Here is a 72,089-nt window from a genome sequence, read left to right as displayed (position 1 = left end):
ATTCAAGAGTCTGGAGTGAGACCTAAAAATCTGCTTCTTCATAAGTATGCTGCATTATTCTGAGACAAGGTTCAGGGATACCCCCTGAGAAACTCACCATTCTGTCCCCTGCCTGGTGGATACCTCTGCACTCTGCCAGACACAGTTCACAATGTTTTCTTGATTTCCTCGGGCAAAGATGGGCTCCAGACTCTGTATTTTATGGTATTTTATCCAAACTTCTACTGAGGCCATCATTTCCTTGTGCTTTCTTTGTTTATTTACTTCTTTAGCTGCCTCTGCCATGACCGTAACCTCTTAGATTTCAGAGTCTATGTCTCATTTCCCAGTATAGGTCCCAACTGGGCGTGATAACTGGCACTTAGACACAGATGTCTATGTGATATATTCATGCACTCATTCACGGGCATTAACTGTGGGTGACTGGACAATTCCATCTGTTACACTGACTCTAGTTCATTTGTTATTACCTTACTGATGCTGATTATTGGCTCTGTTCATTTACCTCCCAGGCCATGCCAAACCGGCACACTTTCTCACAGGGACAACTTAACATTTATTGCAACCACATAGCCAGGATGCTGCTCTGGGAGAAAGAAGGAATCGGAGCCAAACACCATGAGGTTCAACATGGATGACATGTAAAGTTCTGTCTGGAGGAGGTTACCTTTGAAGAATCAAAGGGGAGCAGGTACAAACCCAGCTGTGTGATTGCCCTGTGGCCAGATCCCAACAGACTCACCATGAGCTTTCCTGTTTAAGTGCTAGAATGGCTTAGTAGTTTCTCACATGGGCCCTGAAGTCAGATTGCCTTCAATTACAGCTCCACCAGCTGTGTGACCCTGGACATGTTCTATAATCTCTCTGTGCTTCAGTTTCCCCACCTGTAAAATGCAGCTAATAACAGCACCTAACTCATGGAGTTGTGAAAAGTAAGTAAACTGAAATATATACAATGTTTAGAATTACATTTGGTCATAGTGACTGCTCAATAAATGGCAGCTATTATAATTAAATTTCTAAACTATAACATGGATTCAATGCACACTTCAGATTGAAAGTTTTGCTTGGGCTTTTGTTTTTTCAAACCCATGCTGAAATTTTCTGTGGTAATCTTTGTCTTTGCTTAACTTCAACCATTGGGGGCCTGACTTACTACCTATCTGATTGGCTTCAATTCCATAGGACCTGCAAAAACCATAGTAATATCAAGCTAATAGAGTTTCTAATTCATGTATTGGAGGTAAGTTTGAAGTTGGAAATATGTGACAAAAGAAATATAAGAGTGTAAATGTGCAGTAAACTGTATATATGTATTTACATGCAATATAATGTATACGTGCAGTCAAACTGTAATCATTCTACCTAATAAAACTGAAAAAGGAAAAAAAATTAAGAGAAAAAAATATATATATAAATTAAATAACCCTAATTACCTCCCCCTTAGAAAAAAGAAATGTAAGGGTGTTACACTTGCAGATAGGGGAAGAAATTAAGCATCCCAAAAATGACAGGATGAAGAGAGATTTGGGGGAAAAAATGACAAGAAACAAAAGTCCCATCTATTCAAAACTGCTAGCAATGTCTTGCAGGAAAAGATGTCTCCTACCTTTTAACCCTTTGAGAAAACTAAGGCATAAACTTGCTCTCAGTGTTGAGAGCCTATTATGGGCCAAGTGTGGAGCTCAGAACTTTACATAAATTGCCTCTCCTGATACTCATTTGCAATCACTACTTTTCTGAGTTTACAGAGAGGAAACAGGTTACATTACCAGTAATGGCAAAACTGGATTCATAGCCAGTTGTAGAGTTTGAAGTTTTATCGTACTTCTTCCTTGTTGCTCCTAATTGTACTTCTAGTAGACTTCTGAGTGGTATTTCATAGCCTAGAGATTAACAGCAAATATTTATCCCAGGCCAGTTTCCAGTTCTACCTCTGCAGCCCCCAAAGCCTATGAGGAGGAAATGCCTCCAACGGCCCTCTGCTGAAGTCCTAACCCCCAGTGCCTCAGAATGTAAACTTACAGGGCCACTGCAGATGCAATTAGACAAGTTAAGACAAAGCCAAACTGGAGGAGGATGGTCCCCTCATTCAATATGACTGGTGTCCTTACAAGAAGAGGAGAAGAGATACTGAGCAGACACATGAGGGGAGAAAGTCACATGAGGCACCTAAGTGCTACAGCTGCAAGCAACGCACCAAGGGACGCTGAGGACTGACAGCCACCACCAGAAGCTAGGACCAGAGGAAGGGCTCCACCCTACAGGTTTCAGAGGGAGCACGGGTGTGATGACCCCTTGATTTAAGACTTCTAGCCTCCAGAAAATGGAAACAGCAAGTTTCTGTTGTTTGAAGCCCCTGGCTTGTGGTGCTTTGTTAGAGTGGCCCTCACAGTCTCAGACGTTTCCCCCCGGAGCTGGGGGCAGTGTTCTTTCCCACCCAGGAAAATAAACAGAGGATGTCCTGTGTGGGTTTTTACCCTTTCAGCCCGGAGAGCTGGGCTGTCTGCTGTCACTATGACTGTGTAATGGCAATCATGACAGTGATATCGTGGCAGACACTGTTGGTTTCTTTCCAATAGCCATCCTTCCCCACTTTTGCTAACAGATCCCTACTTTGCTCAGGTATTAGCCCCACATCCTTCATGGGACCTTTTAGTTCTGTAACCACATGGACTTTATACATAGGAAAGAATGCTTTGATTGGACCCATCAAACCAAACTAGCTTCTTAGAGCCTATTTGTGACACTAGCTCGGAGCTCAGGAATCTGCCAGGTTTTACCATCCACACGCTGAGACCAAGTGAGACTTCTGCATGCTGCCTTGTCAGGCTGAAAGGATGAAGTGAATGAATCATCCACTGACTCTAAAAAGTTGTATCTTTGGTGGTTTGTGTGGCATAATTACCAACAGTTACAGATCCCAAGGCCAGCATCACCGACAAACCCATGGAGATGTAAGAACATGTCTCTGTCCTTCTTCCTACCCTCCCTCAGAACAAACCAGTGAATGGACAGATTTTAAACTGCTTCTTCTTATTCATATTACACTTGATGATTTTATTTTTAGCATCTTTTTTCACATACTGTTTGATTCCATTGATATAAAATTCAAAAATAGGCAAATGAATATATTCTGTTAGAAGTGAGGAGAGAGAGAGAGCGGTTGGCAGGGGCCTCAGGGGTGCTGACACTGTTGTCTTTCTTGAGAGGAGTACTGGTCACACAGGTGTGCTCATTTTCTAACATTTGTGATTTGTGCATTTTTCTGTATCTAGGTTGCATTTTGCATTTCAGTAAATTTTTTTTAAAAATCATGTTTTGTTTCCCACTAATTTGAATGGCCTTTCTTCCATAGTCCTGCCCCCCACGTATGTTCATCCTAAAACAACACCTCTCGGAAGGCTGACTGAATAAAAGATCCCAGATTAAGTAACATCAGGTAGTAACATGGATCCCAACTACTAGGTACTATTCCTGATAAGGTCTGCCTCCCCCGCTCCCACTAAGTTACCTCTTGCTAGGAGTTAACTGCTACATCCTAATTCATTTTTTAAAAAATTTTTTTCTAATTTTATTTCTAGAAAATCCTCTTCCTAAGGAGGTCTTCCTGATTCACTGGAAATGACTTATGGTCTGTTTCACCACATTCTTTGAATAGGTAGTTTATGTCTTACATAATGGTCCTACTCCCCTAAATCACACCTTTATTGCCTTTAGTTGAATTTATTAAATTGATCATTTACGTGAGCAAGGGCACCACTTTCAAAACCAAGCAATAAGAAATGACTAACTGCTCCCATCTGCTCACATTCTGCCTTGGCTTTTAGGGTGTTTACCTACTACATCTGAAGTGGTTGTGAATAAACAAAATGCAGTTTTCAGAGGAACTGCTCATTACACATTACATCACAGGACGCTTCCATCTTAGTTCAAGAAAAAAAACAAAACAAAACAAAACAAATCCCTTAAGAACTGCATCTCCAGACAAATTCTACTTCTTCTGAGTATCATTTTGCTCACTGTGGTGGCCAAGGCATATAAAACATTGACTGAATAAATGTATGAAATTTCATCTGGTGCTTTCAATTTCTTTTTGACATTTTTAGTCAAAGATCTTTACACCAAAGGTTTCTCAGTTTTCCCATTGAGGGCCCCTTTTTTGAAGAAAGCTTCATTCGTTTGATAAACATTTACTCATTATCTTCTACAGGCTAAACTGTGGCTGTTTTTAAAATATACGTATCATTCAGAGGGTTTAAAATTTATTGAGAAAGACAAAAATGTGAAAGAATCCCAACAAAGCAGATGGTGAAGTGTCCCGAAATAGAGGAACTGAGGTCAAAACCCCAAAGGAGGTAACACTGACTCTTGAAGAATGGATGGGATTTTAAAGGTGGAGACGGGGAGGAAGGAAGGTCGCTCTAGTAAAGGGAGCAACGATAGGAAATGCCTGTACGGGAGGATAGGGCAGGGAACCACTGGAATACAGCAATTAAACAATGTGGCCAGAGCTTTGGGTGGGAGAGGGCATTAGCAGTAAAAACAGTCCTGGCAGGAAGGATGAGAGCCAGATTTTGAAGCATTTGAATTGAACAGATCTCTCAGGCAAACCGGACTGAAGGAGTATTGTTACCAGGCCTTGTGTGTGTGTGTGTGTGTGCACGCGTACACACGCGCGTGTGTGTGTGTGTGTTTGAAAACGTACATAACATGAAGTTTACCATTTTAACCATTTCTAAGTGTGCAGTTCATTGTCATTAAGTATTTTCACACTGTTTCGCAACCATCATCACCAGCCACCTTCAGAACTTCTCATCTTCTCCACCTGAAACTCCATATTCATTATAAGTCTCTACTCCACTCTCTTCCCCAGCTCCTGGCAACCACCTCTCTCCTTTCTGTCTCTGTGATTTTCACTACTCTAGGTACCTCATATCAGTGGAATTACACAGTATTCATCCTTTTGTGACTCGCCTAGTTTACTTAGCATAATGTCTTCAAGGTTTCTCCATGTTGTAGCGCGCATCAGAATTTCCTTCCGTTTTAAGACTGAATAATATCCTATGGTATGTATATATCACATTTTGTTTGTTCATTGACACTTGAGTTGCTTCCACCTCTTAGCTCTTCTGCTTTTACTATGCTATGCTCTTAGCTATGCTGCTATGAACAGAAGCGTACAAATATCTCAAGACCCTGCTTTCAATTCTTTGGGTATACATCCAGAAGTGGGATTGCTGGTACACCCACGAGAAAAAATAAAAATATAAAATAAATAGAAACCGATCAAAGGGCACTGCAAGTTGGGAGAAGACTGAGAGAAGAGAAACTGCTGCAACAGCCCTGGACTGGCCCGAGTTAGAACGTGGGTGGAGGGGAAGGGGAGACAGCAAACACAAGAGGCAGAGAGAACTCGGGGCTAAATGAACTTAGCACAAGTTAGGGGGGAAAAGCAGGCAATGCCAGGCCAGGGCCACACTCCGACTTTTGTGGCCCTGGCCACTTTTACCCTGGAGGAACCCATCCTCCACAAAAAAAAAAAGAAAAAAAAATAAAATAATATTTTACTGTTGCATTGGTATAAGGATAAATATATCAAAATTATAGATTATAGCTTTTTTTGTGTCCTGAAAGCACATTTTTTCCTTTCTGGTATTAAAAGAAATGAAAACTTCATGAGCCCCTAAACATTCATATCCAGGCCCTTGGTGCCGTCCTGGAGGAGTGGACCCTGGGTCAGCCCGTGCGAGGCACTGACAGGGTCCTACCTAAGACTACCCTCCCTCCTTCCCCTTCCCTCCCTGTCTGATTGACTGCTCCAGGTATTAAGGGCTGTGTTACTGCAAATATGCGATTTTGTGGGCAAAGCTATGGGCTCAGTGTGGGGTTAAGACTGTGGACTCCAGAATCAGAGCAAGTTGGATCTGAATCACAGCTCCCCCTGCTTAGCTGTGTAAATTGGAGTAAATTACTTAACCTTTCTGAACCACAGTTTCTATCTGTAAAATGCGTGTAAGAGTCCCTACCATCAGAGAGGTCTTGTGGGGCTCAAATGTGGTGAGAAACAGCCAGCTTGGCATGATGTGTGGTCTATGGCTGACAAGTGCTGGCATCGCTTAGCTCTCCTTAAGTCTGGCACCTCTTCTGACTTGGTTAATTTTAAACAGGCACAGTGATTTGGGGTTTGTTATGAGGGGGCAGAGGAAAGACATCTGGGGAGAGGAACACAGTAGGGTGAAGGAGTCCAGAGAGTAATGGAAAAAACACAAACCATTTCAAACTTTTGACCAGGACAAGCCCAGTGAGCCTACAGTCTCCCATTCGCCCTACCTGGAGTGTTGCCTCTTCTAAGCACGTGGTGGCTCAAGTAACCTCCTACAGACATCCTTAAGGTGGTCCTCCCAAGAGCAAGTTTCTAGCTCTCTGTAGGTCTCATTTCCCTATGGCCACCCTCCTCCACTCCAGACTTTCCATCCCTCACATCCTCTTGCCCTTTCTGCTTACATGGGTTCTTTTTGCTTCAAATGCCTTTTCGGTGAACTTCTACTCATCCTACAAGACCCAGCCCTGATGTCTGCTCCTTCTACACCTGCCAAGGCAAAAGTAATCCCTCCCGCTTCTGGGCTCCCACATCACTGGCATGTTTATCATATCACCCTGTTTGATAATCATTTGTTTACATCTCTTTCCCCAGCTGGAAGGTGTGTTCCATAAAGGGAAGGGCTGTTGGGTTCTCATTCACAAGCTACCGCCACCACCAGGTTCCCACCCCAACTGCTGCCCCACCTCCTGCACATATTGGCAGCCCATGAATGAGGGAAGGAAAGTTTCTTCATTGTTTATTTGGTTTTGGAATCTTTCTTCTCACACCTGTTCCAATACAGGACACTGGTTTATGCAGTAAATTAAAGATTCAACACTCACTAGAGTCACAATGAGGCATGAAGCAGCAAGAAGCTAGCAGAAGTTTCCAAGATGGGAAAATATCAGGGAGGGTTAATTGGATGATCACACCTGGGTCTCCAGGTGGCTATTGCTAAAGAAACAGGAGTGGAGGGAGTCAATGGTACCTCCGAAGGCTTGAGATTCATCTATATAATCAGTACCCAATGGATACATTTCTTACCAACTACCCTTCCTTCTCCCCAGATAGCACTTGGCCTCTTGTCTCCTTAAAGGTCATCCCCCTACTCCTCCCATTTCTACTTGATCCAGAGTTCATCCAGATGAAAACCCTGGGATGGGGAAGCATTTGTCCCCAGTCTTTGGGAATGGCTCTGCCCTCTGCTTTCCGGAACTTTTTCCCGTGGGGAAGGAAACTGCATGTTGGCAGTATGCACTCGGGTATGCACGCAGGCCAGACTCCAGTGCTCCTGATCCTTTCTGGAATCCTATTTTATCCCCATTGGTCTCCTCCATCACCTGGAGCCTGTGGCAGTGGCTTTGTGACAGAAATCTCTGGCCATCCCAACAGCCACGGAAGGGTTGGGGTGTCCTCATTCTCGATGCTGCTGGGGTGACTGATGAACGAAGACTGGCTTCCAGAGCATGTTCCTGAGGAGCCTGATGAGAAGCTGCTGTGGCCCCTGTAGCCCAGAGCCCTGCTTCTTCCTGCACCTCTGCGGAGCCTTTACTGAATCCAGTTGGCTGGGAGGTACCTGGTCATCCTAAGTGGATGTTGTCCTGGGGTAAGCTGGAGCTCTGGAAAGGGTGTGCCCCACAAATGGCCTGCTTCACTCCGTTTGCTCCTGAGGAACTAGCTATTCCTTCCATCTCTAGCATCTGTTGCCTCCTTCCCATTCTCATGGCCCCCACTCTGGCTCAGAGCCCCCATTTCTCGTCTCACCCAGGATCTTGCAATAATCTACCTTTTCCTGACTTAAATCCTCCGCAGGGCTGCTGAAGAAACTCCCTAAAGTACATGCTGTGTGAGTCTATTTACATGAAGTTTAAGAACAGACAACACGAATCTAGGTGACAGAAGTCAAAAACAGTGGCTACTTGTGTGTGTGGAGAGGGGATTCAGCATCGTCTGAGAGGGAGCACACAAATGTCCCGTAAGGCCCCCTTACACTGGACATGCGAAATCCTCGATGTTTTGATCTGTGTGCTCATTGCATATGTAATTCATGGAGGCTTACACTTCAGATTTGTACCTTTATATATTAAGCCTTAGCAAGAAAGTAAAAAAATAAAGTAGACTAAGTCTACCTTTATTTAGCAAACACGTCTTGCATGCCCACAAGGTGGCAGGGATTTAGGAATGAAACACACAACCCCTGCTATGCACTCCTCCCTCTGCTTGCTTTCCAGACTTCTATTCTTCTGGATGAACACAACTAGGCTGTCAGCTAATGTCCCAAACACATCCCTTTACCCAGCAGCTTCCTCTGAAAGTTTCTCCCATCACCACCTCTTCCTCTACCAGTCCTATTTGCTAAAACCCTTCTGCAAGATTCAAAACTAAGATCTCAACTGAGAAAACTATGCTCCACTCTGCAACCCTGTGTGTTCCTCTTAGGGCCTCCTTTTTTAGGGAGTTTTCTTTCTCCTGCCTGATCTTTCCTTGTAAACCCAAGACTCATCTCTGATTCACCTCAGCTCCACGAACATCTGCTGAATTGAAAGATCAGAGAAAGGAGAGGGGAAAACCTAAAACAGTTTCCTGGGCTTGGTCTCGGCCTGCCTCATGGTTAAGGCACACAGTGTAAGCAGCAGCTTCATTACCATCACACAGCAACCCTCCCTGCTCCCAGATCTCCACCCTGGTTCACGGAAGGGGTTTGGCTGCAGTGGTTTGTTAAGGCATTCAGTGCTCCAAACACAATCTCCAGAGACCTCATCAAAGTGAAAATGAGAGGGAGGAGAGAGAAGGACAGAGAAGTGAGCAAATACTTGCACTGGCAGGTGGTCCCTCTTGGGATCTGATCTGTTTACCCTGTTTACCTCTCCCTAAGGTATCTGTGGGGGTCACCTCTGCATCCAGAGAACAGGTCCTTACCTCTTCTATCTCAGAAGAGAGAGCAGACCCAATTGCTGAGCATCAAATGGACTAGACCCTGGTACCCAGAAAGCCATCAGCTCTGGATTTGTACTTTCATTACAGAGCGTCACTTCAAAATGTGACTTTAGGTATTAGCTTTCATATACATGTGTTGTACAAAGAATGTATGAATAAATATATTGATTATCTACCATGGGCAGGGCCTTGTGCAAAGGGGAACAGAGAATTCAAAAATTAGAATTCAGCATTCCTGCCTCCCACAGAGTTTCAAAGTAGTTTGGTGTATGTATGGGATGTTCACTGAAGCATTGTTTATAACAAGAAAAAATTAGAAACCTAAATATCCATCATGAGGAGAAGGGCCAATAAAATGTAGCACACTGGCTTCCTAGAATATGATGGAGTACTTTGATGGAACTAACTAGAGATTATATGTGTCAACATTTATAGACCTCAAAAATTTATAGAGTGAAAAAGTCAGATTGTAGAATGATGCGTATCATACAATATCATTTGTGCAAATACACAGAGAATGAAAGTAATACTCTACATAGTCTGTGAATGCATAGAAACTGCATGTAGAAGTACGTTTTTTAAATGGTACAGAGGGATGCCAATTTCTCTCAGGGAGAGGGGAAGAAACAGAGGAGGGCCTAGATTAAAGGGGACTTTTGCTTTTTCTATAACTATTCTCATTAAAAAAAAGTAGTTAAAATACACGGGAAGCTAAGTAATGAGTTCATCGATAACCACAACAACTATATAGCTGACATCACAGGGCAGAATGGACCTACTGTCCCATGATCAGCATCTGCAATAATGAACAGGAGTTTAGAAAAGGAAGAGTTTGCTAGGCGCTGAGGAGCTCTGCAGAGGAGCTAAGGAGTTAGGACCTCCTTGGAAGTCTTTTGGAAAGGAAATACTGTGATCAAGGTGGAGTTTTGTGAGGATTCATCTGGCCCCAGGTGTGCAATATAAAAATTTGCATTGTGAGTGTTATGTGGGGTTTCTTTTTCCTCATACTTGTCAGGCTCTGGAAATTGAAGAACACGGTTATTGCATAAGCTAAGCTCTGACAGAAAATCAGGTTAGGAAAATGAGATGCTTTGGTATAACCCTTGAGTCAAATGAACCAGCAGTCAGGGACTCCCAGGGCATCTGGGGGTCAGCGAAGTTTACTTAGTTTCCTTGGATGGACTGTGAGCTCCCTGGGCTGGAGCTGGGATGTCTTCCTGCCTGGAGCCCCAGCATACAGAACAGTGCATGATGTCACATCACAGGCACTCAGTGAACACTTGTTGAATGAACAAGAGGATGAATGAATATTGCAGAAAGGTCAAAGAGAATAAAGACTACAAAGAGGTTTGTTGCTTGAATGACTCTCTAGCTCTGAGCACTTGTGCCACCTTCTCCATTCTCCCCTAATGGTGCCCCTCCCTTGGAGAGTAGCTTTTATTTGCCTCTCCCCCCACCCACGTCCCCTCCTCGACACCATCCCTAAACCCTGGGTCCTTCTTTAGGTTGGGGTAAGGAGTGCCTGTCAACCCACAGAGAGGTCTCATTTGTAGGTACTGAGCTGGGAAACTCCTCATAGGAGCTGGGGTGGGGTGGGGTTGTGTGTGTTCGTGTAGGTGGGGAGGATTCTGACCTCAGGCAGATGGGAAACGAGCCTATAGGAAGAGAGGATCAGGCAGGTGGAAGGACTGGGACCAAATATCAGAAAATCGAATGAGGAACTGGTTCACGCAGAGGTTTTCAAATAGGAGCTCAGAATCCCAGGATTTCATAGACAACTTTCCTCTAGACAACCAGGGGTTTCCCAAACAATGAGGCTGCTTCTGCCAAGGAGACAAGATTAAAACTGTCTGTTCATTATTATCTGTCCTACATCCTGTGGTTCTGAGTAAGATCTCATTTGAAGGAAAGAGACGAGGGTGTATGTGTGTTTGGAGAGAAAGAGAGAGAAGAAGAGGGAGGGGAAGGAGGGAGGGGAGGGATCATTCAGCTAAAAACACTGAAAGAACATCAAGGGAGTGGGGATGTACCTCAGTGTAAAAACATGTGCTTAGCATGCATGAGGCCCTAGGTTTAATCCCCAGTACCTCCATTAAAAAAATTTTTTTTAATTTGAAAAAAGAAAGAACATCAAGTTTATGGACTCTCTCATGAAATAAAATCACATATTAAAAGTATTCTGGGTCGAAAAGGCTTTCAATGAGTATTTATATTAGACTAGACACAGGGAAAAAAACTCAACCAAAAGATAAATTCACTTAGAATTACCAAAAGTTGCCTATCTCATCCCCTCTTCTCAGGACTGGAAATATTTCCAAAAGATCAAAATTAAGAGACTCAAAGCCCAGGTTAAGGGAAGCAGGGAGGTGTGGCGACTGGTGTTTAGTTCTTTTTAATAATCATTAACACTCTACTGAACATTTTTCAGGAGCTCTGTTCACCCTTGAATGCATAATCTCGTTAATTCTCACAATAGTTGAGGAGGTAGGCCTCCTCCTTACCATCCCTACCAGGGCTCAGAGAGGTTGAGTAACTTTCCCAGCATCACACCAGATCACTTTGCAGCCTGACTGCAAAGTCCCTGAGCTTAGGCCCAGTACAGTCATATCTCCCAAAGACTATGCCCTGAGCAGGTGTGAAGTAAGGTACAGGTACCTGAGGAAGAGAGAATAACACTTTCATTTCTGAGAGGGTCCCATGTGGCACATTCCTTCACAGAAAATTCTAGAAACTCTGTCTTTGTTAGGGCAGTTGCCTCCCTGGAGCCCTGGGTGGACTGACCACACCTGGAAGGTTCATTCCCTTCTTGATGCCACATCTTCTAAGAGCTTAAAGGTATCTCACTGTGAATCACTGAACAGGGGATGAAGGCTCTGGCTAACTATAAAGGAAAACGAGGACATTTAACTTAAAGAAGAGAAGATTAGAAGGGAAGGAGAGAGCTCTCTCGAACACTCAGAAAGCTTTCTTGAGGAAGAGTGACCAAATTTGTTTTGTGCAGCTCCGGGTGGCAGAACTAGGGTCGGTGGGAAAGTAAGAGGGAGACAAATTTCATATCAGTATTACAAATGATTTCCCTTAGATCTGTTTGAAAATGAAATTGGCCACACTGAAGATAGTGAGCACTCTGTCAGCGGAAGCAATCAAGCAAAAACAAACAATCAGGAATCATGAGTGCTAAGAGGGAACTCATACATTCAGTAGAAGATTAAATGGCGACTAAAGCCTCTTTGTCATGAAGATTCTGCAATTTTATAACTATGATCTTCCTTTTTCTTTACAAAGTTTCTCACTGAGCCAAAGACTTAAGAATGAACCCAATGGTCATTCCAGCCACTAAAAGCACATGGCCTTATAAATTCCTGTATTCTGCACGTCTGCGCGAAGGGCGCCCCGCTTGTGACACAGGCCTGTATGTCTATAACCAGGGGCAACATTTTTCACACTAATAGTCCAAGTCGGAATAGATACCATCTCCATTTGGAAGACGGTCTTTGATGGAGGAGAACTGGCCTGCTTGATTAGGAATACGTGTCTGGCGCTGATAATAGGGAAATCCTTCTCAGCAGAGCCCTAGAACCTGAGCAGTCATAATGAGACCAGTTTAATGAGCCTCCTGTTCTATGACAGTATTCATTACAACCCTGTCACAGAAGGCAGTCAACTCAAGATAAACCAGGTAAAATGCAGAGGGACTGGATCGCATTCAGAATCTTTCCCCCAGATACAAATAGGCTTGCAGTCATGTACATATGTCTCTAGCAAGTGAATGGATTTAACGCCTTCTTTAAGCTGTTTGGAAGAAATACTTATGGAGTCCATCTAAACAGCAGAAATGCTTCTGAGCTTTGGGTTTGTCCTCAGAATGTGCCTATCCAAAATCTGTCTAATTGACTGAGCCTGATCAGTCCCAATGTGTGGCTCCCCTGAAAAGAGGAGGAAAAAAAAAAAAAAAAAAGAGCAGCAGAAGCTATTCTTATCAGGCAGGTAGTCACACCTCCAGCCCTTTACTTTGGTCAGGTCTCACAAATCTCTCCCCTTAAAGAAATGGATTTTCTTTCAGGTAAAATTTAAACTGGGAATTGTCATCAATCCAGTTCAATAAATCATCACTATTTACTGCTGATAGTAACATCAGCAAACATGTTGCAAACCTTTAACTCTGCATGGTGGGGAGAGGGGAAACCAAGAACAACCCACACCATTTTTTTTTTCCTTCTTCTCAGCTTCTATGGCAGAAGCAGGACCTAGGAGAACAGGGTTCGAGGTGGGGGCTTCCACTTTGACTTTGCCTGGTTCTCTTGCTTCTGGGCCCGAAATGCCTTCAAAACCTGGTAATCAGACCCTGGGTAGCAGGTACTAAGCACTACCAGGCACCAGGCACTCTTACAGCACAAAACACCTTGTGGTCAGTACTGACCAGTGTGCTCTTTATAGGAAGCCCAGAGATGTTAAGCAGTTTGTCCAAGGGCACACAGCCAGTTTGGTGGAGCCAAGATTTAAACCCAGGCTGATTGATTCCAGAGCCAGGGTGCTTAACTACAAGGCCATGCCGTACATGCTATTTGCAGGAGGCCTGTTCACTCAGCAAGTGTTAATTGAGCTCCTTCTATGTGCCAGGAGCTGAGTAGAAATGAATAAGATAACAAACCCTGTCCAGAGTATTTGGGCAATTCCAGCAGATTCTATCAAGCTGTGCCATTCCCTAGGTTGTCACCAAGAGTTTCTGGAAACAATGAAGTGCAGCCAGAGACCTTAGAGATGAGTACAAGTTAGGCAGTGAGTGGAGAGGAGAGCGGGAGAAGGAGGTTACCAAAGGAATCCCTGGGACCAGAAAGCACAGGCATTATGAGGGATTACACGAGAGAGAGGAGAGCGCTTCCTGACAGAAGGGACTTGGGAGGAGGCAAAACTTGAGGTAGGTCGTTAGAAATGGACACAGCAAAAGATGATGGGCAATGTATACTGTATATACTTTAAATCTGCTGAAATTTTCTCATGTTTACATAACTCTCACTCTAACTCAGACCCAGGGAACTCTGCCATGGGAACAAAGGATTGGCTCCAAGGGGTTAACTGCTTGCCAATCAAAAGAGGCCACAATGGTTCTTTTCTCTTTTCTTACTAAATTCACATTGGTGAGATTTTGACCATCTAAAGATCAGGGGAAGCTGAGGAAGGAGGCTTGGGAGAGGACAAACATGGACTCCTGAGGCTTGACTCAGGCAAACTGTGGTTACTCAGACTCTGCACAGAGAAGCAGAGAGAGTTGGAAACAAAGGTCCGCAGGGAGAGATCTCTAGGAGCCAATACCAGTTCCCGGCTAATAGCCAGCAAAGAAACCAGTGCCTCGGTCCCACAACTGTAAGGGATTGAGTCCAGCCAACAGCTTGAATGAGCTTGGAAGTGTACTCATTTCCAGAGTCTCCAGAAAAGAATTCAGTCCTGCCGACACCTTGATCTCGGTCTTATGATAGTCTAACCACGGGAACGAGCTGAGTCAGGCCGAAACTGGACTTCTGACCTTCAGAACTGTGAGGTGACAAAATGGGTGTTGTGTTAAGCTGCTAAATTTGTGGTGATTTGTTATGACAGCAATGGAAAAGGAATACACACCACGTCTGTTCCCAGGGAGTTAATGATTTGATGTGATCCTTCAGACCATTGACGATGTTGAAACATTTCTGACTGAAAGACTTAGTAGCACAATTTACTCTTATTGCATTATGAAGAAGCCAAGCCAAAGCTAGACTTCTGCCATGATAATGTTCACAATTTCCAACTCTGAATGCATGAATTCACATTCTCAACTAGTCCCATCAATGAGAATTTCCGCCATGCAAAATTTTAAAAATCAGATGAGAACCTGACACATTTATAATAGTCTGCCTTGGATGTCTACTGTACAATTTATTCCTTTTATAAATGAGCATGTTGAGCCATTTTACTTCTGTTCTGGATATTTTCTGGCTTCCATGATATTTAAGGCAAATGAGCTTTTGTTTTTAATTAACACTTTTTTAAATTTTTTAATTAATTTTTTAATCAGTCTTTTTTGGGGGGCAGGTAATTAGGTTTTTAATTAATTTATTTGTCTTAATGGAAGTACTGGGGATTGAACCCAGGACTTTGTGCATGCTGGGCACATGCTCCTCCCAAGGCAAAAAATAAAATAAAAAGGGAAAGAAAAAAAAGGCAGGTTAGGGGAAGCAAAGGTCCACAGGCCTGAAAACTCACCAATCCCTGGCCCTGACCCCAGAGCCCACTGGCTTACGAACCCATGAAATGGTCCATGTCCACCCCCAGCTCCCCACCACCAGAGTGCAGGCAGCCTTGCCTGGACCACTTGGCTCTGCTCATCTCAATCCTGCCTGCCTCTGCAGTGGTTCTCCGGTTTAGTGCATGTTGGAGTCACAGGCAAGGCTGGTTGAACCACAAATTGTAGACCTCACCGTCAGAGTTTCTGATTCAGTAGGTCTGGGACAGTGCCACAGATCTGCATCTCTAACAAGGTACCAGGAGATGCTGATGCTGGTAGTCCCACACTTCAAGAACGGCTGTCCTATGGCACAAGGCAAATTGTCCCTGCCCTGGAAGACTTCCCCCAGCACTCAGCCCCTCTGGCTTCTATTCCCGGTCTTACTACACACTTAAGTTAATATATACTGCAAAGACAAATCCATGGCCTTGGGGAGGAGCCAGATGGGCAATGAAATATGAAGGAATTGGATAAGCTCAGATGTGCTTGCATACCATGAGAGACGGACATCATGGTGACTGGAAAATTCAGGCCCCGATAAAAGTGGGCAACTCACTCAGCTCCAGCCAATTTTTGCTGAGTGTCATTGCAAGCTCAGTATTAGCAGGTCTTCTTACTTTCAAGAGAAGGTAGAAATCATGGTTTTTATGTAAAAATCCCAATTTCTCAAAGTTGGTTCAAGACTTTTAAAGATAATACCAGGATGGGTCAGGTGAACTCTTTTTTAGCCGTTTGCAGCTTTAACACTTGATGGTTTGGGCTTGTCGTACAGTGTTCTGATGGTGTGTTCTGGCCTATCCCAGGGAGGAAGATTGGAAACACACCCACGAGGACCACTCATCTCTGTCACATTCTTTTCAAAACCCCCTTACCCTAGTCTAATCATGAGAAAAACAACACAAACCCAGACTGAGGGACATTCTACAGGACACCTGACTGGCCCTCCTCAAGATTGTCAACATCATGAAAAACAAGGAAAGACTGAGAGACCACCATAGACCAGAGGAGACGGGGTGATATGACAACTAAATGCAAGGTGGTGCCTTGGATTGTATCCTGAAACTAGAGGACATTGATGGAAAAACTGGTAAAATCCATGCAAAGTCTGCGGTTTAATTAATAGTATTGTACCAATATTAATTTCTTGGTTTTGACAAATGTTCTAAGGTAATGTAAGACGTGAGAAACTGGATGAGGGGTATATGAGAACGCTGATCTAGCTTTGCAAATTTTCTGTAAATCAAAATTATTCTAAAATTTTAATTTTAATTAAAAATAATGAAGTCAGTAAAATATATTTTTTTCTTAAAAACTAAAAACAAAAAAAAATCTATGGGCAAATCTGGTCCACGGGTCACTAGTTTTCAGCCTCTGATTTAAAAAACAAACAAAAAACCACCTCTTATATATCTTAGAATCATAACTCTAGATGTGTTCTTTGGGATCCTTATCTTTAAATATTTTTTCAGGAAAAGCTGGAGTTCCAAAAAGTTTAAATCACTTGTCCAAGATATCATAATGGAGGTGAGATCAGTCTCCTGCCTGGTCCTTTAATCACCACACCTCACTTCCTCCTGTCCTTTGTTTACTTCAGATACAAAACACCTTACTTCCTTCACCAGATTATAAGCAGTCTGAGGGCATGCTCCATGCATTACTAATATTTGTAATTCAGCATCTCTCACATAAAAGGTATTTAATTAAAAGTCCTATTTTTATTATTACATTGGAGAGTAATGCTTTTCAACTCTTTTGAATCTCTCTCACTGTGTTTGGGAAGTGGCTGTCAAATGATTAACTGTGTTGAGTCTCTGAACTTCTCTGGACCTTAGGTTCCTCACCTGATCAAGGGCTGGACTTGATCCCTCCACAGGAAGTGTGGTCCATGGGCCAGCAGCGTGGACATCACCTGGAAGCCTATTAGGACTGCAGAGTCTCAAGCCCCAACCACACCTGCTGAATCACAGCCTGCATTTTAACAAGATCCCCTAAGGTGACGTGTATGCTTGTTAAAGTTTGAGAAGCACTAGACTAGTTCTCCAAGTTTAGTGTGCATTAAAATCACCTGGGAGTGCTCAAAAATGCAGGTCTCTAGGACCCACCATAGATCAACTGACAGGAATCTCTGGGCATGGAGCCTGGGACTGACTCAGCCTTTTAAATGAGCTCCCCAAACTCTGCATTACACATGCCCTCTCACCCTCAACCCCACCGAACGAACATTGTTTTCGCCTCACCTTACAGCCTCTTTCTGGCCCCAGAGCCCCGGGCTGCTTGTCTCTTTTCAGATTAGGAGTACCAGGAGGTTATTTCGCGAATTCACTCTCAGGTAGGGGAAGGGGGAAGCCATCATTCATAGCATTTGCCTGGTGAGAACACTCCTGCCACGGCCGACTTCAAGCAGCCAACCTGATGCCCCGAACGCAGAACCCGGGCAGGACAGGCACACTCAGTCCTGCAGTCTTCAGCAGGCGTGGGCTGTGCACACCAGAGCTCGTGGCCCTTCTTCTACCTGCACTCGTTCTCAGGGAGCCAAGTCTACCTTTGGTTCTTATCAAATGCCAGGCATGCACTCTACTAAACACTCTGCTAAAGGTTGTGGAGGACAACAAAGGGGCATAAAAGATTAGGCAATAGGGTAGAGTGATTAAGCACTCAGGTTTTAAGACAGGCCGCATTTCAAATCCACATCTGTTTCTTATAGCTGTGTAACCTTAGTCAAATTGCTTAACCTCTTTAAGCAATTTATTTTGTATAGGTAAATAAATATATATATGTGTTTATACATAACCTCAGATATACATGTATGATATTACCAAATACTAAAAAATTATATATAATTATATATGTGTATATCTATATTACATAGTATGTTATATATGTGTGTACAGGTACATATATATACACAAACTCAAGGAACTTTTGGTCTAGCTCATATAAGAAAATATTAACATGTTCTAATTTAAAAGTTGGGTGACAGGTACCTGGGTATTCATTTTATTTGTCTTTTAATTACACATAAATGGCATAGCACCTTTTGAAAGTATTACTTATTTCACAATAAAAAAGGGTAATACAAACCCAAACAAAGTTAATCACTAAAATGTGTCACCTCATTATCTCCCCAGTTCATCCATGTTACCACTTGAAAAGCGAGGTCATGACCCACGGGGAACTTGGCTCTGTTGGAATGTCAGCTGGATGCTTGATGAAGTTAAGGGCATCTAATTCTCTTTGCAGCTTGTGGGTGCAAATTTGAAGAGAAGTGAGGAGACCCCATTCAACTAAGGAGGAACTCTGTTTATACTTCATGGAGACCTGAGTCAGAAATTCTATCACTGCCACCGCCACCAGTGCAGACAGAGTTGAACTCCTATAAACCGGTAGGCAGGCTCAGAAAAGGGGCTCAGGAGAAGTATAGTGTGACTCAGGAGAGACACAGGCCTTCCACTCTTCAGCTTTCTAACAACTGAAATGTCATTCATGCTCTTTTCTAGGATTCACTAAATGTCCCAGCCGTCTCCCCCTTTTCCAGGTGATGTCTGGGTTTCAGGTGTGAGTGATGAGAGTCACCATGGCTAGCTTCTGGTGGACAACAGACACTTGGCCCTGACAATCAAGATTGTAGCTCTTTCTCTGGGCCTCAGATTCTTTCCTAAACCAGCAGAATGGGTCAGGTGACCTCTCAATCTACTTGTAGCTTTAATACTCGGTGGTTTGAGGCATAGTAGAGTATTCTGGTGATGTATTCAGGTCAATTAAGGGGAGGAAGAAATCAGCACTTTCAAATCACATCAACCCTTTGATTTCTCATGCTTTTTCTGCTTTGTTTTTTGTGAGATATTTTTATGTAGGAAATAAATAGGGGAGACAGTTCACTGCAATTAGCCAAGTAAATATTACAAATAGCTAATGCTGAAATAATGTGCCAGGCACCACTCTAAGTGCTTTACAAGATATTGATTAAACTGAGGAAGATACTATTGTTATAATTACCCCAATTTACACATGGGTAAACTGAGGCATGGAGCAATTATGTGGTTTGTCCAAAGGCATACAACCTGTATGCCAGGATTATGAATCCAAGTAGTTTGGCTCTGGAATCCATGCTTTTAATCAGTCTGGTGCACGGCCTTTAGATTGTATGTTATCCAGATTGTTCCTGACAGAGTAGCCTTCCTTTGAGGAGGTAAAGCCAGGAGGTTCCATTTTATCAAGCTTGGAAACCACTTAGAATCCAGAAACATGAAGTCTCTGTTTAGAATCATTTTTGTCCCAGAATCTAGAAATGATTCTCTTCTTTTGCCTGATAAGGTACCCAGAGGTTTACCTTAACATTTCCTTATCCATAACTTCTTAACAGGTCAACAGTGGGATTGTTTTAAAACACAGGACAAACCGAGGCAGTGAAGAGCCCAGTGAACAGAGGCAGGGAAGCCGGATGCTAGCTGTCCAGTCTCTGACTCAAGAAGCTGTGCACCCTTGGGGAGGTGCTTCACCTCTCTGGACCTCAGACTTCTTCCTTGTAAGATAAAAAAGTGAAGATCGATGACTTCAGAGGTCCCTCGCCTCTCTAAGAGACTGAGTCTTTATTCTTCCCCCAACTATACCGGTTGTTGGCGATGAACCGATAAGGCAAATGACAAGCAAGTTTTGACGGTGCTCTGAAAGCAGACACCAGACATGTAAATTCAGATCCCAGGAATGTGAGAGAATGCTCTGGCATGGCCTTCCTATTTCAACAAACAACTAATCAATGCAGAAACAGCCAGGTAATTAAAAGCCACCGTTTCATTTTCAGAGTTTATTCTTCCTAGACTCACCCTTCAAACTACCTTTTACCAAAGGTCATCCCAGACCCAGAAAACATAGAAAAGGAGGGACCTTCCCCCTCTAACACCCTTCTTCACATTCTACTTTTCACATTTGAAGATAGAAACAAAATCTTTAAACTATTCACCACAAAATGTTTGAGACTTCCAAAGTCTGTGAATCATAACATATCATCAATCTGTCCAAAATGTGACAAATAGATTATAAGTTCCTTCATTATACCTCTGTATCTGATGAAGAGGAGGCACTCAAATAAATATTTGTTGACTAGTAACAAACATGTAAATGGAAAGTTTTTTTTTTTTTAAGATGGAAAGTTCTAATCATTACCAACAAAGAGTCGGGCTCATGGATGTGTTGATTAAACCTCAGATTGCTTCTCCTGGGTTCATCTCAGACTCTATTCATCATCAGACCAGGCAGTGAGGTCTCCTCAACATTTACCCTCATTCACTAAGAGTTGACCAGAATATCTATTGCCCAGATTGCCCTCCTACACATTTCACTAAGGAATAGGTGAGAGGGACCCAGCACACAGACACCAATACCTAAAGTGTCTGATGCTTGGGCAACCCTGAGTTTAGGACTCACTGACAGTTTGGTGGATTACTCCCAGTATTTAGTTTAGTTTTGTAACCCCAAGAGGTCACAGCCAAAGGGGTGGTAAGTAAATGAAAGTGCCTGGGGGAGGGGAGGAAGGGCAGGATTTTTAGCGAATTTACAAAGTCACAGTACAGTGGCCAAAGCTACTTCCTCTGAAGAACCCAATGTTCTTGCTCTAAGGGACCTTGGATCTCAATGGTATTACCACTTGGTGTGGAAAAAGCCTGCCTCGTGCAAGCCAGACTTGAATCAATTATTTTAGTCTGTGTCTTTGCAATTGTGACACTAGGGCAGTGTAGTCCAAGGGTCTTTCCTATATAACTGGCAAGTGTCCATATCAGGTTTGAACTATGAGTTAATTTGAGAATGAGGTCTAGTGGGATCTATGCTCAATTCAAGAGGAAAACTATTGGTTAGGCTAAAAAAGATCTATGCTTTAACTATCATATCACTAGCTAAAGGTAATGAGTGACCCTGGACCCCTGTTAGGATTTGGGGAAGATGATCTTCACCCTTTGGGAGTTTAAACACATCTTATCTACTCAAAGCAACAGTTAGCCTTACAAAGAAGCAGGGCTTCTCACTTGCAAAATTCTAACTGGGAATGAGACCCAGCCAAGGCTTGGCGGATCGAGCCAAGAATTTCAATTCTGATGAGAAGAAAATGCACATGGCCATTGGCTAAGTCTTCACCATCAGGTGTCAGGTGCGCATTCTTCTTCTCTTAGAAATAATCACAATAATTATCGTAATTCCACCTACTATTATATAGTTCTTTTCAACTTAAACACCTTCCCAAACAGAATCTCATTTGGATCAACTGAACTCCAAATCTGTCTACTTTAATGTGGCACTCTATTTTCTTTATTTTCTTTCTTTGTTTTCAGCCTGTTCTGGAATCCATCTCAACTTTCTATTGTCAAGCACTCTATGGCTCTTTTAAACTACCTGGCTTAAAAAAATAAAGCATTAGGAGTAGTTTTGTCCAGGAGAATTTTCTGCAATGATGAAAATATTCTGTATCTGCACAGCCCAAGAGAGTAACCACTACCTCCATATGGCTATTGAACATTTGAAATGTGGCTGATGTGACTGGGGAATTGAATATTAAATTTTAATTCATTTGAATTAATTTAAATGAGAATAGCCACAAGGGACTAGTGGTGCCCTATGGAACAGTGCACTTTTGGGGAGTTTTCACAGTACAGGACAGAGAAGGTTAAACTGTTAGTCATCATTACTTAACCACCTTCCATTTCCAAATGGTACTGATTTCCACACATGGCAATTTAAAGATTTTTTAAAACTTTAAATCAAGCTTCCACATAGTCCACATGGCTTAATGCTGGAGTTGTATGCTCTCTAATCAAATGCAAATATGTTTCAACACAATGAGCAGCAATTGCAACTTTATTCTTCTGCAGGGTCCAGGGACCTTCACATCCCTGCTGGGAGGGCTCCATGCTCTCAGGCTTGTGAATTCCCCACCCTGCACCCACACAGCTCGAGGCTTCTGAAGAGCGCCCTTTGTCTCCTTGGCTTGTGTGTCAAGGAGGCAAAGGGTTCTGCTGCACGGCAATTAATCAAATGGCCCACTTCTACCTTTGATCTGGGAGAAAACAGTCAAGATAACATTGAGGAGGAGAAAGTGAGAGACAGTGACAGAGAAATGGAGTGGGGAGGGAGAGGAGACACTGTGCTAGAGAGAGAAGGGGAAAGTTAAGAAAGGGAGAGAGAGAGGGCAGTAAGGAAGAGCATGGGTGTTTCAGGGTCCAGCTATCATTTTCTATTCTATATTCTTAAAAAAAAAAAACTAACCAACAAACAAAAAAACAGTATGTCTCACACCACTGTGGCAAGTCCCTTTCCTCCTACTGGCCGAATTCAAGCCACCAGATATCTTAACCCAGAATAAAGGCCTCATAAAGGTTTATTGGAAATAATAGGTTTTGCCCATACCTATTACCGTCCTCCTCCAACATCCCTAAACCTAGTGTTCACTCAGGTCAACAACGGGTGTACATAAGGGCAGCACTCAGAAACATTCTGACCAAGAGGGAGGGTACCCAGGAAAATATGGCAAGTCTGCTGGTCTCTGAGAGTTCCTGTAGACATTTAAACTTTCTTTATCCTGATTGAAAAACCAGAAATCCGCGATTAACTGCCGAGAACGCAGGAACGAGTAATCATTTGTGATTAAATACAATAGCAGAGCAGCAAAACCCTTCTCAAGGCCTTAAAGGGTTTACCTTTAAATGAAGCTCTTTAAACAGTGGCTGGGTGGAAGGTAGCCCTGAAAGAGAGAATCAAAAAAGAAATGGTGTTATTTTGTTCAACTAAAGAGAAACAAAGTATTCAAAAATAAGGATTATGTTGGCATTTGTTTTGCTTCCCTCAAAAAAAAAAGAACTATAATATGTGTTCCTTTTGTACATCTTAAAAACTGTTATGGATACACTGAGCTGATAGATATGAAAAATTATGAATATTCCACTCAATAATTAAGCATGTCTTCTTTTCTTGGCCCTTTTAATGACAGCATTTCCTGCACAATCCATTTTAATCCAATTCTTTGCTATTTAAAAAAATGGAGATTCCTCTAATTGATTCATAGACAAAGTTTATTTATCCAAAGAGAGTGAGAAAAGTTAAGCTTGGATATCACTGCTGGAGTTTTTTTTATGAGGTTACAAGTTGGCATTTACAGGGGAAATTATCTAGAGATGCAATTAAACTGATCTGCAATTTTTCTAGAGAATAAACTTGATGATTTCACTCGATTGCCTAAACACACAGACCCCAAAACACTTACCGTCTTCACAGTTGTGAGCTCGGCTGGATTTGGGGCCAGACTAATTTCATTAATGTTGTAAATCAGGAGCCCAACCCTCTTGGGTTCTATAAACATGTCCAGTTTTCCCTGACCAGACATTGGAGTCTGGTTATATCTGTCACAGGTGAATGGGTTAGTTCCTGGCCTATCCAACTCAAACCCTCTAGGAACCTCTTTGAAAACCACAGAACATCATGCCATGCTTGATTTTGCACTAAGATCTTTCAATGGGTTGAAACATACAGCACGTAAGAGCAGGTGTTCCCGGCCTGTGGCCCAGCTCCACGCCTGAGGAGGCTGTGGAGGGCATGCCATTCTCATTAACAACACACCCTCTCCACATCTCTTCCTGAAACAGGCTCACCTTGTTTCAGACAGGAGGATGGGGACAGAGGTGAGCAATATCTTGATCACTCCGCTTTCCTGGAGAACTCTTGCTTGCAAACAGAGAAAAAATACAAATGAAGATTAAGATACAACTGGTTGCTAGCAACCTTCAGAAGGTCCATTAAATGTCTTGAAGGCAAATCTTGGCCTTATCCCTGATCTGTTTATACCTGTGTTGATCCACATATGCAGGAAAACCCCACGGGTATCTCCAGTTATCCTGGATTACCAGTAGGAATTTTAGATACCACATTGCATGAATGGCTTGAATGGAAGAGAGGATTCCTAAATTTGGAGGGTTCAGGGACTCATTCTACTTTTCTAATTTACAAACGAAGTGCAAATTTTGGTCCATTGGTGACTTACACAAGCTGACAAAATAATATCCTTTTCTGAACAGCTGCCCCATCAGCTCTGGAGAGTTGCTAACCTATAGTGCTAAGCAACAATGAAACGTTGCAAAATCACAAAGACTCACGCTGTCCGTTTGACTGGGATGTCACATAGAGCACTGAGAAAGAATACCTCCTGTCAGAGGTCCACCCACAGCCTTCACTGCAGACCTGGGGGTGGGGTGGGGCCACTGTGCAGCCCTGCACACTCAACTTGCTCACACTACCAGCATTTCTTCACATCAGCCTGGCTAGCTGATTCCAGGCTTCCGAAAACAGGAGGAAAAAAATGTATCATTTTAATCAAAAGAATTCATAGTGCTGCTTCCAGATACTTAATTCCATTGGCACCTCATAGTTGCTATAACAGAAAGAAAGGGGATCTGCTCCACTACGTATGAGGGAAAATGCCAAGACTGCATGAGGGCAAGAAATCAGAAGGCACAAGAGTCTTTGTGGTTTGATGACTACAATTTGTTCTAGAAAATAATCAACAACGCTTACTATGTACCAGGCACTGGGCATTATTTTATTTACTTCAAATACATGTTGCCCTGTGAGGTAGGCATTTGGTCTCCTTTTCACAGGTGAGGAAAGTCAAGCTTTTGCCCAAAGTCATACGGATGGTAATTGAGAAAGGCTGGGTTTTCACCCAGGTAATCTGACTTTCAGGCCTGGCTCTTAACCGCTCCGCTGTAACAGCCAGACAAGTGCCTTGTGAGGGCGACTTCTAACTCAGCTGACATCTACTGAGCAAAAGAAAATCTTCTCCATCTCACGTTTCATAACTACCCATTACATTTTAGGACGCTGATCTTCCAAGAGGCTTTTCCCTGGCTCCCTCCCTAGGGACCATCTCAGGGGGAGTCGTGTGGACAAGAAATCAGACATCAGTCACAGGTGGCCAGCACAGGTTCACAAGGACCAAATCAGGCGAGACAAAGGCCAACCACATTTTCTTTATTAGTCTGCTCAATCAGGGCACATGGTGTGTCTGATTTTCAACAAGGTATTTGGCAAAATCTCTCAGGATATTTTGGTGGATGGGATGGAAAATGCAGTGATTGGAGTTATGGGAAACTGTCCTCCCCTAAGACAGAGGATTAATAGATTGGTGTCAGTCTCAGACATCACTGACCAGCGTTTTTATCAACAACCCAGACGTTCTAAAATCCCACAGACCCTCCCATTGCCCTTCTCCACGTACCTGTCTCTGCCAGTTCCATCCACACATACCCAGCACCTGCTCCCCAGGCCACGTTTTCTTTTGTTTCTAGTCCTTGACTCATGGGATTCCCCAGCCAGAAACACTCTTCTTTCTCTCATGCCACATCTTCACTGTTCAGCTCAGAGGTCACTTCCACAGTGAAGCTTTCTCTAACCACCACCCACTAAGACCAGAGTAGATGTTCACCCCCGATCTCTCTTTCCCTACCATGCGTGCCCCAACATACCATAACACTCTCATCCTAACACTTAAGGTACATGTTGTTGGGGATCAGTTCATACACCTCATTAGCTTATAAACTCCATGAGGGGAGGGATGTGGTCTATTTTGGTTATTATAGCCAGTATCATGATCGGTATATAGTCGGTTTTCAATAAATATTTGTGAAATGATGATTGAATAAAATCAAATAGCCTTGGATTGGTGACAAAATCAGGATCTAAAAAAGGTGCCAGTAATCTGAGACAGTCGAGTGTGTCCAATAAAATTAATTTCAACTGAGATAAATGTAAAGTAAAAGACGGGTGTGAAAAAAAAATTACCCACACAAACTAGGGGAGGGACACATGATTTTAGCAGCACATGTGGAAAAAATGGGATTTAATTGACTGACTTGAATGTAATTGAGCCACCCAAAAAAGATCATGGATTTCCAGTCTATATAGTTAGGAGTGAAGTACCTAAAAGTAATGAGTTCTGAGCTGATCAAATCATACTGAGTACTGTGACTATTCTAGGTGCTACATTTTAATTAAAAAAGAAAAATGCTGACCGAACAGACTACATTTGGAGAAAAATAATCAGAATGAAGACTATTGAAAGCCACGTTATACAAAGAATGGCCAAAGAACCTTATTCAGCCTAGACATATCAGGTTTAGGCAGAGGGCATGATCATTGTCCATGTGGAAGGCAAATTAGACTTCTCCTAAATCTCTCTTGAAAGTAGGACCGGCCTCCATAGTAGAAGGTAAAGGTGGGGAGGGGAGATTCTAGTTCAATATAAAAGTAATTGTAATGGGATCTGAGCTGTTAGGAAATGGACAGGGAGAGGGGCTCAGGATGGTTGGGGGCATTTCCATCCCTAGATTTGTTAATCAAACAAATCTTCAGCCAAATGGATGCCCACTTGGCAGGGATATCATACTGGGGATTTTAAGAATTTAATGCAAGTTTAGACTTGACAGCCTCCACAAAGACCCTTCCAGATAATTCAAGAAAGAACCTGTAGGCCTCATACTGCTGCATTTCAGTAACATCCTCAAATTCACATGCTAGTGGCAGCCACATTGCTCAGTCCCACAGACCCTGAGCTGTTTTACTTCTGTATTGTTATATCTTATCTATGATTTGGAGCCTCATAAACTAAAACATAGGAGACCTAGTTTCTAGTCTCAGATATGCCACCAATCAGCTGTGGGCTTATGGTCTTATTTAAGCTCAATTGCTTCATTTATAAAGCACTTATAAAACTTCCTTAAATTTGGACACATCAAGTTGCTTAGTTCTTTCCACAGTAAAGTTCTAAAGCATTCACGTTTCTCAGACTTTGTTCTCAGACCATAAGCATCAGAATCACCAAGAGAACCTGTTTAACATATAGATTCTTGGGCCCCATCATAGAATTTGAGTGGAACCCCAGAATATGAATTCTTAGTAAAGCATCATAAATTGTTAACATGCACATTGAAGATTCAGAAACTCAAAAAAAAAAAAAACTCTGCCCTTGAGATCAGAACAATAAGCAGAATTCAGGTGTAGAAAGATTAATTCAGCTGTCCAACATCTTATAGTAAAACCAGAGTTGTTCCCAGAAAAAAAAAAATCAGGTTATTTTCTGTTCTCTTTGAAGATATGAAAACTTAAGTGAGAATGTGGGTGGAGGAATGGAATTGTCTCCAAGACATATCTAGTAGGGCTGGAGAAGCCCCAAACCCTGTCTGGTGAGGAAGGAGTCAGAGTTCTGTAACAAGAGGCAGCAGTGCATATTGCAAGCCTTGAAGCAGGTGAGCGCAGCAGCAGGTGCAGCCGCCAGACTACAGGGAAAAATGGAAAGTGCAGGATGAAGTCTGCCAACAAGCACTTCCTGCACATTCTGACCCCTCAGGAGTGACACGAGTCAGGGTCTGAAAAACTGGTGAAATGGAAAAGCAAGAGATGCTCTTTGTTAACTGAAAACCATCCTCAGCCAGGCCCAGGAAAGCAAGCCTTTCACATGGTGCAATGATTGTATCATGGGAATGTTTATTATCCAGAAGTAGCCCTGCAAAATATTTTTATTGTCCTCCCCAATTTCAAGGTCACAGCGAGTTGTTTCCCAAACTTGCCATGATACTGTCTTGGTTTGAAGACCTAGTGAAATTAGCAGAGTTCTTTATTTGAATTGGTAGAGAGTTTGTGTTTGAAAGCCTTTTAGGCTGCAGACTCCATGTAGATATAAGGTTATCATCACTAACATGTCCACTTTCTTATATATATTTTCATTGATATTTTTCCAACACTGAGAATCACTGGCATAAGTTTTTCTTAATCTTTATTTAAAATATACACGACATCACTGGTTTTGAAAATTCCATTTCTGTCCTATAGCTTATTATCCAGGCAAGCACCCTAAAATAACAAAGTTTCACTAAGTTGGTTGCTTGCATAAGGCTCACTGTCTGATAATTAAGCTGAAAAAGCCCAGATGCTGGCACATTCACTATTTATACATTTAGCAACCACCTCAAACCCTTCCCCCACTCTCTTCCCATAAGCAAATCCATGAATGCTCATCATAAATGTAAATATTGCCTAATATAGGGTTTCTAATTGTTCAGATTTGGCACATTGAAATGGTCAGGACCACAGATGTGTTCATGGTCATGTCACACATTTTGGTCTGGTTCAAATCCAAACAACTTTTAATGCTCTTCTCCCCATTAAATTATAGAAAGGCTTTATTTATTAAGTCATGGATACTAGTCAGTCACTAAGTCTATCACGCTGAAATCTCCGGCTCTAAAAGTCACTCAAGTGTCTCTACCAAATCAGCTATAAATCAAATAAACTCTAGGAAGATACCAAACCTAATACAAGTATTACTAATTCTAAAAAAAAAAAAAGAAAGAATAATCTTCACATGAAGAAAGCTCATTTGATATTCTTATCAGAGATTCATCAAGTAATACTCTTAGAAAATAAAAAGTACCTTACCCAGAAATAGTCGAATTAAGCAGATGGATTTTGACAGGACCTGAATAATTAAAGTTTCCACTGCAGCTTTAGAAACTCCTGTTCTGAAACCCATTTTATCAGCCAATGCCAAAGAATGTTTTTTGGCTCAGAAACATAAAATCCAAATAGTCCCAGAGGAGAAGCTGCCTCTCAGCCTCGACATCTTCAGGCACTGCCTTTCAAAGAACAACTCTTTCCCCTGGAAAAGGATCTGTCATCGACATTGTCATGTTAATTGGCCAAATTCAAACAAGTCACCTCTAGAACTAGCAATAGGAAGACCTTTGGGTAGATTGTTTTAAAACTTTTTCCTAAAGGGAAAGAGACATGCTAATAAAAAGTCGACCTTGGCATATTAGTCTCTAACGATTAAGAACCCAAGACCAAAAATGCTTTTTGTTAGCTGCTGCCAGCCAGGAGCCTTCTTCTTTGCACTTTTTATTGGACAGTAGGAAAAGTCCCAGACCTCAGAGCTCCATATGATAATAAGTGGTTGGAGGTGGTATGAATAAATTTCCATCTACATATAACCCAAAACCTTGTATCAACTAACAGTTTTGCTTTTCTTCTGAAACAAATTTCATTCCAGACCTGATCACAAGGAGCAGAAATCTGTTTAAAGGAGGGGAACTGAGGGTCCCAGGGAGCCTGACTCCTGTGTCATGGCTTCTATACAAGTCAACTGATGGCCGAGACCTGGGGACAAATGCAGAAGAAAAAGCCCTCTTCCATTGTGTATGATCAGCCACTCAAAATGGCTGTTCTCTTGCTCTCTGCATCCCCTGCTCCACCAGTGTCTGTTTCACCTACACCTACTCACAAGACGGCCCGTCCTCCGTCCTTGCCCTAGCCCCAGCTAGTGATTGTTCTAATCTTTAATTCAGAACATCTCCATCTGAGGGCTTGTCAAGGGGCAGCGAGGGGCTGGCCTCTGCCTAGTTTCCCTGGTAACCAGCCTGCGCCAGCCCGACGTCAACCCCACCCCCACCCCTGCCCGGGCCCGGGGGTGAAGCCGGCGCCATGTTCTGCTCCGCGGCTGACGCGCACAGAGGGTGTCGCTCCTGGACGTGGCTTCAGAAGTGTAAGATCCCCCCATCCATTAAACCATTGCCCCGGGTTCCTTCTAAGATCTGGAGGTCGGGCAGGCACAGGGCTTGCAGGCCTAGTGGGGTGCAGCCCCCACATGGGCGGGGCAGCCGGGAGACGGGGGAGGCTCCCAGAGCGCCGAGGCGTCGGGAAGTGAGGACGAGGCGGGAAAGTTTCCCTGCGTGCACTGACATGTCGGGCCCAGAACTTCCAGGGGTGATCCCGAAGGTTGCGGGGGAACGCCGGACGGCCGTCCGCGAGTATGTGGGGCCCTGTGGTGGCCGTCCCTGATGAGTGGGGGCCGCCGAGAGCGCGGGGACTCAGACACCGTCAGGCCGCTGTGGGGCTACCGGCCGCCATTACAGTGGGGGAGAGACGTTAGGCCGGAGGGCGGAGGCCACAGCTGCGGGCTGGCTGTTGATTTTTATATTAAAAAAAAAGGCCACAGACGCTGAGCTAACAGCAGAGGCGAAGGTTAGGTGCCCAGGCAGTGAGGAAGACATTATGTTAACTGGCCAAGAAGTGTCAAAGTCGGCCTCTGTGACTGGCCACCCAGTCCCCCGGCAGCACCTACTCGGGGCCATCAGTGAGGGCAAAGTGATTTCCCGCCTGTCTTGGTGAGTGGCCGCCGGCTGCACCGCTGGGCCCAATAAAGGGGCTGTACTGATGACTTCTGTCCGGGGGCAAACCGCGGAAGATGTATTAAGAGAACAATGGCCGCTACTGGCTCTGCTGTTGAATCAAAGTGAGACTTTTGCAGTTGGTTTGGCTTTTACCTTGGGTGCGTATGTGTGAGTGTCTTGGTACCTGACTCCAAATCCTGTTCTCTTTTCCTGGTTTTGACCCTTGTTAGGGGGTCCTAGTAACTTGAACAGTGATGTTCCTCTGAAAGTGAGGCATGTGAATGTGAGTGAATATGTATTATTGTCTATTACTATTATTTGTTTAAATTGAATTGGCTACTTAGAAACTGAAAACAAAACAAAACAAAACCTAAAAATGTCCAAGGTGGGACTCTTAACGTTCTAAAACTGGTTTTTGTATATGCTCTTAGAGGAATTTAGCCTACTATAGAAGGAATTGGCATTTCTCTTCCTATGCCTTTGAGATAGAAATGATCTACCTGGACCCTCAGAAACTTTCATCACCTGTGATCCCTAAAAGAAAAGGGGAAAACAAAACGATACCTTTTTAAACTCCAGCAGGAAAACTGTGAAATCTCTGTGTCTGTATAAGCATATGTATGTCTATGTGTACCTTATAAATATGAAGTATCTCTGCCTCCAGATAGCATCGCCAAGATTGATCTGTGGATGAGTTCTGTTTAATTGGCATAAAGAAATTAGGTGCTGATATAAATACTCCAAAAGAAACTCCAGAATGAATTTCAGGTTCACGAGATCTGGGAAATATTCAGTACTGTATCCATAATTGGTATGGAAGTTACCTTAAGCTTATTGGTTTGATTAATTTAGACATGCCTTTAGAATCATCAGTGTTAAGTATAATACTTATGTTGTACTTAGGTTTGTTAGAAATCAAATAAGATCTTATATCTATTGCAAATTTGTCAGCAAGGAAAATGATATGGTGAAACTTTAAGGAAATGTAAATGAGGTAAGAGCATTTAGGTAAACTCTGTAAGAATAATTGTGCTTGGAGACCACCTATCTAAAACAGTCTGTCCAGATTTTGGTAACCATGTCCTGCCTGCCATCTGCCACACACAGCGGGGTGTCGCTCCAGGACCTTACTTAAGACCTGTAAGACCCACAGTCATTAGACCATTGTCTTCAGTTGCTGACTCCCGGCCTTTTTCAGTCTCAAAGTTGGGCAAGTACAGGGCTTGCAGGCCTATGGGGTGCAGCCCAACAGATGGATATAGGTGCCATTCCCCTAACTCTACTCTCCGTGCCTACAAAAACAAAGCTAAGTGAACAACATTATTGAGATGGAATTTAGATTTCTGGGCCTGAAGGTAAGATGTGTGCTGCCGAAACCAGTACCATTTCTGAGTCATTGCTTTCCTGGCTCTGGAAATGACCTTGGCAGATCCTGGAGAAGAATGACTTGGTTTCTGGGACTCCGTAGTTGGAGACCTCTGTAGTTTAAACTTCATCTCACTTACTGGACAGTAAGTTATTTTTGACCTTTTCTGCCTGGTTCAGATCTACTACTAAGGATACAGCTTTAAAAATGGTTAAAAGAAATACATGGTACAATTGGAAAAACAATAACTGGAAAAGTCTTCTCCATTTGGAAAGAGTAGATTTTAAATACCTGAAAACATGTAAACTTTGGCTGCCATACAGTTTCTGTAAAACTCCTCCCATTGATTTGAAACCCCCAAGCATTTGTTTGAAGGAGTCACTAAGAAAGTCTCTTACTCAACTGGTTGTCAGGACCTGGTCCTGGCAAGTATACAACATGTATCTTTTGTTTAGAAATCATACCATGCTGGGCCACCAGTGTTGTGAAATAGTCTTGTGTCTTAGGAACAGAACTGAAGACTCAATCTCTGTGTGCCTAAAAACTGTAAAATCCCAAGAAATTGACTCTCTCCCCAGAAGTGAGCAAAGAGTAAAATCAAGATTTTACTAAGTGACCTTGAAGCCAGTGCTGTCTTACACTGGAGAAGCAGATGGGGCTCTCTGTACCAGGTCCAGGATGACAGGCGCTTTGGACACAGCCTAGAGGATAGCCACTTAGGCCTTGTAGGGGGTTGGACACATTGTGGCACTACCTCTCAGGTAGAATTGGGAGCCCAAGCAGAAATAAGCAGAGAAAGTCCTTCCAGATTTGGGAAGACTACAGAAGTTGATCCAGAGGCGTATACAATGGAAAGAATACATTTTCTTCTGGGTTGGGTGCCATATAACCGATGAAGAAACAGAAATATGAATATGGAACTTCACCTTAGAACTGGTTTTAAACATAGTTGCAAGAAACCTGTAGTTCCCAAAGGCTGATATAATTTTAAAAACCACTCTCCCTTATCCCACCACACCCTGTGCTCCTACACACAGATGCACAGGCACATTCAAACACATATATTTTATACAAGGGAAATTAGGTTAAAGAATGATAGGTATAGTCTTACTCTGAAGCCCTTTGAGAACAGGTAATCTCATCTGCTTAAGTGACCAAAGAGGAAATTGAGGTTAGAGACTATTGCAACTTCACCAGGATCTAGGCAAGACTATAGCCCAGCCACCCAGTCTCCTAATCCAGTGCTCTTTCTACTACACTAGCTAAAATGTCAAATGACAAAGGTCTTAACCACAGTAATAGGCATCATGACAGCCATTCTCCTGACCTCTTCACTTATAGCACCTGTGGTCACTAACCAGGCATTTCAGTGGCCTAATCTCACCCTCACCCCAGACACTCTCCTCCCCACACCCTCACCTTCAGTCTAAGATGTCGACTGAGAAGCCACGGGTCTCAGCTCATTTCAGCAAAGCCACAGAAACATAAAAGTTAGTGGCCCAGGGATGGTGATCAGAGTCCAGTAGGGTTGGAGTATGGTGTTTATGGGAGTAGGGGATGGGACTGTTGAGGTGAAAGATATTTTGAGGATATATTGCAGTGGGTCTTGAATGCCCTGCTGAGAGATAGAGAATAAACAAGGCTAGAAATTTTTCTAATGCATGGGCCCAGCCTGTTTAAAAGAAGACAGTTGATCCACCATGATAGTTGTGCTAGTTTCTTCCCCTGTTTGAAGTGTGTGATCTCACTAGAATGATGCCGCTTGAAGGAGGGACAATACCTATCATGTTCAACATCACAGCCCAAGTGGCTAGCAGACAATCTGGCTTTGTAGTTCCTACAAACCTGTTGTGTCTACAACAGCTACAGATGTGCAGCTACCCTTAAACTTGTCGCATGTGAGCTCTCTGGGTCACTGGTCAACACTTATATTTTGGGAAGTAAGGAATTCCCAGTTGACACTCCCCCTATAATTTGTCCCCATCAGTTACAAGAATGGTGAGTAGAGTTCTGTATTCACATTCCTGTTTCTACGTCAGTTACATGGCACCTAACCCAGAATACAAAGTGTTCTCCCCATTGTAAGCACTTCTGGATCAAGCAACTTCTGTAGACTTCCCAAACCCTGAAGACAATATCAAGAGAGTAGAACAATGGCCTACAAATGAAGAAGCTTTTCCTGATGGCTCAGTCTCTGACTCACACCTGACCAAGGGAAAATCACTTAACCTCAGCTTGCCTTGTTTTTACTGTATGTAAAATAGAGTCGATAACAATACTAGCCGCCTCCTTCCCTCCAAGGGATATTCTGAGAACTGGGGAGATACTATCTTGGAAGTGATTAGAGCTCCTAAGAACTGGGCTCTCAATACAGAAGCAGTGTTGTTCTCAGGTTGTGCTACAGCTGCTGTTTTTTGGCATGAAAGGTAGATATTGTGAGGCCTTGTTGTCAAGGAGAGGAAGTTGCTGTGTGTTGACACAATGAGCAAGAGGCAGGTACATCAAAAGTTTAATGGTTCTGATTTCATTCATTGAATTCCTCCTTCCTCACTTAAAACCTCAGTATCTGTTATTTTTTTGTGTGTGTGAATAGGTGTTGTTTTATCTTTCCAACTTTCCCCAGCTGCCAGGACATCTGGAGGAAAAAAAAGCTAGTCCAAGACATAGAGTTTTCCTAATTGAATTGTAGAACTACTGGCGGGAGGGTGGGAGCGGACACTGCTTCTTTAAGTGTCATCTAGTTCATTCAATTTAATAATCAGTTTCTGAGCATTGTCTGTAACAAGGATGTCTACAGATGAATAAAATCTGAGACTGTTTTCTGAACAGATGTACAGTCAGATAGCTATGTGTATACTTAGGGGAACAACAAGACAGAAAAGTCACTGCCCTGAAAAATCAAGATCATATAGAGACTGTATAAATGAAGCATGGTTTCTGCTTTTGCGGAGATCATAGGCAGTGGCAGAAACAAACAATTCATTACAAAATAAAGCAAATTGTAAATAACTTATAAGTAAACTTGCCTGAGAGTGCAGAGCAAAGAATGTGTTAATTCTGACTTTCAGGATTAGGAAGAGATATTCAGAAGAAAGGATATCTAGGCTCTGGGAAGGCAAATTTCTCAGCAATGAGAGCAGGCTGTTCAAAAGGCACAGAAACAAAACTCAGTGGGTTGGGGTGGTAATCAGAGTTCAAGGTATGAGAGCATTGTGTGTGTGAGGGGAATCTTAGATGGGGTTAGTAATGAAAGGGATTTTGAAGAGAGCTTGTAAAGGGCTCTCAAATGCTTGCTGAGAGACTGGGAGTTCATATGAGCAATGGGAGTCATCACAGATTTTGAGATGACCAGTAGAATACAAGCTAAGCTTGGGGAAATACAACCCCTGGAGTCTGGGAGATGAGTTGGATGACTACTGCAATAATTCAGGAAGGAGATGGTGAGAGCCTGAAATAGCCTCTGTAAATGACTGAAGATATGGAAGAGGGAAAGCAAGGTCAGATTAACCTTGGTTATCTATAAACCGAATGGAATTTCAAATTAGAAGGAAAGATGAAAAATGACGTCCAGGAAAACTGTGGTCTAACTACTCCAATCTGCTTACACTCTGAGCCCAAATGGCCACCCTCCTATGCCAAGACCCGTGACCGAAAGTAGAACTACTTCATGAGTTTTAGTGTGAAATCATTACTTCCACCAGAAACTCCTGTGCCCTTCATCAAAGGAAGATGACCTTGCCTGAAATAATCCTTAATTTTTAAAAATTTTGACTTCCTTGTCCCACCCCCTGCCTATAAAAGCCTTCAATTTTGTTCAGCTCTTCAGTATGCCTTTCTCTGACTTTCACTGACTGATACAATGATCATTGAATAAAGCCAATTTGATCTTCAGATTTACTCAGTTGAATTTTTTTTTTAACCAAAGTTATGTAAACCAATATCCCCAGTTTTCACAGATGAGAAATAAGCAGCTGATGCTCTTGGCCTCTTTCAACAATTAATAACTTTGGAGGACTTGATTAGAACAAAGACTTTTGTAAGTACCATCAAAATCTCTCTACCCTGCAATTGACAATGAGGAGAGGTTTTTGGTGTTTTTTTTAAATTGAAGTATATTTGATTTACACTATTGTGTTAGTTTCTGGTATACAGCAGAATGACTCAGTTGTGTGTGTGTGTGTGTGTGTATTTTGTTTTGTTTTCATATTCTTTTCCACTATGGTTTATTACAGGATATTGAATATAGTTCCCTGTGCTATACAGAAGGACCTTGTTGTTTATCTATTCTATACATAGTAATTTGTATCTGCTAATCCCAAACTTTTAATTTATCCCTCCCCACCCCTTTTCCCCTTTGGTAACCATTAAGTTTGTTTTCTGTGTCTGTGAGTCTGTTTCTGTTTTGTAAATAAATTCATTTATATCATATTTTAGATTCTACTTATAAATGATATTATATGATATTTGTCTTACTCTTTCTGGCTTACTTCCCTTAGTATGACCATCTCTAGGTCTATCTGTGCTGCTACAAGTGATATTATTTCATTCTTTTTATGGCTGAGTAATATTCTGTGTGTGTGTGTGTATATATATGTATATACACACACACATCATTTCTTCTTTATTCACTTATCAATGATGAGAATGTTTATACCAATATTTAAAATGTCTTAGTAATAAATTCATTTGCTCATTCATTTATTCATTCTGCACATGATTTGACCACTTGTTATGATTGTAAGTTCCTCAAATGAATTAATCCATTCAGTGTTCAACTAAATTTGCTACACACCTACTGTATACTAAGCCCTGCACTAGGCTTTAGAAAAACTGAGATGAACAAACCTAACATAATCGCTGATTTCATAGAGCTTATAGTCTAATAGGGGAAATATATACATTAAAGAAGTATTTTAACATTTCAACACTTTAATTACAGTTCTGCTATGAAGGACTACTCTAGGTATCATAAAAGGAGTCAGACTGAGTCTCATCATTCCCTGTAGAGTTGAGGGATAGGAGGAGTTTTCTAAGCAAAAATTGGAGAGAAGAGTATTCCAGGCAGAGCCAAATAGCTGCATGAAGGCCTGAGTTGGGCCTTCTGGCATGACAGATCAGGAAGGACGGTGTGGCCAGAACCTAGTGAGCGAGGCAGAAAATAGCAGGAGGTGAGTATGGAGTCTCACAGAGATGAGCCTTCTCCATTTTCTGTAATCACTGCATTAGCACCTAGCAGAGCAGGGTTCCAGAACAGATGAACCAATGCAGTTTGGAATAGTAGAGGTATCCTGGCCTGTTGGCAACAAGATGTCCCCCAGCGTGGAATCCGTCTAATGGTATGAGGTTGGACACAATGGCTTTCATAACCTTGCTTATGCCGAGAACAGCCTTGTAGAACCAGAAAATTGCAAGAATGAAGATATGATCTCTCTTACCCACTTTATCAGTCATCTATCTTATGATAGTAAAACAAGTATTGGGGTTGCTATTGAGATGAAGACTTGCACAAGATTCCATAAAGTCTAAGTACAGGTTAGAAATTTGGTTTTGAGGTATTGAGTTGCAGTCTCTTAAGCAACTTAATTCTACTGAAGCGTAGAAGAAAGTAAAGTCAAACTGTAAATAATTCAACTTTCTAACCAAAGGGATGGAGGATTGTATTAGTGCAAATCCCAGAAAGGTAATTCAAATGTGGAGACTTGGATGACAGAAATATATACAGAATTAGGGATAGGGTTAAGGGAAAGAATAAAGAAGGGATGTTGAGGCTACCAGGGAATAGAAAGAATGGAGGCAGTTCTGCTAGGACTAGGGCTGAGGGGTTAAGAGGAAGAAACTGTGCTACTAGTATCCAGGACAGAAGCTGTAGTCATAGAGGAAAGAAGTTGAGAAGAAGCAGGAAAGACAAGTCCTGAGACCTCTGTCACCAGCTCTCCAGGGTCCCTGCAGTGCCTCCTCTTGCTGAACCCAACTGCAAGCCAGCCACCAAAGGAGCTTGGATGACATGTCCACAGACTCAGGCTCCGGGGTATAGGGCAGGGTAGGGCAGGGAAGGGAGAAATGGATCCTGAAAGGGAAATAAAGTAAATAAAGAATAATTAGCACAAGTATGATGAGAAAATATTGTGTAATCGTAATAGGAAAGGGAAGGGAAATTGCTGGTTATATAACATTTTGTGTATGTATGTATGTATGTATGTATGTGTACACACACACACACGCACACACACACCCTAAGTAGTAACATATAATACATAATATATAATGTACTATATAACGTGTGATAAATTCACAAATATACCTACTTTTATGTTTTTATGTCAGCTATTATATATATTTTGTGTACATTGTGCAAATGTGTAGTGTGTATATATTTTCCTTTATATTTAGTTTGAAGGTGAGTGTGCATGGGCAAGATGTTCTGGCCACATGAATGGCTGATGTTGCAAATGAGAGGGGAACTGCCTGTTATTTCCCTGGGTCTGGCCCTGTCACAGATCTGTTTCCAAGTGAAAGAGTTATAAACTGACTCTAAAGTCAGTTCTGTATGAAATAAAAGCAGTAGATACTTTTTCAGGTTCACAAGGTCCCCTCTCTCTTTGTGGGGAAAAAAAGAAACCCTGATTTGCAGAAAGTGGTTTTCAAAAGCCGTGTTGATGGACAGATTTGTTTTAGGGCAGATGCCCTTCACCTCCACACCTATGCATCACATATCCTTTCCATTGCTTCAGGACCCAGTTCAAATGTCATCTTTCCAGCTCTCCACAGTCATATTCTTTATATCTTCCCCATGCTCTTTATATTATTATCTTATAATGATCTGTCTGTCTCAGGGAGCAAGGGCATGTCTTGGATTTATTTTTTTCCCTCCTAATGTTTGGCATAAACAAAAACTAATGAATGAGGTGAACTTGTTATTTAAAATGTACATAAATGAATAAGTCATTCAGTGAATATCAGACTGCTACAGCTTGGCCCATGGGGGCATTCTTATCCATTTGGAACCTCTTTCTAATTTTTTTTGGCTCACAATCTACATCAGGTTTATAGTCTGGTTTCCCTTTCTAGGGAGAGAATGTTGGGAGAGGATAAGGGGAGGAAAAGAACTCCAAGTTCTTAAAGCATGCACCTTTAGTATCTAGCTCCAAATGAAACCAAGATGATGGCGAAAGACACAGATGAATCCACACAAGCATAGAGTATAGAAGAACATATGGCCTTCTTTCCACCAACCAGTGACGCAGCAGCAAGCTCAGGACGGAACCCAGAGCAGAGATCTTCTCAGCCATGGATACACCACCTTACCTGGTAACTAGAGAAGGAGATGCCAGGTGCTTTAATGTCATTTGAGGCCAACAATCCACAGGGAGGTTGCTAGTCTATAGAGGGACCATAACAAAATGTGATCCTAGCAAGCTGTTGTCAAAAAGGACTCTCAATCTTTTTTCCCATGCGTAAGTAACTGTACACTGCATGTTAATGAGTTTTCTCTAAGCAGCCAGGCCATTGAAAACCATTTATACGGTGCTGGGTATGTATTTTAATGGCATTAGTCTAAAGGTCAAATAATGCAAAGAAAAGCAGCCAGGAAGCAAGCCAACAGCTCAGACAGGTAATTGAGCATGCAAAAGCACTCCACTGCTGTGGCAACTAGTCACCTTTTTGTTTATTTCTTCACTGCATGGTGTAGAAATGGTGTTCTTTTATTTTCTTTTCTCTGTTTATGTTAGAAATCAGCCATCAAGATAAGGATTATCCTTCTAGAAATAATATTGCTATTGGCGATAGTCTATCAGCAAAAGTTGGGCTTTCACTCTAGAAAAGAGAATCAGAGAGAGTCAGATACTAGCTCTTAAAATAAACCTCAGGTAAACCAGTGAAGATTGGAACAAAACTGAGAGTGGAGGCAGAGCTTTCAAAGTATGGAAATCCCAAGCATCTAGTTCCAGTTTGGAGACCTGGCTGACCAGATCATTGGGGAAATAATTTATTGTGATGTCTTCTTGCTGAAAACATGGAGAGTGATGCAACTTCATTTATCAATCTGTCCATCCATCCAAAAAGTATATATTTTAGCACATAAATAATAGTGATTAAATAATAAGTAGCTAGAATTTCATTTATTTTTACTGCATCCCAGAAACAAGACCCATTGATTTCTAGATATTATCTCATTCAGAATGCTCCCAGGAGATCACAGTTAATAAAGTCCATCTAAAACCAGCATCTTATGGGCCCCACATTGAAGGGCTCTAACTGTGGTCAGAAAAGAGAGAAGTCACATGATAATCGGTAAGACAAGGAAAATACGATATCGAAGGAATATTGTGTGTGATTGGTTTCTCCCTTCAGACTCAGAGGCCATAGTAAGTTGAGTCATCATTAAGTTGTCCTGGAGCAGGCACACTGAAGAATGGTCAGCCCAGCCAGAAGAGGCCTGACTAACCTTTGAATGGTCCAGGGATAAAACCAGAGAGGTACCCATTGTCTTGCAGATCCATATTTTGGAAGAAGCTCTGCTGGGGAGATTGCTTCTCTGTCTTTGTCGGTCCGCCTGTCAGTGGCCTTCATAGCAGGGTAGTGGCCAGGGCCCACATGCATTTCATTCCGGCCCCTGAAGCTTTATCCTGAGGCCTCTGAATAAATATCAGTGAGGATATTTCTGGAAGTGCCCAATCTTTTGCTTTGCTTTCACTGTTCTCTGGGTGCTGCCAGGACCAGCCTCAAAAGATGAAAAAGATGCAAGAAAGAAGGGTCCGCCTAACCAGCCAGGACATCCCCTTTTGCTGCCCCCTCCCCTACACATTCACCCTCTTTTGCAGGGTACAGGTCCCTGGTGGGCTGACTGTTCTGCTGGGACCCTTTGCCCTACTTCCTTCACTCACTCTGCTACAGAACCAGAAAACAAAACAAAGTGAAAAAGCTTGTCATCCTGGGACAGATGAGAAAATTGTGTCCTAATCCCATCAAACTTCCATGTGCAGGTGAGGAGAGGCACAGGATAATACACCAGAGCCAAAGAAACACCCCTGGTTAAGGCCTGAGCCCCAGCAATAGTTTGGTGCCTAAACTGTTGGTACCTCTGAGATAAAAGTGAATGCCATGAAGAAGTGGGGCTCCCAAAGACTGAAAAAGATGTAGGGGCTTTTATTAGTTATTGCTGAATATTTATGTCCCATTTATCACTGATTGTTAGCTGTAAAAGAGCCAGATAAAGAAATTTGGCCACCTGAGTGCCTGGGGCTTTCGATCAAAAACAAGGCAGACTATGAGAGGACCCCATTTCTGACTGCTCCACGTGAGACAAAGGTCCTTTGTAAACGCAAATGCCCCAGAGCACGGGCTTAGAGCTGTGTTGATGCCAGCAGAAGAAAGGGAGAGAGAAAAGGAAAAGAAAATCTTTTGCTTTTCTCAGTAGAAACTTAATATTGAGAGCAGAGACTTTTTAAAAGAAAAGGCTGTTGTGAATGATGAGGACCAGAGTATGCTAAAACATCTTTTACAGATTTCCTCCCTGGACTGATAATACAGTTCTAGCCTGACTTTATTTTGGAAGTCTCCAAAATAAAGGTGCAGAGCTGGATATGAGTTTCCAAGTATGCCTCTTTGATGTACCCTTCCTATTGTCTTCTCACAGATCTGGAGAGGTTAACAACCTTTTTCCTTTTTTGGAGGGGACTTGAATAAAAGGGAAGAAATAAACTGGAGGAGGATATGTTCAAAGTAAACCTAGAACTCTAAAGATCACTTTTAGTCTGGAGAGCGAAGAATCAGTCTTTTGTAGAATTAGCTTTCACTTAAATAGGTTTTCCTGGTTTGAGTGGATCCCCAGAAATGCAAATCACCTGCTTGCGACACTGAACTGTTCCATTCAGGGATTTCTTTTTTATCTGACTGGGTAGACCGTCTAGAATAATGGAGTAGTCAAATTAAGGCCAGGGAATTAGGAGCAGATAGGAACCATAGGCTCAACCATGAACATGAGAACTCTCTTAAGTTGGATTCAGCTTCATTTTCTCACATTTATCTTTTTTTTTTTTATTAGTGCCTTGTTATTCCCTGGTAATAATTCACAGTGCCATGAAATGAGAGGATTTTGGAGCTTCTTTCCTTGGGGTTGTCAATGAACTTGAAAGCACTGCTCCCATGCGACCCTGGACCAAGTGGAAAGAACCCCAAATGGGAGGCTCGGGCAGTGTTAACCAGGGAAGGATCATGAGCAGGATGAGTTTGGGTGCAGCAGGAAGGTGGAAAAGAAGAACATGGGCAGATGACCTTGCAAGTCACCCTGGGGTCTCCAACAAAGGCAGCAAAATGGATTCAAGTCTCCTATAGTACTTACTCATTCAAATCACCCACTGGACTGTTGTTCCCCAGAACAAGTACCAGGCCCTTATTTTTCTTAAAAACTAACACTATACTTGAATAGTTTTTAAATTCACATAGTATGATTAAAATTAGCCATCCTCTGCCCCACTTCAACCCTGCCCTCTTTCTCCCTGGGAGCAACCCTCCCCCCCACTTACTCAGCTCCTGGCTCTCCCAAGCACCCCTACATTTATAAACATTACTGTGCAATTTCTTGATCTATTAATTTGAAGTATTATTTATTGGTTTCCTGGAAAGAAGATGGGAACTTTGTTATTTTATACACATCCAACTTTCCTTCTCTCATCACCCCAAAATAGCAATACAACGTTTCATTAATAGTCAATGGTCAGTGTTCACATTATGACTACGCAACTATGGTTCATCACTGATCACGACTGAACTGATACTTCTTTTCTCATGCGCCCTTCATATCTCCCAGATGACTGCCTCTGGAAACTTTGCTAAATTCCCAGAGAACAGATGTCCTCTTTGTCTCTTCTTTCCCTCATAAACGTGACTGTCCACTCCCAGCACTCTGCCTTCATTTACATTGCTCTTCTGCTGCTGTCTATCCTTCCAAATCCCAGTGATAAAGATACCACATGTACCATTTTCTTCAAGAAACTTGATGCCCCCTCCTACCACTACTTTCCTTTGCTTTTTTTTTTAAACAAATTTTTATTGACGTATGGTTGATTTACATTGTTGTGTTAATTTCTGGTGTAAAGCATAGTGATTCAGATAGATAGATAGATAGATAGATAGATAGATAGATAGATAGATACCTTTCCATATTCTTTTTTATTACAGACTATTACAAGGCATTGAATATAGTTCCCTGTGCTATACAGTAGGACCTTGTTGTTTATCTGGTTATGTGAAGAATTTCCTTGCAGTTCCCCTTGTGCAAGATCTTTGGTCGGAGTTCAGCGGGTATTCTGTGAGAATTGTTCCACATGTGAATGTATTTTTGATGTGTTTGTGGGAGAGGGTGAGCTCCGTGTCCTTCTGTTCTGCCATCTTGAAGCCCTGCCCCTGCTTCTAAGTGTCGATATAATTCATAATCTGGACTACATGATTGGGCTGTTATTATATTCTTTCTCATGGTGTTTGATGTTATTTCTTTGTGTTATTCTTGCCTCCCCAACTGTGAGTCCTCTGAAGGCAGGTCTTCTTCTGCCTTGTATCTCCTCTGTATCTATCTGTCCCCCTCAGGAAAGCCTGTTCACAGTATAGTCCTCAAAACTATCTCTGCGGCTACTTCTCAGGTATTATTAAATTCTTTCTTTGGGGATCATTATTTTTGCCAGGGGTAAGCTCTTGCCTAATTCTTCATGGCAATCTATTTTCTCTTAAGCCCTCCTCCCTAAATAGAAGTGGTTTGATCATAACTCAGGGGAATTACAACCAAGCCAAAAATCCTCAAAGCCTTCTCTGACAGTGTGTTCTGCCTTACCTGCCCCACATATAACCATTTTAGTGCCGCAGTGTCTTATATCTGCCTTCTTATTTTGTTCCTACTGCCTCTCTCTCTCCCTGTCGCACCCCAGTCCCTCCCCAATTCTGGCTTTCATTTTCTATGGTCTGCCCTGTTGTAGTAGCTTCATAAATCTCCTCCTTCCTGTCTTTCACCCCCTAAACCCATCTGCCAGATAAATTTTTCTACAACATCGTTCATCTCTACAGTGGCTCCTCATTGCTGTCCTGCCTTACAGTCCAGACTCCTTGCCTGACATATAAAACTTCCATTCAGCCTTAGCTCCTGTTCCTCTCAGCTCATCCTCTACATTGCTCCCAACTAGAGGACTCACTGTTTTTCAAATGTACCTCCATACTTTTTGTCCTTGCATATGCTGTTCACCACATGAATTACTTCACCATTCCTGCTGTCACCTCCACCAGGAAGCCCTCCCTGCTGTCTCCAGCTCAGCGAGATCTTTCTCATCTCTGGATTCCTATAACTTTTTATTCATGTATTTCTAAAAAAGCTTGTTACATTCCACTTTTTATTATTGTTATTGGTGGGTCTGTTGATCTCCCTGACTAATATGAAAGATGATGGAAGGCTTAAATTTGGTCACTTAATATTCCATTCTCTACAAATGTGGCAAATTGCACAAATTAGGAGAGGCAGGGGTTGAATAAATGTTTATTAAGTAAATGAATAAATGAAGTAAATCTGCATTCTTCTCTCTTAAACCTACAGATCCTTCAAAAGACTAGTCTAATACTCTTCACTCTCTCTGTGGTGAACGGAAGGGATGAGTTTCAGTACCCAACTTTTTGTGAATAGATGAATCTAGCTAAATGCTGTGCTTGCCAAAAAGTGATGTTCTGGTGTTGAGTGCCTCCTGCTCTTATGCATGGTCCAGGGGATGCGGTTTAAATTCAGGGAGATGATAACTCAGAGCTGTCAACACTTACCCAGCTTGCCTCAACTTCACAACTCAGCTCTAACTGCATAGCAGCACTCCCCCCATCTGTAAATGGGAAAGGAAGTCTCTGTCTATTTTTACAGGACTGAGGGGGAGGCAAGAGGAAGCATTTCATTTAATTTCTATTTTTTCTCTTGGCCTCTAACTCTCTGGCCAAGTTTTTCTACTTCCAAAGCTTTGTATTATATAAACATAGGAGAGTCCTTCTCAAAAACACAAGCAAGCTCTGCTAGTTTCCAGTCTCCCTTCTGGCATTCTCAGGAGTCTTGCTGAGCATCTTGATCCCAGACAAATACGTGTTTGGCTACAAGTCACTTGTATTGGCCAACTCTCAGTCAGTAGATACATTTGACTCTGTTTACCCATGATACTTTCAGTATTCTCTGGTCAAAACTTTCCTAGAGAAAAATGATATTGTCCATGACTTTTCTCTCAGGCCATTTCGCAAAAAGCCAAACATGCTTCCATTGAAAAGAACCTGCCAAAGCCAAGAATAATTCTTAAGAAAGCTTGTAACCCATTCCAAAATTACACAAATAATTCAGGCAAAAAGTAACTTGAGAACTACACTGCCCATGTTTTGATGCTGTATAGACTGTGTAGCCTGGACTTGTTCTAAATGGCAGACTATCCCCACCCTCCTCCTCTATTAAGGAGATGTGGCAGAGGGTAGACAAACACACAGGTGCAAGCTCCAGTGAGGACTATGTCATTTTTTAAATGATCCAACACAAACATGCCTTTGAGATTGCTACCAGAGCTGGATAGTCTTCATAACTCTGTATCAAGCATAGCGGGCTGGGCCCATGCCTTGAAGATCTGAGATCTAAGATTAGAAAGCTCACCTTGCTGCAGCGATGAATCAGATGAAATCATAAGAAAACTAGAATTGTTTTTATTTTTCCTACCTTTATTTCACATCACTCTGCTCTCAGGGAGAGAATTTCTAGAGCCAGGATACTAATAATGCTGATGAAGTGCATTAGATGGCTTGGAACTATTCTAGACTCTTAGACTTCCAGTCTACAAAGGGTGGTAGCAGATGGCACAGGACCCATTCTGTTTTCAAACGTTGCATTTGTGAGTAGAAACAGGAACTTTGGACAGATTCCAGTTGGTAGATTCAATGAAGAATAACATAAGCCTCAGATTCCCCGTTGGTAAAACAAAGGAGGTTGGGTGAGATATTCTCTAAAGTCCCTTCCAGCTCTAATATTTTATGATTCTCAGTGGTAAGAATGCAAGGATTTGGAATGACCAGTCTCATTTCTCCCATTAAACTCTGGGTGAATTAAGGGCCAGTACTACATTGCATCATCTCATGTACAGTAATATGTGAATGACATTACACAATGCCCGCTTTTATTAATGGGAACACTCTTCCAGCAATAAGGCAATACTCTTGAGCTCATTCTGGCCTTCTTTGTTAGTATCCAAACCAGTTGCATTGTCAGGAGCTACAAGAACATGACATAGACGTTGGAAGCAGGAGAAGTTGAAGAGGGCAGGCACATCAGGGAGTGACACCAACTAACAGCCCATAGTTAGTTTGTGGTGACTAAGAGTGAGTAATGTAGAAACACTAGTGGACTTGTTAACTGCCTAGAGTCAACACCTTTGTACTTCGCTATTTTCCTGGGGCTGAGTCTCGGTGTGGGTAGAAGGGAGGGAATTCAGTTTGGGGAGTACTTTCAGACTTCCCATATGTTGGGAACGCTCATTTACTGGTGTTCCATCTCCTAATTATATGGGATGGATTCTCTTTCATTAAGCAGATAGAACCCCATTCATAAAAGGCATGGTACAGGCAGAATTTGAGTCAAATCTACACACTTGATTCTTAACTTGGGCTACTATCCTAAGTCTCTGTTGGTTCTCTAACACATGAGACATTAGAATGAAAAATAGTTCCTCAAGTGTCTCATCATGTCTCTTTCTTGGTTGGGTCTAAGTAGCTCTTCTTGCTTTCTTCCCTTGGAAGACCCTGGCCCCATGAAGCTCTCTGTGGACAATAACCCTGGGAAAGGGCACCAACTTTTAGCTCTGAAATCAAAGAAGGAGAAGTTAACAGGCTTAGACAGTATAATCTTCTGTTTTTTACAAATGCCTCACCTGACTGACCCTGACCTTCATAAGGGGTTGAGCTCAGCATTATCCTTCAATAGCCCCATTACACCATTCATCCTTGGAAAACATGGGTAAGCAACACCTATCCTATGAATGATACTTTTCTCAAAGAAAGATGGATCCTTTCTAGACCCATTTTTCACAAACTCCTTCTTTGAGTTATTTTATTGGAATTGACTCACAATTATTTCCTGAGACCATTCATTCTCTCTCCTTTGGTCCCTGAGTGCCAGGAAACAGGATGAGGTTAAGAACTAGTCCAGGGCTGTGGGACAAAACAAAACAATTGGCCCTGTAGAAACTATGAGGAGAAAGAAACGTCGATAATAAGCTTACTTGCTATACAGAATTAGAAGAATGTTAGACTAGGCTAAGTTTTCAGTCCATTTTGCCCCACTGTCTCTCCAAATCATACCACTTTCATATTGTCAGAAGAAGAGCTAGTTAACATTTATAAAATGTGACACTCAGCACAGCTCCTTTCTCTGAGGTTCTGATTGATTTCTCTGTGCTGGATTTCCCTTTGTGGATGTTCTCCTCCTGTCAACTTATATTTCACTGTTTTCCCTTTAAGCATACTGAACAGATTGATACCCTTCATGCTGTAAAGGTGTGGGGTGCATTTGGCCTTGGACAAGCTTGGAGGACTTTTCCTCTCTAGGCAACTTGAAGTTGACGCCTTCCATCGAGCCAACCATTTGTTCCCGGGAACATTTCACATCATTTGCAATTGAAAAGCAGTTAACACTAAAATCTCTGCTTAGAAGTCCTTACAGATCGCCTCATAAGAGATATTTGAATTTTTCCATGGCTAGATATTTGAGTAATTTCCAAGAAGTAGAAATATAAAACCTAGAATGGCCACTTGTGTGATGAGGCTGAGGTGAAGGCATGAGATAAAATTTCTATAATTTTACAATTTGCACAAATTCTTAGAAACTCCACAGAAGTATGTGAAGAAATGGACCTCAATGGGTCCTATAATTAATATCTAAGGCATATGTTATGATTGTCTTTCAGAGACCAGGTCTTGAGGAGAGAGCTGGGTTGGTGCTACTGGTAATCTCCAGAAGGTTTGGGGCCTTGTCACTGTCTTTGGACATTTGGTCTGTTTTGCCCCCAGATAGTTTTTAGAATCATCCCCAGGAAATGTCCAATGTGCATATAAAGCTGTGCATATAAGGTCATCTAGGCTCCAAGATGTGACTTTGAGGCCAGATGACAGGATCTGACCATGATATGGGGAAGGTGGTCCAGCAAGCTTATGCTTAAAGACATGTGACATATCTGGCAGAGCATTTTGGCTTTTGGATTAAAGGATTCTTCATTTTAACATGATTACAAAACAAACCATTAACATTTCTGGTATTTCTTTTTACCAAGGAAGATGAACCACACACAGCTCCTTAGCCCATCCCTCAGGCACATCCTTTCCCTGAGCTTTACCCCATTACTGTGGCTCACATCCTTCCTCTATCTGTAGGTGAGTCTTGAGTGTGGTGAGACTAAGTGATGGAGCGGAACCAGTGATAGTGTGTAACTTGAGGATAAGGAGATGCTACTTACCTTATTTAGTAACAAAATATAGAGATGTCTGTTGAAAAAACAACATGCTAATAGAAAGTAGCATTTTTACATTTTTATTACAGCCAAATGGACAGCATTAAGGTGCCCTGCTTCTTGCGAAACATCTTGAGGTTAAACAAATGCAGTGTTCAGAATCTGCACTTTGTGAGACAACAAAAGCCAGTATTCAGGCAACATCCCCTCCCCCATACCACCTGCCTTTAGGAGTCTTAGCAGGGCTATCAAAGACACCTCCCTTTTCTCTGCCCAAATTTGAATGAATGGAAATATAGACACTGAAATCTATCTGTTTTCATATGGAAAAATGCTAGCTCTGGGGGTTGTGAATTAAATGTGCAGACACATGGTTTTTAAATTTATGCCTGAGTGAATCAGACTTACCCACGCAGGCACTGGTGGAGCTGGACAACCTCAGGCCTATCTCCAGGCAGACACAGGTGGCTCACCTCATGCAGAATAGGAAACAAGCTTGACCTAAGGACAGGCTGCTCTGAGAACATGAGGAAAAAGTTATACTACCCTAACACTACACAAAAGAAAGCTGGAGTGGCCATATTCATATCAGACAAAGCAAGTGTCAGGTTAAAGAATATTACCAGGGGTAAAGAAGGTCTTTTATAATTAGAAAGGGGTCAATTCATCAAGAGGATATAACAGTCCTAAACATTTATGCACCTTATAGAGTTTTAAATTAAATTTAAAAACTGATAGAACTGAAAGAAAAAATAGGCACATCTACAATTATAGTTGGGGATTACAACACTCATCTCTCAATAATTGAGAGAACAAGTAGACTGAAAATCAGTAAGGATATAAAACAGGAGTCAGCACACTATGGCATTTGGTCCAAGTCCAGATCATGGTGAGTCATATACAGCCACACTCATTTAAGTTTTGTCCCGATACAACTGCAGGTTCGAGTAGTTGTGACAGGGAATGTATGGTCCTCAAAACAAAATACAGTCTGACCTTTTACAGAAAAAATTTATAAACTCTAGACCTCTGATATAGAAGACTTGACAACATTATCAACCAATTTGTCACAACTGATGTTTTTAGAACACTCCATAGTATAGAAACACACATTCTTTTCAAGTGTGCATGGAACATCGACCAAGATACACATTTGGGCCGTAAAACAAGTATCAATAATTTTTTTAGAAATTCAAGTATGCAAAATATATTCTCTGACATTAATGGAAGTAAACTTGAGATCAGTAACAGAAGGATCTCTGGGAAATTCCCAAATAGTTGAAAACTGAAGAACTCAGTTCAGATATCTCATGAATCAAAGAAGAAATTAAAAGGAAAATTACAATGTATTTTGAATTAAATTCATTCAAAAAACACACAAAATTATAGGCTGCTGCTAGCATAGTACTTAGGAGACTATATATTGCACAAAATGCCTATCTTTATAGGAAATTAAATAATAGAAATTAAAATTTAGTAGAAATTTTAAAAGGTCTTAAATCAGTGACCTCAGCTTTTATAGTAAAGAGCTAGGGGGAAAAAAAGCAACAAATCAAACCTAAATTAAGCAGAAAGAAAGAAACAACAGAGCAGAAATAAAGTAGAAAATCAAAAAACAACCAAAGAAAATTCAGTGAAAGCTTGTTATTTCAGAAAATCAATAGAATTGATGAAGCTCTCACCCAATTTTTAAGGAAAAAAAAAAAGACAAATTACCCATGTTAGAAATGAGAGACAAGACCTCACTACAGATTTTAATTAAAAGATAGTAAGGGAGTATTAGGAACAACTTTACACCTGTAAATTTGACAACTTAGATAAAATGCACAAATTCCTTGAAAGGTACAAACTGCCACAACTTAAGAAAAATCTGAATATTCCTGAATCAATTAAAAATTAAATTTGTAGTTTAAACCTTTCCCACAAAGAAAACTTCAGGCTCAGGTGGCTAAACTAGTGAATTCTATCATTTAAGGAAGAAATAATACCAGTTCTACATAAGGTCTTCCAGGAAACTGAAGAGGAGGGAATACTTCTTAACTCATTCTACAACACGAGTCCTACACTGATACCAAAACCAGACAAAAATATTAAAAGGAAAAAAAAAACTATGGACTACTATCTTTCATGAACATAAATGCAAAAATTCTGAAGGTTAACAAATTAAATACAATGATATCTAAAAAAAAATACATTTGACCAAGTGAAGTTTATCCCAAAAACTCAAGGTTGATTTAAGATTCAAAAATCAATCCATGTAAGTTGCCATATTGACAAACTAAAAAAGAAAATTATATGATCATCTCCATAGATGCAGAAAAAGCATTTGACAGAATTCAATATAAATTCCTATTTGAAAAATCTTAGCAGATTAGAAATAGAAGAGAATTTCCCCAACCTTATAAAAGGAAATTACGACAATTTACAGCTAACATCACACTGAATGGTAAAATTAAATGCTTCCTCACTGAAACCAGGAACAAGTCAAAGATACCCACTTCACTTCTTTACAACACTATTGGAGGTTGTAGCCTGACCAGTAAGGAAAGAGAAAGAAGTAAAAAGCATCTAGATTGGAAGAGGATTAAAACTATTAATTCACAGATGATATGATCATATTTGTAGAAAATCTAACAGAATCTAGAGCTACTGAAACTAATAAGTTTTACAAGGTTGTGGGATACAAGATGAATATGTAAGAATCAATTATATTTCTATAAACTGGCAATGAACAACTATAAATTGTATTTACTGAACAATACTATTTACAACAGCATCAAAATATAAAATACTTAGGGTTAAGTCTGATAAAGATGTATGACTGTACATTAAAAACTACATCACTGAGAGAAATTAAAGACAAATGAAGAAATACACCTTGTTCATAGGTCACAAGTCATAATATTGTTGAGGTAAATTTTTCTGCAATTGATCTGTAAATGAAATGCAAACATAATAAAATCCCCACCAGGCTCTTTTGGGTTTTCTTAGAAATTGACCAGCTGATTCTAATATCTGTATGGAAATGTGAAGAATCTAGAATAGCCAAAACAATTTTGAAAAAGAACAAAGTTGGACAACTAACACTAGATGATTTCAAAACTTACTATAAAGATATAATAATCAAGAAAATGTAGTATCAACATAAAGATAGACATCTAGGTCAGTGCAATAGAGCTGGAAGTCTAGAAATAGATCCATAAATATATGGACAACTAATTTTTGACAAAGATGAAAAGACAATGGAGAAAGGATAGTGTTTTCAACAGATTGTATTATTATTAAGTATTATGTATCACATTTAATCCTCATAAAAAGTCTGTAAGGTAGGAGTTGTTACTTTTCCCATTTTCTGATGAGGAAACTGAGGTCAAGCTAACTTGCCCAGTCTTTCAAATAAGAAGTGATGGAAGTGGTTATGAACTCTGATTCTGGAATCCATGCTCTTAATCATTCCACTATATGTCATAATGTGCTCTCCAGGAAAACAAAAAACCAGATGTCCACAGTTCTGAAAAATAACCCAGGAAACCATTCTCAAGACATCTAATTATTAAGTAAATTAACAGTTTTAAAATTATGAAGATGAAGATTTTAAATAACTTTTCCACACTCTGGAAGCACCAACATACTTCAGTCATTCATTCACTAAGTATTTACTGAGTGTAAAGTACAAGACATGCTTCTTTACACATCAGTAACTGCTTACATACCAACAATTGATATGTGACCATCAGGTTATAGAGATTTTCTATTAGAAACAGAACTTTTAAATTTGTTATAGGCTGTTTTCTGCACTTCAGAGTAATAAAATGGCATTTCTTTGTTTTAAAAAAATTTTTATTTTCAACCTTAAATTGGCTTTCTCTCATTCTTTCAATTACTTCTGAGCTTTGACTATATAAGATCGCATAAGATATATGCCTAATATAATAAAACATAATTCTGGCTAAGCCACAGGGAAGAATTCTTTATGTCCAACACACTGGCCATTATCACAGCTTTGTGCTCAGTTGAAAAAGTATTAATATTGAATTTAGTATGTCAGAAACAGAGCTTGAGGTCTTGAAGGTGAGCATATTTCACAAACTAAATAGCTAAAACCCAGTATCTGTTTAACTTTAACTTTCTAAAACCCTGTTCTATGTATCTACAGAGTAAAATACAAGTTTTTTTAACCAACCTCTACTCTAACCAACTCACCAGATTAACTAATGATCACTACAAAACACACTAATTGATGACTAAAGCATGCTTAGATACTTGCAAATAAAGACAACTCTGCAATATGCACTTCTGATTAAGTTGTCTGTACTGAAAATCAATTGTATTTTCCCCCAAATCTATTTATGTTGGTTCTATTGTTCCTTATTATGTAATTTAATCGTGTTACATAACCCATATAAGTACAAAAAGAGAATAGTTCAGTATTTGAACTTTCTTTGAATTGAGTAAGATAAGTATAAAATTTTAGAAGTTTTTCATAAAATTATGGATTCTGAAAGAATTCTATACTCATCAAACAGCTTTGCAGATGTCTTTAAATTCCTTGAAGAACTCACTTTAAGGATAACAAAGCTTGAAAAGTAGATGAAGAATTTTAAGTGTGGTTTTGCAAGAAAGATGACAGGAAACCCCATAGGCAAAGACACATAGGCCAAGATGAGGCCATGATTGCATAAAAGATTAACCAAAGAGTGTGTGTTTATACATACTACATTGAAATAAAATAGTGAAAGCATATGCATGTATTAACTCCTCACTCTAACTTTTAAATTTCACGTACAAACTACTAGTTTTAAGCTCATAGAATAAGAACATTTCTACTTAATTGGTGCTCCCTGGGCCAATTCTAGATCAAATTGTAAGTTAGGAGAATTTTTTCTTTCCCCTTAGAATCATGTTTCATTTGTCTGGCCTGCTTCACTCTCCAACTCTGCACCCTCAATCAGTACCTTTTTGGTCTAATTTGTGGTTTTAAAACTAGATTAAGAATCAGAATTATCTGCGGAGCTTTAGAAATACAGATTTCTCCAGAAGCCAGTTTCCAAAGGTATGTTGTAGATGCAAGGTCAGGCCCAGAGATCTGCTATTTATAAAGCTTTCTAGATGATTCTCATTATCAGCCAGTTAGTTGCCCAGCTGCACTGAAAAATAAATGACAAAGAGTAGCTTTAAAAATTACTTGATGGGACAAAATGACATAAGAGTTGTCGATGTACGCAGTTGACATTTCATCATAAAATTTTAGTGGTTTCAAAAAAAAACTGCATGGAGAAGGGGGGAAAAGAGTCTGGAAAGAAAAAATAAGGCTCTTAGTCTCACATTTTAAGATGATGCTCGATAAAAAAGTGAATTTTCTTTAACTTTAATACAAAAAATTGAAAGGACAATTTTTTAAAAAAAAACTTTAAACAGCAATAGAACCCTCCCTTCTCATGGAATCTCATGTGAAAAGAAAATACGCAAAACAGAACAAAGAGCACTGCTATGGCTGGTGCTGGAGCGAGGGAGAGTCCTGTCCTTTGATATCCCCCTCTTCCCTGTTGGAGGCCCCTAAACAACTTCTTGGACTGCCTAGAGAATCACAGGCAACATTTTGAAAACCACTGGCATATCCAAACCCCACAGAGAACTGCAAGTTCCCTCAGCATGAAAGGGTAGATCTCATCATCCTATAGAAACACCCTTGACCCAAAGGCAGCTCTCAGAGTGGTGCCATCAGAACAGCCACACCGCCCCTACTCAAGGCTTGGTGTAAAGATTTGCTACTCCTGCTTGCTACTGTCTCCTCACTCCATAACAAGCTCATGGCTTCTGTTATTGAGGACTTCTGCTCAGGGGTTCTGTGCACTGCTTTTTCCTCTGTACCACCTCTCCTATATCTCTTGGTGTCTCTCACATGCAGAATCCCAAAGAATCTGATGTGTGTTGCCCAGTAAGCATTCAGTATAGTGTGTCTTTTGAGGGCAGAGCTCTTGTGTCAAGCTATCTTATATCTTATGATATAGCTTATAGATAACTGAGTATCTGAGTCAGTTGCCACTCCCTAGAATACTTTTTTAATGGTGCCAGGGTTATGAGGTCATATGGAACCACTTTAACCTGCGTTTTTTCAGAAGTGGGTTGTAAGTGGCAAGTCCTCAGATTATCATGACAGTACATTGGGGCATCAGAATCAATCAATAAATACAAATTTAAACCATAATATGTAACAAATAATTATAATAAATTTGCAAGTCTAAACTTAGCTTATATTAATAAAATGACCAAATTTGAGTGAAAGGGTAAAGATGGGAGGAAATGCATAAAAGTAAAATTGTGAGTTTTTGAATGGATAGAGATTTCCCCCATTTAAATCACCATTGCAATATGAACAGCTTTTTAAATATGTATTCATTTAAAAAGAGGAATCCCTCTTCATTTATTTCTGCTCTTTCTTACATTAGTAAAATCCAACTATTTTTGAAATGAAAAAAGATTGCGAACATACATTATGAAATATGAAGAATCTTGGGACTAACTGACCACTTCAGTGATTATGAAGACTGTAAACTATTTTAAAAAGCAGATTTTTCACTATTCTTCATTAAGGTCTGATTGCCTCTCCCATTAGCATTTGGCTCTTTTATTATTATGATTGTGAAATACTGTAGATGTTACCACTAATGGATAAAGAAAGTTGACATGGTTATCTTGATTAACTCATCAATAATCATTTGGAATAATTTTTCTTCATTCAGTGAATGGATCACTCACATGCCCTGTAATAATTGTGTACATTGAGGTGCAGGAAATTAGCATAAAAATTACCTACCTTGGAGAGCTAGTTTCCACTTCTAATACCACTAAAAGTTACTTCAGACTAACATTTGAAGGCTTTATCAAATGAGTGAGAAAAAGAAATAATTCCTTAGCTATTTTCCCCATAATGCCATTATTAATACAGCCTTTCACTTTGAGGGTTCCACACTTAAAAATTAAGGACAAGATTAGAAATGAAACAGCACTTCTAAATACTCTGTCTTACTTTATTTTTGATAAGGGGAAAAGAAAATATCAAGCAGCTCTTATAAAATAGTATAATAAGATTTCTCTATAAAGAGAAATCACACAAGGAAATTATTCCACACTCTTCTTCCACTGATGAAGAAGAAAGAAAATGGTAGCTTTTCAATTCTAATTCTTAGAATGGAATTGAAATTTTAAGTAAATTTTACATAGTTTAAGCATCATGTCTGATCTACTGCAAGAATAACTTAGAAATGCAAACCTTGGTTATAGAGGTTTCTTATAGATCATCTGATCTAGTACAGAACAAAAAACTGAGAAACTGTGATTTACCCAAAGTCATTTGTTAAGTAAACGGCAAAATGGGACCTCTCACTCAGATCTTCTGACTGAAGTCTAATAATTGCTTTTTTTAAATCACGAGACATCATTACCACCAAATATCTTGGATATGGCATGAATCCAGACATGAAGATAGTATGAAAAAGTGGCTAGGAGACATAGGGAGAGACTTCCAGATTATCTTTCCCTCCATGGCACTCTCTCCTTAGCTCAGGAATGTATTGTTTCTGGCTGGTCTCCGTTCTTTATCAAGAACTTAGACAATGACTTCAGCTATTGTCTTATCTCATCAAGGTGATGACACTATGAGTCCATTTGTTTTCAGGTATAGTTGAGCATATCGATACTGACTGACACAATCTATAGGATTTGATTTCTGATTATCCTGCCAGTCAGGGTTTACCTCAGCTGATTGAAGTAAATGATAACCAGTTCAAGGTCACTGATGCAGTTCCTCCACAGACAGGCAAAATTTTGTTCCATGACCACAAACTAGACCTTGAACTTCCACTAGGCATCTCACAAAAAGATTCCCTGGTTTATAAGGTGGGGAGGATGTGACCGGGTCAGTGACTTACAAGCAACTTGGCACTACATGGCAATTGGTACTGATCCAGGTGATGGATATATATCTGTATACAACTAGATACTGATACCTATGGGATTTTCCACATTGCTGAGACTTTGGGAGAGGTGATGATTAACAGAAATATAATGGGAGCGACACATGTAATTTTAAATTTGTTCATTACTGCATAAAAAAAAGTAAAAGAGAAATAGATGAAATTAATTTCAATGATAAATTTTATTTAACCCAGTATGTCCAAAGTATTATAATTTCAACATGTACACAACATAAAAATCATTAATGAGATATTTTACATTCATGTATTCATGCTGTCTTCAACATCTAGTATGGATTTTATATTTACAGAACAGCTCAGTGAATATATAAAATTTACAGTTAAAAGTAGATTCCTGTACCTAAGTTGTTCCAAAGGCACTTAAAAGCTGTCCAACAATTTAATCAATTATCCAAAAATCATTTCCTTTAATATTTGTACCCACATTGATAAAAGTGATTCTTTTTTATTTTTTTTGTTTGTTTGTTTTTCTTCCTTTTATTCTTTTTTTTTAACATTTTTATTGATTCATAATCATTTTACAGTGTTGTGTCAAATTCCAGTGTTCAGCCCAATTTTTCAGTCATACATGGACATATACACACTCATTGTCACATTTTTTTCTCTGTGATTTATCATAACATTTTGTGTATATTTCCCTGTGCTATAAAAGTGGTTCTTTTTTAAAGAAGATTTGATTTGACTTTGAAGTATCACTTTCAAAACTACACCTGTCTGAGGCACTATGAAATGCCACATCTTTTTATTCTCAGTTGGGAAAAGGATAATTTGTGAGCCTTGGGATGTTCCCTAACTAGATTCGTTTTTCTTTCTGACGTAGAAACTTTTGCCCTAGATGGGTTGGCAGGGGAGCTGGCAGTCAGAGATTCCCCACCTGCCTTGCCTGCAGTTAAGTTGCTACTCTAGTGTGAGGCACAGTGGACAAAAGGGAGCAGTGGGCAGACCCACCCCTGTGGACCTCTGTGCTGGGACCCACACGGTATTTGACTTGGTCACCTGATCTCAGGTAGTCAGGGATGTCATGACTTGGAAGGGCTTGGAAATGGTAGAAATAAATCAGTATGCCTGTTATGGAGGGAGTGAAATGGAAAAGGTGAAACAAAACCCAAGAAAAACCCTACATCTGTCCAAGTTTAAATAAATAACACTCTCTCCTGTGTCCACTCAGGATTATTAACATCAAATTCTAAAAAGCATTTAATAAACTGAAATACAACTTTAAATTTATCAATATCAACAAAGTGTACAAATTTTCTTTGTACTTCTGGCAGCCGATTTTCATGAAAATAATCATACTGATTCAGGTTATTTAAAATGTGTAAAATCATTATTAATTTGTATTATGAAAAGTTCTCATTTCAATATAAACTGTTCTAATCTGTCTAGCTAGGTCACAAATAAGTTTTCCTTATTCTTGGAGCTTCAAATTTAGCTCATTCATATACATTGTAATACCAGGGAGAAAATGTAAATCCCACTGTCATTTTTATCTCTGATTACTGAATACTTGGAAAGCATTCCTTTTTTCCCAAAACAATGAAGAGTTAATACAGTAGATCTATAAAACTCTTCCACAACTCAACCAATGATCATTGGCAAAGAACACAAGAGTCCTTAAAGTCATTGTCTTCTATTTCTTTCAATAGTTCCATAAACCTCTGGTGATCCATAGCATTTGCACATACATGTTAAAGGATTTTAACAGCTATATCCGTAACACTGTCATAGAGTCTACCTTAGCAAACTGAGCATGTGTATTTTCAATATATATCACATGTGTCATATAAGGAAAACATTAGTCACTTGCTTTAAAATTCCAGTAAATTTGAGTTTTTTACCTAATGCAGTTGGAATACCATCCACTATGATAAAGAGTAATTTTTTTTCCAAATCTTCCTGAAACTCCTCTTTGACCGATGTATAAGAGTCAAAAATATGTACATCATGCGTTTGATTTTAGGTCACAAATTGACTTTTTTTTTTTTTTGAGAAAACCCAAACTGAAGAATTTATTTGGCAATGTCTCTTGAGTAGCATGGTATATAAAGCTAAGGAAAAATACTTGCAATTTTTCAAATTTTGAATCAAATGATCTTATTGTTAGAAAGGTCATGTTTGGGTAATTGGTGCCTTAACTGTACTTCTTTCACTTCTTGTAAAATATCTTTTTTAGTCTTTTGCTTATAGTTTTCTGTCAAAACTCCCATAACTTAATAATTTCTTTTACCATCTCTCCATTGTGTGTGTGTGTGTGTGTGTGTGTGTGTGTGTATGTGTATGTATGTATGTTAGAATGTGTTCAAGAATCCAGATTTAAGGCTGGCCAAAGTTAAAGCTCAGGTATGCTTAAAAATCAACTTAAAATAATCTATAGGACATTAAATTGTAATATCAGGTGACTCCTCTCATCAAGTTTTTTGACTGTTAAGAGAAAACTTATCAAATTCACTACATTTTGCTGAAAATATCTCAACGTTTTATTATTTTAAAAATAATTTTTACACAAACAACTTTTTCACTTTGCTTTGTCATAGCAAATTGCAAATGTCATTCACTGTGAAATATGCACCATATTTCATTCAATCTCTTTTTTCCCTTGCTTCACTGTTGTACTACTTCTACATCTACATTCAGTTCCCCACCAATACTATACCTCGGTTTTAAATTTAAAATTCAGTCACACCTATTTTCACCTGGAAAATTTATTTAGTTATAATTAAAATAGTAAGCATTTCAATTTATGAGTATCACTGTAACTAGCTATCTGAGTATAATATTCAAATAAACATGTTACTATGTTGCATCAATGCATAGAAAAAAATAATTTGAACTGAATCAATCTGTTGACATCAGCTACTTAATTTGTTTATGTGTAACACTAGAAAGGACACAAGTGCCCAACACATCTACTGTAACACAGTGTTTGACATGGTGCAGCAGTTCAAGTGGAATACAGTCCTACGAAAACCACAAAGTTGTATTTTAGGAAAAGTATTTTACACTGCTTCATTTTTAAAATTAAAACTAATAAAAATTAAACAAACTTAAAAATTCACTTCCTCAGTCATCCTAGCCATATGTGGCTGGTGGCTATCATATTGGACAGCACAATTGTAGAGCTTTGTGGACTGTATCCAGTTTGAGAACTTACCCATGTTTGTTGTTTTTATTCGTCTGAACAAATTCAAATTTCAAGTTAACTTTTAGAAGCTTTTTCTCATGGACTGTGCTGATGCTACCACTTGTTGAGGATTAGGAAGTAATTGAAATAATAGACATAACATTCAGGCTTTCACAGCAGAAGCAGAAAGGAATAACAAAACATTTATACTCTCGCCTGTGCTTTCAATTTTTAGAACATTCAGAATTGGTTATATCTTCTTTAAAATCTGTAGGGGAAAAAAACAGGAAAAAGATTTTGTTAAATGTAAGAATCTTTTCATTTGTTAAATTAGTACAAATCTTTTTATTATTCTGTAGTTACCACTCCTAGCTATTTCTAATTCACTTGTCCTTTCTTGTAGGAAGATAATTTAATAATCATTTTTATACTTAGGTCCGTCTAAGGAACTAAGCAGTCCCCATTCCTGGCATTTTAAAATCACCAGACAAACAAAACACAAGTCAAAAAATATTTAAGTAGATTTGTCCACAGTGACATAACTGTTCTGTGTATATAATCAGATTTTGAATATTACAAGTATAACATGTCATTTCCCAATATTTGACCCCTTTTATGAGAATAACTGGGAAAGCCAAAGCAAAAACGAATTGTTAAAAATGACTAAGTTCCCAAAGTTCCACGTGGGTTCCTGACCTCCTAGAAACACAGTATGATCTCCACATTGAAGAAAATTCTCTCCGCTGGGAACCAACTCATGTTGAGCACCTCAGTTCTTGGCCTCCTTGGTTTGCCTCCTTCTCTCTACTCCAGGAGAGGTCCTCTTCTTTTCTCTTCACTCTCCTTCATACAGAAGAATAGATTAATATCTTCTGATATCTCATAGACTGATACTTATGTGAACTTTATCTCATGACTGGAACAAGTTTCTTAGCCAAAGGACCCTGCTACCATTTTAATAAAGGCTTCAGAAATTAGTTACTGAGGACATAAATAGATAATAAAGGGTGATAAAGATATCACATCATTTGACAACAGGATGCTAGCCCTCAAGGAAGTCGTGGACCAGTTAAAACAGAAGACACACTCTGACCTGTCTTAGGAAAACTTACCTATGAACAAGCACAAAATAGTGTGCAGAATGGACTGGATTTTCAGAATGCTGAGGGAGACAAAAGTGGGATGGGATCAGTACAAAAAACTTTAACTGGGAAATCGAAGCCAGCCTTAGGAAACAGGTGATGTTAACTCCATGTCCGTCTCCTCTGGTTGCTGACTGCCCAACTCTGTCAGATGAATAATTCCCCTGAGTTGAAGCTCCAAATGCTGCTATTACATTGGAAATATTAATAGATAAGGTAACATATTAAGTTGTTTTCAGCCTTTTATTACCACCAATTTAATTACTTATTTTATTATTGGATTATTAGATTAGTTGGCCAGTCATCGATCTGGTTCTGAGGAAATGGAACCCAAGTGGAAGAATTTTGGCAGCAAGGAGAGTGAGGTAAGAACATGGGTCACTGGTCTACAGGGCGCTCAGACTGGAAGAGCAAAGAGACAGAAAGACAGCTCAGAACTCAGAGCAGAGGGAAAGCCAAAAGACCAACAATGCTTGTTGAGGAGCCCTGGAAGGCGAGACCATCAATTGGTGGGTAAAGAAGGGCGGAACGGAAAAGCATGCCCCAGCCTGCTGGAGGCATTTGGAGTTCACAGGGCCGCTCATTCGCCACCCCAATTAAAGACTCTCTGCTCCCTGCTTGGCCTTGCTGTGGTTTTCCCAGACAGAAGTGGCTTTGTTATTGGGTGATCACCGGGTCCTGGAAGCAGCTGTGACTGTGTGGACTTCCTGGTTGCAGCCTTTCTCTTTTGAATGCCTCTCTGGGACCTCTTGGTCCCAAGCCTTTTATCTCCCGTGTTTCATCTGATTCTCATTGAGTATATTCTGTAATTTGCTTTGTCAACTGCCGCTCCCAAGGAATCATTCCCTCTTGATCTTTCACTCTTCAATCCCTTTTTTTGTTCTAAAATGTAGTTTTTAATTTTTTTTAGCTTAAACATTTATCAAAGTTCTAAAGTCAAAGAATCTAAAGTGTTTATCACTAAAAAGAGCAGTTCCTTTCCTTTCTCACCTCACCCACATGCAACTACATCTTTTAGCGATTTTTTTTCTCATTTATCCCAAATTGTTATGTAACATAAATGTGCAGTTACCTCTTAATTCATCAACTGTGGACATTATCTATTGACTTCTTATGGTAGAGGAAGATTTAGCTCTCTCCCATATCCTTCGCCTCCCTCATCTTTCCAGGTAGTTACATCATAATGTTTGGGTTGATCCATTTTGAGTATTTTAGCTATTATGACTAGGCAATTACTGTTTGCTACTAAGCCATATATTATACTGTGCTTATATTCTTGGTATAACTTTTTGTCTTTCCTGGAGTTAATAATTACTTTCTTTTTTATTTCATTTGCTCAGTTAAACAATATGACTTGCTTGGTGAATTTTGCATGTCCTTCTTGGGCAAGGACCATATTGAGCTGCTTTTTCTCTTTTCAGTTGTGGTACACATGCTTCCAAATAAGTGTTTTCATGTTGCTTTGAATCTTGATGACTATTTCACTTTAATTCAAAACCCCATAAAGCTATAGGTCCTATATAATGATAAAAATTACCCCAGATCCCAGGACCAACACCAAGCCCTACACATAACTGATGCCCTATAAATAGTCCCAGTTTGGTGTGTTGTCCATGATTTTGTGCTGTATTCAACTCCTGCCAATACCTTTGCATATTCTGTAGTAAAACAAATTTCATTCACCAAGGTTGGACATAATGAGCCATGATTCACACACATCATGTGAAGTAGAACCAGCATTTTACACTGACTCTAAAACGTATTTCTCAAGATACACTGTATCTCTAGCAACTGGAGATAAGGCCTATGGAAACCCCATCTTTCTGGAAGATAATTTTAAATTTAGAAATAAACAAGTGGTGTCTTAGAACCTTCAGGGGAAAAGAACTTGTTACAAAGCCTGGGCCCTCATTCAGTGCTTGTTGGATCTTATTTGATACACAATTCGAGGACACATGATTATTTCACAATCTTAAGCAACTTAGAAGTAGCAGCAAGCTAAAAAGGTGTATTAATAAAGGTAGACCCAAGAGCAGCAGGAGAAGGAAAGTTAGCTTGACCTTAAGGCAAGAATAACAACTCAAAATCAGCACTGCATTTATCTGGTATCAAGATAGATATTTATAATTATGATTTATGCCTCATTCAAAAGGCATTTTAGACATGTTTCTTTCTCAAATTTGATGTGCTGGTACTTGATAGAGTCAGCTAGTATTATCTAGAAAATTCACTCTTGATTTTGTCATATAAACAAGATAAAGTTCCATTTGACCTGAACTCAGGCAATAGCAAACCTCTCTGACCTGGGAAAGCCCTTATTTCTTATAGGATATATTTCTCAAAAACATTACTTAAAGGCTCATAAAAAGTAAAGTTGAGTAAAATCACAGAGATTTGTTTTACTCCATGTCAACAAAACCTGCAATAAAAATTTTCAATAGTTTTATTTTCTCTTGAAGTTTCATGTAATGAATAAGAAAGTCTACAATTTTAGCAGTTTGTGAAATAATCAGAAGAGACCTCCAGTTAGGGAAAGCTGATGACTATAGTTTATATCCCTCTTCCTAACCCTAAAACCAGGAACCTGGGAGCTGAGAAGGCTCCATTGGAACCAGGCTGGAATTTGAGAGTCACAGCCTCATGAATTGGCCACTAAGATTGGGTTGAAAGTGCTCCACTTGAGAAATTTCATCTAGAATGAAATGCAGAGAAAAGCTTTGCTTTCCCTAAAGAGCATACATTTTTCCCCTTCTAGTCTGAATTGAAAAATATGTACATGTGATTATTTAAATCATATCTTTTTCTCACTCTTTTCTGTGAGCTCCATGGTGCAGAAAATGTGTCTGCTTCTCTGTCCATTATAGCCTCAGAACCTAGCACAGTGCCTGGCATGTAATAGACATTTAATAAGCATCTATTGAATTAATGCTATTGAATGATACTCCTTTTTCATGTGGTCACCTGGAACCTCTGGGCTGAATTTATAACTTATCCACTACTGTGTTACTAGGTTGAATGGTGTTCAGATCTGTACTTTTTTCACCCTCCTTACTTCCTATTTTAATATTAATGTTCCCTGAAACATATTTTTATTTTTATCTGATTGTTTTATTGCATGTTTTCCTGCTGTGGGCCATCTTAAATCAGTTGTTGAACAGAGTATAAAAATATTTAGGTTATAATGAAAAATGAGTTATCTGCTACTACCAGTAAAAACATCTGATACATTTAATATTCACTTTACCTAATTTCTCCTAGATTAAAATACTGAGAAGAAAGTGAGGTTTTCCTTGGAACTTGTACCCACTTATTCTAACAGTAACCAACATTTACTGAATATCAGTCTATTCCAGATACCTCACTTGCGCTAACTCATTTAATCCTTACAACTGCCCTCAAATACTGATAATGTTTCTCAAAGGAGGAAAGATCATAGGGATGAAGTGTTACTAACATTGGGTCATTCTCTGATTTATCAATCAGGAATTAAGCAGTCCATAACACAGGATAGCAATAGTCCATTACAATAGTGGCTTGAATAAAAGTTTATCTTTCTTATGCAACAAAAATTCCACTGGAGGGCATTTCAGAGTTGGCACAGAAATCCCACAGTGCCATTGGACTCCTCTCTTTCCATTCAGCCATCCTTTGTATCTCTTCATGCTGGTTGCTTCATGGTCCAAGATGACAGCACTATTTCTGTCATCACATTTGCAGTCCAGTAGGAAGAAAGGAAAAGGCAAAAGGCAAAAATGTTTGCTAGCCAAATGTGTCTCCTTTAACAAGAAAACAATAGGTTTTCCTAGATGCCTCACTTAGTAACTTTCACTTATATCTCATTGGCCAGAATGAGGTCACATGGCTATTCCTTTCACATATATGGGAAGGTGGGAAATGTAGTGTTTTCAGGCAAGGAGCATTGCTATCCCAAATGGAATTGAAGTCCTACGTGTAGGCCATCATCTGTGTCTGTAATGTTCTCAATGTATGGGTAAGCAATACTAACATATCTTGGAAATTAAAAGAACATCAGACTTTATAGAAATAATAGAATTGGGCCTACTTTTATTCCAGTGTTATTTTAGCATAAAAAAATTTTTGACCTTCATTGTACTACATGTCTAAATTCAATTTCCCACATATGATCATATTTGTTATAATGATTTTTTTATGCACTAAAACATCACCAGATACTCTGTACTGACAATTCCTGACAGTGGTCTCGCAAATACCCTCATGCAGAAAGGTTTAAAATTCATTAGTGTATTTAAACTCTCACATACACACGAAGACCTCCCCACAAAAACAAAACAAACAAAAAAAAAAACACCCAACGAAAAAAGTAGTGTTAAGCAGTCAAGAATCAAGTAAGTAAAGAATATTTAGTGATAATCAGGATTAATTCTGAGGAGGATGATACTGTTGGGGTTTTAGAAAGAATAAACAACTGACACAATGAAATATTTGCAGTATTTGTTTCACTTTATGTGAAGGGAGTTGTTTTCCCAAAAAGATGTGATATCTGCTATTTAATATCAAATATAATTCTTATAATTACAATGGGGAGGAAATCTTCTAACACTGTGGTTTAAATTAAGTGTATCTCCTTTATCCAAACCCCTCTTTAGCTAGATAGGGGAGCTAAAACTCCTACAACTTCTAAAAGATTGGAATGTAAGAGTGGGTTTTGGAAGATGAAAGATGTTTTGGGGAGTATCTTCATGATGTGCAATAATATTCTCCACATAATACAACTAAATAAAATTTACTGATATTAACAAATACTTTTTAAATGGTCAGAACTGGACAGCTGAAATTAAGGCAGTGGGTCTCTTAGAGGATGTTAATTACATTTTGCTTTTCATTTTAGCTTCTTTAGGTTTGGTTGGTTTTTACAAGTGTGGTTTGAGGGAGAACTCAAGGTATCTGTTTTCTGTGAGGAAGCACTACTGTGCTTTTACCACACCCCAGTTAGGATGCGTTCTCTCCCTTCTCTGCCGTGTTGGAAACCTGTCTTCTTCATGGCTGCACCTTCAAAGTCATCCCTGATGCCCTCTGTCCACCCCTCTCTCCTTCCCTGTAATCTGATTGAATTCATTGTATTATTTCTGTATATCATGACCTTATAATTTATCATATAAACTAGGACTATTTCGAGAGTGAAAGAAGACACTACAAAATATTATGCCAGTTCAACAGAAGCCAATTGGGAATATCCCAGGCAATCCAGGTGCATGGTCACCGTACTTAATTGATCCAGGGGCCTCTGACATCTGTGAGGGAAACATTCCTGTAACTGTCAAGAGGTCAAAATCATGAAAGTAGGTTCGGATTCCTGGCTGTCTCCTAAATCCTAATTGTATTTAGACACATAGCTGTCACCTACAGTCATGTCTGGACAGTGTAAGAAAACTGCCTTTTTGAGTTTTGTCTCTCATTTGAGGGCTATTTCTTCACTAAGAAACAGTGCCTTTAAAGACTTCCCATGACAGGAGATAGGGAAAGATGCTATGCTGTCTGCTGAGTTCACAAACCAGCTAAGTGGTGGTACCATCTCAGCAGCCTCAGCAGACATACAGTTAAAATTCCTACCTCAGCAAAGTGCCAAATTGATAAGCCATGATCCTCCTTGACATGTCTTACAAGTTAAAGCATGAACATTGATTATACAGTAATTATACATTGTCTGGACCTTCTTTAAAATTCAAGACTCCATGGTTTCAATGAAATTCTTGTTCAAGTATTTGAGTTTCTGTGGAGCTGTTTTTTAAGAAAAGCTGTAGACTAGTCTACAGGAATTCTAGTAGCCCATTTCCCCAGAGAGATTGAGTGGCTTTTTTCTATCTATACATTAATATTTAAGAGTATTTATGCTTTTTTTTTTTTGGATTCCACACACAAGTTATAGCAATCTTGTGTTTTTATCATCTTTAATCACCTTCAGTCATTGGTATAGTGCCAGTCAAGATATCAGTTGAAGCAACTGACTTTGAAGTGGGTTAGCCAAAGACTTCAGGTAGTCATTCTGGCTCTAGATTCTCAAGGCTCTCCTCCTGTACTAAATTAGATTATCAGGAAAGTATATGTCTAACTTCCCTCAGAAATAGTAAGAACAACAGTATAATACTGTGCCTTCATTTTGTTGTTGTTGTTACTATAAGAAATGGTCATTCCAAGACTGAAATTTCAATAAAATTCAGTTGAAGATGCTACTTGTATGATTCAGTGCTTTTCATAGAAAGATCTATGTGAGAATTCTTCTGCTAATATAGTACTAGAAAGATTTTATCCTTTATAACATACTTACATATGTCCTTTCATTAGTTAGTGAATGCTACATGACCCTTCACATTTTTCTGGCTGTCAAAAAGCTCAGAGATAAGTTTTATACATCATAATCAGTAATGCTCTTTTTTTTTTAAGCTCAAGGTAAATTCCATTCTTTAATCTTTGTCTCAGTCATTTTACTGGATCTATGCTATCTTCTGTTAGTAGTCTCAGATACTCTTATATTATCTAATAGTCTTTTAGATAGTATAAATGTTAAATAAATAAATATATAAGGTTTCTCATTTTTAATTATCTGCTTGTATGTATATTTTCTTCCAGCAAGTCAGTTTCTTAGAGACAGGAACTCACCTTTTCTCACCTGCTACATCCTTTCTGTGGCTGTCACAGGGTCCTGTAGGCAGTCAGGGCTCAATAAGTAATTAGTGATTAATGGTATCAAATCTAATTAATTCAGCCAAAATAGAAGTTTTGTGATCTAACTTTTTTTTAAAAAACTACTTGTAAAGGTAAGCTACTATATTAATAAATCTTAAGACTGAAAACAAACACATGAAATTATGTTTAACATCAAAACAATAAAAAAATACAAATCAAACTATTAAACTACTGTTCTTGAACAGTATCATTAGCAAAGATTTCTTTTAATGATAAGCTGCTGGCAAGCATCTTGACAAATAAATGGAATTCTAATCAGTAGAGGTGAGAATGAACAACCTTTCTAGAAGAAAATTTGGCAATAAGAGTAAAAAACTTCCAAGATGCTTATATCTTTGATACTGCAATTGTATTTATCCTATGAAACAAGAGATGTGCCAAAAAACAAATCATGTTTAAGGATCTTTTCATAGTATAACTTACAATAGTAACAAAATTATAAATAACTGTCAAACAATAGAAGAGTGAAAATTGGTACAAATGTTACAATTTGGCAACATTTACAGATAACCCTCTATCTAGCAATCCTTTTTCTAGGAATTTACCTAAAAACAATATGTGAAGTAGCATATATAAAAGGATATTATGTCAGCATTATTAAAAATTTCAGTTGTATGGAACTGGATAAGTGAAACTTAGAACCTTTATGTGGTGGAATACTAGGCAGCTATTAACTTGGTGTTATAGAAGAAAATTTATTGAGATAGAAAAAGTAACACAGTAATTCTCTGAGGTATAAATACAATTTACAAAACAGCATTTATGGGATGTAAGCACTTTTTAAAATAGAAACTGTTAACACTTAGGTATGCCAGTGTGCTTGTATGTACTTTTCAAATTGTCTGCAGTGAACAAGTAGTACTTTTTTAAAATCAGAAAACCTAGCCAAGTCTGCATTTATGATTTTAATGTATCAGCCTAGAAGCAGCAGCTGACAATAAAATGGCAGACCCTTCAGAGGAAAGCTGTTCTCTAGGTATGAGTCAGGCACTTTACAGAGTCATCTGAATAATACCAGGAAGCTGGGGCTACTGAGACAGAAGGCTTCCATTATCCCAGGGCCTACACACCAATCCGTGTTTGCCAGCCCTAATCACTAGAGTTCGACACATCATTCATGGTGTATCCATCAGAGAGTCTCGTAAGCTAGCAAAAGGCTCTCTCCAGAAAAGAGCTCTGGGACTGAGGCAAGAGGATGCAGGAGAAAATGGCCTTACCATGTTCTCAGAGTGGGTGCTGCACCCCAGTAAGTGGGCCTCCACCTTACAAAAAAGGTGTAAGACATAGTGTTTTGCTTTCTGGCTTATTTTGCAAATTAGATGCACAAAACAGTACTAAGAGGTCTGAAAAGAGCTAATGTTGCTGGCCAAGTCTCAAATCTAATCCTTTATTCAATTTAATGTTACTGAGCACTGTAACAGTGCAGGGACCTATGCTAAATGATGTGGAGTATACAGGAGGCATACTAACATGCAGGAAGCATCCGCTAGAAGAAGGCCAAGCTTGAACTTCTCATTCTTGATCGCATGCATCCTACCAGTCACCCTGGGTGTTAACGTGATCCTCTTCTAACAGATGAAATAGAGGCACAGAACAGAAGTAGAATTTGCCTAAGTCCAAATACTAACTGGGGAAGCTAAAATCTGAACTCCATGTTTTCACCACTATTTATCAATGTACCAGTATCTAACTTAGAGGTTTACAAGTCATGCATCCAAATATCTTTAAAAAGAAGAAGAAGAAAAAAGGAAATGTCCTGTAAGTTCATTTCAAACCTCTAGTGGAAGGCGAAGGAAAGAGAGCGCCTCTTCCAGAATTGCTGGAGGAAAGTCTTCACAAAAGGGAACAGCAGCACATAAACCAGATCGTGGAATTTCCTTAAGATTCCGACAGGATGGCAGCAAAGATGTACCAGTAGTTCCCAACAGCAAGAGCAAAGGCACAGAAGTCGGACCCAGAGGCTGTGCCTGAGAAATGGCGACGGCCGTGGGGTGCCAGGAGGCTGAGCCAAGCCTTAGAGAGGCCTGAATTTATCCTGTGGAAATTTTTGAGTAGAGAACAGCACAATCACAACTATGCTTTAGAATGTTTACTTAGAAATATTTGGTCCAGTTGGTGTTCCCCCCACCCCTACCTTTTAAGTTCATAAGGAAATTTTGATCTTTGAAGAGCAAATAATGGCCATCTTGAAAAGTCAGGATTTGTGCGTGTGTGTGTGTTCTTTTTTAATTTGTAGTATGTAGATTTCCTTAGCTAGGTTCTTAACTACAATGTAAATTTGACTGTTTAAGAACTCACTGTCTGATCCTCACGTATTCGTCTTTCATTGTAGGCCAATGTTATTTTCCCATTCGGCAAATTACTTCAGTACAGCAAATGTGGATTGGTTGCTAAGATACTGCAATCAGCTCAGCTTGGTTAATGAAGAATATGGATATTGATGAATGAGTGGGTCCATCAGCGTCCCCCTTAGGGGCTGTGTCATTGTAACCTCACCATTCATTGAAATCAGCTCAAGTAGATGCATGTTTTAGGGTGGGAAGCCAGCCTAACTGACCCAAACCAGCAGAGACTAAATTTGGAAACCGAAAAAACAATTCGACATGAACATAAAGAGCTAGAAAGGTGAATATGGCCTGCTTTCTTTTTTGTTGTAATTCTTCAGTGCTACCTGACAATCAGTTGAATTTAATATAACCCCCTGGGAAGCACATTTTCTTTTTAAGCAGGAAACAGTAAAATGTCAGAAGAACATAAAAGGCAGCTTACACCTGGAAGAGGAAAGACAGGTATGCTTCTAGAAAGAACACCTGAGTTGAACCCTGAGAATTAAGCAGTTGGCACTGCTTATCTGTTAACTTTTCTTTATTCCCAGCAAAGAACTGCAGCTTAGGAACATGTTGAAAGTCCTCACTCAACTTTCCAAAGGAGATTATGAGCACCACTGCTAAAAATGAAAGTCAAGTAGCAGTAGAAGGTGCAATGACCAGTTTTGATCAAGACCCAAGAAACAGGACAAGTGACTGTTCCTCTCTGTCCCGTCTACCTCCCCCTGACCCACTCCCAAGCTGAGATCGCACCACCTCACACCTGAATCCCTTCACAGTCGCTGCTCATCCACCATTCCCGACTGTGATGACTCCCTACTTCCTACTGCTCTGGATTTTCAAGCAGTATCCCAAAGAGCACTTGAGTATGGTGAACAAGTCTCAAGGGTAGACCAGGGGTCATGCCATTGAGAGGTGTGTTCTACACCCACTCCTCCACTCAGAAGTCATCATATTCATCTATTTTGTTCACTGAGCTTCCACTTAAGATTTCTTTAAGAGAAAAGGCTTTCATCACCAAAAGAAGTTTGAGAACCATTGTTGTACATCACTGCAAGCCTGAATTCACATGTTTCATCATCTGGCCCACTGGCTTCACCAGCCTCGTTTCCAAACCTCTCTCCTGCCCATTGTTTCTCAGTATATTCATTCTCTTCCACGCTGCCTCCAAGTCATAAAGAACTGTTAGGACATTTCTTTGACTCTTGGCCGTATCTTTCTTGCATCCATTTCTGATGTACTTTTCATCTCTGTAAGTCTTATCTGCCCAGTGGACTAAAGGCTTGGGGTGAGGTGGGGACCCCACCTGCAGAGACATTCAGCACTCACTCACACATGGGATCCTCACTCATGGCTCCTTCCTACCTCCCTGCTGTTGGTGACACGTTCCTTCACCCAGTTCAGCTGCCCATTCAAGACACTGAGCCCTCTTTTTCTTTTTTTTCTTTCTTTCTTGTGTGTGTGTATGTGTGTGTGTGTGGTGTTCGGTGGTTTTTTTTTTTTTTTTTGAAGTATAGTTGATTTACAATACTGTGTTACTGTGTTAGTTTCTGGTGTACATCATAGTGATTCAGCTGCACATATATATTCCTTTTCATATTCTTTTCATTATAGATTATTACAAGTTATTGAATATAGTTCTCTGTGCTATATAGTAGGACCTTGTTTAAAAATACGGCACGTTTCATAGATTTGCATGTCATCCTTGTGCAGGGGCCACGCTCATCTCTGTATAGTTGAAATTTTAGCATATGTGCTGCCGAAGTGAGCACTGAACCTGTCTTTCTTGAAGCTCACCTCCTGCCTCTCTCAATCATTTCTGAGGCTCCAGTCTGTTCTGACCTCCCCTCCTCAGGACTAATGCACATCTAGGCAGTACTCCATGATTTAGCTTGTAATCATAACCTGCCTTGAATTGTTCTCCAGTTGTTTCAGGTGTTATATTTGTCTCCTGCGACTGAGCTGCAAGCTCACTGAGGCAATGGACTGATCTTAGAGTTTTCAGTAAAAGCAGATGTCATGTTTGCTTTTGGCAAACTACACTCAAAGGTCGTTGGATGAGTCAACTCCTCCTTAATTCCAACTGAAGATAATTTTGTCTGTCTGTTTTGAAAAGCCAACCCCACCTTCATGTTCAGTGCTGCAAATAACTGTTATAAAAGTCATGACCATGTATATAAAACAGTATGTTTTAAAATGAGAGCCACAGCACTCTTAACCCAGTTTCCATCCTGATGAGGTTTTTGTAGTTGCAAATAACAGAAACATAGTCGCACCAGGCAAACACATAGCAGGGATGCTTGTGTGGATTCAGGGGAGCACACAGAATCCACAAACAGCAGATGAAGTGATGTTTGGTCCTTCCCAGAACCACAAGTGTGAAGTAGAAATTGACCACACTGCCTCACTCCCCCGAGATCGCAAAGTCGGCCTTTC

At 40.2% G+C, this 72,089-nt stretch overlaps 2 long non-coding RNA genes and 1 other non-coding gene across 3 annotated transcripts; 1 reads left to right on the top strand and 2 right to left on the bottom strand.

Annotated features, from left to right (window-relative positions):
* Positions 1-18,262: 18,262 nt before the first annotated feature.
* Positions 18,263-29,188, bottom strand: LOC140699337 (uncharacterized). Its single transcript, XR_012077417.1, has 4 exons — positions 28,752-29,188; positions 23,915-23,983; positions 22,967-23,010; positions 18,263-19,803 (listed from the first exon to the last, which is right to left on the bottom strand). It is a non-coding gene; the product is annotated as an uncharacterized lncRNA (long non-coding RNA).
* Positions 29,189-29,743: 555 nt separating this feature from the next.
* Positions 29,744-69,956, top strand: LOC140699334 (uncharacterized). The gene is made up of 3 exons (XR_012077414.1): positions 29,744-29,853; positions 60,889-60,965; positions 69,659-69,956. It is a non-coding gene; the product is annotated as an uncharacterized lncRNA (long non-coding RNA).
* Positions 69,957-71,321: 1,365 nt separating this feature from the next.
* On the bottom strand, positions 71,322-71,425 carry LOC116282455 (U6 spliceosomal RNA). Its single transcript, XR_004191975.1, has one exon. It is a non-coding gene; the product is annotated as a U6 spliceosomal RNA (small nuclear RNA).
* Positions 71,426-72,089: the final 664 nt, after the last annotated feature.

This window comes from Vicugna pacos, chromosome 11 (assembly GCF_048564905.1).
Source record: "Vicugna pacos chromosome 11, VicPac4, whole genome shotgun sequence".
In the NCBI taxonomy this organism is placed as follows: Eukaryota; Metazoa; Chordata; class Mammalia; order Artiodactyla; family Camelidae; genus Vicugna; species Vicugna pacos.
Note: the sequence above shows the minus strand (reverse complement) of the source record. Positions and strands in the feature narration are given on the sequence as shown.